At 40.9% G+C, this 72089-nt stretch overlaps 2 long non-coding RNA genes across 4 annotated transcripts; one reads left to right on the top strand and one right to left on the bottom strand.

Moving 5' to 3' along the window:
• The first annotated feature begins 14425 nt into the window (after positions 1-14425).
• LOC120408350 lies at positions 14426-35173 on the top strand. Of its 3 annotated transcripts, none has more exons than XR_005600633.1 (5): positions 14426-14572; positions 30779-30850; positions 33218-33276; positions 33892-34001; positions 34542-35173. It is a non-coding gene; the product is annotated as an uncharacterized LOC120408350 (long non-coding RNA). The 3 variants fall into 3 exon arrangements; XR_005600634.1 differs by having other exon boundaries at positions 14426-14604; XR_005600632.1 differs by having other exon boundaries at positions 14426-14955.
• Positions 35174-45282: 10109 nt separating this feature from the next.
• Positions 45283-52684, bottom strand: LOC120408761. The gene is made up of 3 exons (XR_005600952.1): positions 52583-52684; positions 50302-50388; positions 45283-45298 (listed from the first exon to the last, which is right to left on the bottom strand). It is a non-coding gene; the product is annotated as an uncharacterized LOC120408761 (long non-coding RNA).
• Between the last annotated feature and the right edge of the window lie 19405 nt (positions 52685-72089).

The raw sequence follows: 72089 nt of genomic DNA, 5'->3' as shown, positions 1-72089 counted from the left end.
CTCCTTGTGAAGCACATGGCCTTATTCTGTAAAATAACCCAGAGAACTATTAATCACTCCAATTAAGAGGTGTGAATATCATTTACATCTCTCTATTCCCTCCTAGTAAGAAAGAATAGAGACAGAAAAACATAGGCATAGAATCCTGCAGAGGACATTTCGGATGGAAAAGGTTGAATTTATTTGAATTGCATGGTTCTTCATTATGAAAAAATAAGATATGTAGAGTATTTCAGGGGACAAAAATAATACTTCTCTTGCTGTGTATTCTCACTTTGAAATAAATGGAAAAGAACAAGACAAAGACCAAATGAAGCTTCAGACTATTTATAATATTCTTTTTTAAAAAAAATGTAAATACAAACAATATGTGATTTAGAAGTGGAAGCCAAAAATATGCTTAAAATAGATCAGCAGATTTCTCACTGAATGATAGCAGACACTGGATAAAAAAATTAAAATCAGGAAATTGAGTCTTTAACTTTTCACCTGCAGATGAAAAGACATTATTTGAAACCATTATTTTACTTGATGTTTAGAGAGCAAATATGTTTGAAACGCTACTAGTCAAATAAAGTAGATTCTTTTAGGACGTGTGTTCAGTGCATATGTGTGAAAATGAGGCCAGATTAAGAATCCAGTTACCAGAAATGCAAGCCTGCTAACCTTAATAAACATTTTTTTCTCTATAGGTTGAATGAGTACACCATCCCCATAGAGTGAAATCAGTGCAAAAGACCACATGATACCACTGCCAGCCATGCTCACCAATAGCATCTCATTGTTTCCTTGTACTCCTCTGTTGGTCTATATCCATCTGTTGTATCTGGTCTTAAACTTAGATGTAAACTCTATAAGGCAGGGATTATCTTTTTGTTTGGTGTTTGCACAGCCCCTGGCACAGTGGGGTCCTGATTCATGACTAGGGCTCCCAGGATCTATGGTAATAATAATATTAATAATAAATAGTAGCTTCCTAATCAGCTTCATTTAGGAACTAAAGATGCACACTTCAGGCATCTGAGCGGAAACAGAGAGAAGGTGTTTTCAGAGATGGGTGTGTGGGAAGGAGTAGTAAGCAATAGAGACAAAATGTGTTCCTTCACCTTTACTTATGGATCACTCTACCCAGGATAGGCCACTCTACCCAGAATGTGTATTTGCCTAGCCATTTAGCAGACTACTGTACTGGCATTATGAGCTATTGAGTTTCTCTAAATGGTTGCGGTGGTGGTGTGTGAGCTGCTGATGAAAAGTCTTACCTCCCGAAACAAAGCTTCTGCTTAGACTCTTTGTGCCAAATGATCAGTTAATCATTTTCTGTGTTTGGGGCAGGAACAATAGTGGGTAATAGTATTAATTATTATTAATAATAATATTATTCTAATTTTACAAAAAAGGAAAACTGAGCCACCGATAGATTAAATAACTTGCCCAAGTACACAAGGCAAACAAGAGTATGTTTATTTTCTTTACAAAATGCTTATTATTTAGGGCTTGATTGTGCCATTTTGATACAGCCCTGCACTGGGGTTCTTCAGAGGGAGCCCTGCTTAGTATTCTAGCTCAAGGGTGTAGAATGCCATCAGTGCTCAGCAGGAGTATATATGCTGTCATACTCCTTTGTCGGGCCTGCATATTAGTTCCCTCTTCCCAGTGCAGATGTCCTGTGAGGCTGGCCAGTGTATGTGGAGGCAGAGTTATAGCTCCACCTACTCTCTACCCCTCCTCATACCTGTTGGGGTACTATACATCCCTTTAAAAAGAACAGGAGTACTTGTGGCACCTTAGAGACTAACAAATTTATTTCAGCATGAGCTTTCGTGAGCTGCAGCTCACTTCTTTGGATGCATAGAATGGAACACACAGACAGGAGATATTTATACATACAGAGAACATGAAAAGGTGGAAGTATGCATACCAACAGGAAGAGTCTAATCAATTGAGATGAGCTATCATCAGCAGGAGAAAAAAAAACTTTTGAAGTGATAAGTAAGATGACCCATAGAAGGTGTGAGGAGAACTTAACATAGGGAAATAGATTCAATTAGTGTAATGACCCAACCATTCCCAGTCTCTGTTTAGGCCTGAGTTAATTGTGTCTAATTTGCATATTAATTCAAGTTCAGCAGTCTCTCTTTGGAGTCTGTTTTTGAAGTTTTTTTGTTGCAAAATTGCCACCTTCAAGTTTGTCACTGAGTGGTTAGAGAGGTTGAAGTGTTCTCCCACTGGTTTTTGAATGTTATGATTCCTGATGTCAGATTTGTGTCCATTTATTCTTTTGCGTAGAGACTGTCCGGTGTGGCCAATGTACATGGCAGAGGGGCATTGCTGGCACATGATGGCATATATCACGTTGGTAGACGTGCAGGTGAACGAGCCCCTGATGGCGTGGCTGATGTGATTAGGTCCTATGATGGTGTCACTTGAATAGATATGTGGACGGAGCTGGCATCGGGCTTTGTTGCAAGGATAGATTCCTGGGTTAGTGTTTATGTTGTATGGTGTGCGATTGCTGGTGAGTATTTGCTTCAGGTTGGGAGGCTGTCTATAAGCGAGGATTGGCCTGTCTCCCAAGATCTGTGAGAGTGAGGGATCATCTTTAAGGATAGGTTGTAGATCTTTGATGATGCGCTGGAGAGGTTTTAGTTGGAGGCTGTAGGTGATGGCTAGTGGCGTTCTGTTATTTTCTTTGTTGGGCCTGTCCTGTAGTAGGTGGCTTCTGGGTACTCTTCTGGCTCTGTCAATCTGTTTTTTCACTTCAGCAGGTGGGTATTGTAGTTTTAAGAATGCTTGATAGAGATCTTGTAGGTGTTTATCTCTGTCTGAGAGATTGGAGCAAATATGGTTGTATCTTACATCCCTTTGGGAGTAGTGGGAAGCAGTGCCTGTGCTACTCTGCGCTTAAGGACTGCATGTCTGCCCAGACCGTACCCAAGTAAGGAGGCCCTTGATATTTTATACCACAATGTCACCTAGAGTTACCATCATCCTTATTGTGTCTCCATTGTGCTAGGTCCTTGTGATGGGTATACAAACCCCATACTGGAGAGCAAGGGGTTAAGGAATAGCTCTGGGTTGAGGCAACCCCGCCCAGCCACACCTGCAAAGCTGGCCCAAGCTGGAGGTAGGACTTTAGAAAGGGGAGCAGAGCAGCTCAGAGGAGGGCAGTGGAAGGGAGCAAACAGCTACTCTGAGCAGAAAGTACTGCCCAGGAACTCCTGGTTAACCAGATCTGTTAAAACCTACAAAGGAGAGTTAAGTGACTGAGTGTGCAGGTCTGACACTTGATTAAAGCTATTTACTCTGTGAAGCTAAAGGAGACTGGAGTAGGAAGTGGCCCCAGGGGTCAAGTGTAGCTGCCAAACGTTGAGCCCTGGGTTGAAACTTTGTGGAAAAGGTGGGCCTGAGCCCCCCCTACCCACTCCTAGAGATCATTACAACACCAGGAGCCTTCATGTAGGGTGAGCAGCCATGACTGTTCAAGGGCCCAAACCCCAAAACCCTTGTGCTGAAGAGGAGACCAGGAAACCCTTTGGGTGGGGGAACTGAGGGGCAAGCCCATGTTTTCAATAGGGAGGAGATCTGCCCAATCACCAGGCAGCCCTGTGGGCAGTTGTGTACCCTGTACAGTCCTGTATAAAGACAGAGGAAGACCATTAGCTGAAATGGTCACAGTATTAAAAACTGATATAGATGAATAATAAATGAAGTAACAGTTCTCTGTATTACACCTAATTTCTTTTAATATGTGTATCCTTGTTTTTTATAGCTATGCATTATGATAGGTTTCGAAATTTCAGCACTACTTAAGAAGACTATTTCTGATTTTCTTGTGTGGAAGACATATTTTGGTACGGCAGATAAAGTTACTGAGTGAAAAACAGTTTAGTTTTAGAATGGTGTCCATCAAAGGACAAAACCGCACAAAATAATAGTGTTTTAAAATGGAAAAATAAATAAAATGAAGATGATGCTCCCTTGAGTCTCAGTCAGACTGTGCTTTTCACTTAATAAAAAAAGGCTATAGCATGAATTTTCTAGTCTGAGCTGTTGGTGTTAAGGTGTTGATGGTCATTAGCAATATCTAGGTTCAGCCAATTACATTTATTTTTGCAGCAAATTAAGCTGGAAAATTTCAGGGTTTATGCTTTGCAGAAACTGCTTCTGATAGTGTTTTGGACAACCCTATTCCCTATCAAGTGTCAAGTCAAGAAGTGAAGTGCGGGGGGGGGGGGGCAAAGAGGGACATAGCTAGGCCTGTCTGAAAGACGATACGTTCTAATACCATGGAAATAGTTTGAAATGCCAAAGATGGCATAGCAGATGAGTGTGTGCTAGTGTATTGACCCTCTGGGGCTGATGAGGAGCGTGGTTATTAATGGGATTTGAATCATGAAATTGATATGAAGAGTTTCCACATCTGAGCCTTACCAAAAGGAGTGTTGTTTTTCTTTTCTGATAGAGAAAATCAGCTGCCTATGGTACCTGATCATAGTGTTTTGGGGCCTGTTAATCCTAGGTGAGAGCTGTGACTGAATAACAAGTGAATACCTGACATCAACTCCATGCTGCCTCATTAGGAACTTCAGCAGGACAGATAAGTCAAGGAAAAAAGAGAAAGCAGTTCTTAAATAGCCAGCAAAGGGGGAAATGCCGTATGTCTAGAGTATGTTTAGGGTATGTTCTACATCACTAATATCATTTAACATTATAATTAACCTCTGACCCCACTTTTCCAAAATAATCCATTACAATTCTCCTATATTTTTGTTAAATTGATTAGACTGCTCGTTCAATGTCTATTTCAATCTATATTTTTCTTATCAAGTACTGTTTTTTAAATTATTATTCCAGGTGTTTTACTGTATCATATTGGTTTGGGGACAGATTCTGGCTCAGACTGTGCACTTGCATGAAGGTAGGAGAAGGGAGTAAGAACTCAGTTTATACCCTTAGGTGAAGTAAATTACCAGTAAATCACCACCCCTGAGGAATCGAGGCAGCAGGGAAGGAACTGTGATTCAGAGGTGGCTCTCCGAGTCACAATGCCTCCTGTGGCTACTCCTGGGCTGATGAGTTTATGCCCCACCTTTTGCTCAGGGTTGTGCCTATAGTCACAGTTGCACTCTTAGGAGTGAATGCTGTTCTATCAAGTGCTGGCCCACAGGGATTAATTAATTAATTGGCACTAATGACTGGATGACCCATTAGAAATTGATGAAACATAAATTAAGTAAAGAAATGCAACAGAGACACAAGGATAAACCATCACAGAACACATTTTATTCACTTATCTGACCAGTGTAATTTAATTTTAGTCAACTAGGATAACCCCTTTTGAGAATAAACCACAACAATCTATATTACATCTTGCAATAGAACTAATGAAGAGTTTGGCGTGATTACTATGTAATTCTGTAGCAGTCTATTGATAAGGGAATACTCCATATTATACTAGTAAATGTTTTCTACTCAATTTTGTAAAGGAATTGAAGCTTTAATAATATTAAGCCTTGTGCTGTGTGAATGCTGTGTTATATGGTTAATCAATGTGATGTAGCTATTGTGTAAGCAGAGCCAAGATACCAGGGCAATGGTAAGTGCATGTTTTATTTCCTGTGATTGCAGCCTATTTATAATGGGTTATAGAAAGACCTAGTTGTCCAAGTTAGAGCTTTACTGCCCAAACCTTCAGCTATATGTAAGAGGATTATTCTGCCAGCACAAAATACCCAGCTATTTTAAACTATTCCAGGATTCTTTATTATGCCGCCCTTCAGGAATGTTGGAGAATGTCTCTCATGCTGCATATTCTCGTTAAGGACATTTCTGGAGGACATGCTAGATTAATCCAAGTTAAGAAGTGAGATATCCTTTGCAGTTTCAGTCTCTTCGTAGGGATCTGACATTCCTGGAGGTTCACCTGATCAATTATATCAGCATGACACTTGATCCAATGAAAGTCACCTTTGTACAAACAGTTAGTATATATGCATTCGCCTGTATAATCTCATTTTTGGGGTATCTTCCACTACATAGATTTCTTTTTGGAGCTCCAATTATGCAAAATGCCTGCATAGTTGTAGATTTTTGTATATTCAGATTTTGCTGGACTTCCCTTCCTTGAGAGGATTGGGAGAACAGGACATTGTAATTCACTGTGCCAAACTTTTCATTACTCTTAGCTTCAGTTTTTTCCCAGCAGCAGTAAAGGGGGACCGAGTTCATTTGCAAGAGAGGTGTGTGTTGTAAGTACTATGCTAAGCTGTGTAAGAGCTAAACATTTTTATTTGCAGACAAGAGTCTAGGGATTTCATCAGCAATTTTTCCACTGTTTTAACAGCATGTTCTACCATTACTTTAGTATGAACTATGGACTGATGTGTTAAAGGGGAATCTGTAGTTATCCGCAAATTTCTGCACTGGTATCCTGTAGTAAGGAAACTTGAATTTAAACTTCTTCATAACCACAGTAGACAGCCTTGCTACTAGTCAATCTCAGAGAAGGAGAGGTTTACTAGAAGATGGGATGCACATTCCATTTGGAAAAGATTTGTGCCAGCTTTCTACCATGATCTGTCTGGCAGACCTGGTGGAAGAAATAATTCTGGTGCAGTGGTTTTCATATGAACACAGCTATCACATTTCTCAGTTCACTAGTGTAATTATTTGCTGAATCCAGGTCACTAAACTCACTAATACTTCCTTTCTGCTATGTAATGCTTTGATGCTCCTTAAGCAGCTTGTCAAGGATCTCCTGGTCCATCCATTTTGGGATGACTTGTTTGTTCAAAATACATTGTTGAAGGGGACAGAGTGATGATACAGCACCTGAAATCATCCAATATATTTTCATTAAAGACTAAGACATTGCCTCTAATTTCTAGAGATCTTTGTAGTGAAGCAAGACATAACTCAGAAGGTATCATACTGTGGTCCTCAAAACAGCACTTTTCTGTAATCAGAAGAGTTTCAAGAGTGGTGCCTACACAACTTTATAGAGTCTGCTTTGAACTGGAGTTGCTGGAATTCCAGCTTGCTTGGGGTCTGGAATAGGAGCCTGCTTTGTGCGTTTACTCTAACCTAGCTTTTCCCAGGGATGTAAACAGAGAATTGAAACTAAATTGGTCTCATTTGTAATCCAGGTGATTGATCTATGTGTTTCCATTCTAAAAGAGTGAGCTATGTAATACTTGAGGCTCTTGAACTGTTTACACATGAAATTCATGCCAGATAGAAAGCCCGTATACTGGTTAGAGCATTTGTATGCCCATATACTGGTTAGAGTCTACTTTCAATTTGATAGCACTATTCTATACTAATGAGCATCACTAAGACAGGATGTCACTCTGTAATGTTTGAACTTCTAGTCCCTAAGAAGGCATATCAGCTGATACTCTGATTGTTTTATTTAGCCTAATCAGAACAAAAATCAGGCAGTACTACAATCTCTCTGCATGTCACTAAATGGGAATACTGATTGCTTAGGTAATCTTGAGGCTTTAACTTCCCTCCAGTGTGAGGTAGGACTTGCCCAGATGGTTCAGCATGTCTACAGTCAAACATATCTCACTGGTGTCTGTATGTCTGGTCATCTGGGTGATTTGCTTTTACTTATTTGGGTCTTCTCTGACTCTTGCCCTACCAATAATTTGGCCTGGAATCTTCATTCACACCTTTGAGAGCTCACACTTTCAGTAAGTATTAAACCTGCCTTCTCCAATCTATAGAACAGCAAAAATGCTTTCCTTGCTTTGTGGTGTTCCATACACCATAACCAGGATATTAGCCATTTGGCAGAGGACTTATCTAACCACTTCAGAGTTACGACCTCTGCAGGAAAGTTTTGGGATCTGAAGGGATGTGAGACAGAAACAAATTATTGCCAAAATATAGATAGGGGCTTCTAATTATCGGAATCTTTATATCTTCTAAAAAGTCTTAAGGTGTATGGAGATATATGCAGATATACTCATTAAGTTTGTCAAAGAATCCACACAGTTTCTGACCTTCCAGTCTGATTTTGGAACCACAAGTGTGCTTGGTAACCAGTGGTTTGGGATTTTGACTCAAGAAATGCTCCTTTCTCCATTTGGCTAATCTCATTTTTCACTCTGGAGTGTAATGAAGAAAATTCTTCTGTCCACTGACAATTCAATGATTTCACATTGGGTGTTAGCTTTCCATCAGACACTCCAGGGCTAGTTTCCTCTAGTTCTTGAAAGAATTTTGGGCTTTTCCTTTTAATCTCAGATTATAAATCTTTAGAGTTTAATCTAATAATTTAATCTCAGTTCAGGGACAGTGCTGTGAAGAGTTACCATTTCCTCAGACCATTGTTCCTTGACCTGTAGAACCCATATCCAATGATTTTGCAGTATAGGGTCTTCTATGGGATTGATGGAAGGAGAGCTCATGATACAGAGCTCTTTTCTGTGCTGCCCAGCAGGTATCCTTAGGTCCTGCCTCTCTTCCCTAGGAGAGGAGCATTGAACACATTATTATTAAAGAAGGTAGTTATCATTTTGATCATTTGCATTCTTTCGAAACTCATATTGTATTCATAACCCAGAAAGACATACTTACAGTACAGACTATGGTAGGGCTAGCCAACAGCCAGTATCAGCTAAGAAGACAAAAAATCATCCAATTTGTAGCTTGTTTTCATGCAGATAAGAAATGCTAAAGCAACAAGACCTAAAAGTACGTAGGTATTGTATTGAAATAGCATCACACTTAGGGTGCAATGAGGCATAAAGTGAATCTGAATGCATTCCACTCTCAAACATGACATTATTCCAGCATGACACATTATGGAGTATTGCAATAATAAAAGAGTCCTAAGTTAGATTTTTTGAAGGTAGCTTTTTTCATAATCTCCTGTAGCCCAATATTTCTCAAAGAGCAGTATTTTTTAAAATTATTTCAGTGCAATCATTTATTTTTCATTTTTGTGAACCAAGAGCAGCCTTGCTCTCCTCCTCCGCGCCCCCCCGCACATGCCATTGTCATCAGGTTAGTATGGTTTCAGTTTAAATAAACGAGAATGCTACTGCTGCCATTTACCTTGAAGTAATTAGAGGCTCATAGTGTTGATTTATTTTTATAAAGTAAGCCCAGTAGACAGATCACATTTGGTTTACGGTTGCAGCCGCAGTGTAGCAAACCATAGACAATGTTTCTTGTCCTTTCTTCTGTCAGCATTAGATCACATGGGTTTCCAGTTGCCCATTGGCTACTAATCCTGAATGTCATGAGCATACACCTGTATGTGAGAAGCCAGTCCTGTTTTTTGCTAAACCAGTTCTTTTACACATAGCAGAAATTAATGAATACATGTCGCCTCATACAGAGAAAACTCATGGTAATTATTTTACTGCCTCTGCAGAGAGCATGGCAGAAAGAGAACTGACTTGGGCACATACCCAAATGCAAGTCAGTTGTCCCTTGCGCAGCACTACACTTTCTTCACCTACTTCTTTCTACTTTTGAAGTTAATAAGTGTCGATAACGGAGGGACAAAGAAGAGAGGAAAACAAATGAAAGGAAAAAAGCAATATTCTCCATGTTGGAACATTTTAAAATGTCAGTGTATTTCTGGAGCACAAAATTTTAACAACAAAAAGTCAGTTGTGGTGCCAGATGCTAGTTGGAAAAGACATACAGAACTATTCTCTGAGGGACCTCTAATTTCAACAGGTGAAGTGTGAGCACTAGTTACATAACAAAATATTATAGTCGTGTGAGTAGGGAGCCTTGCACCTCCAGCTTTTTATTCACTTCAAATATTTCACCAACGAACACATTTTCCTTAAGACAAGCAAACAATTAAATCCCAGACTGGATTTCTTGTGCCCCTCCAAAATAGAAACTGGCAGCACTTTTAATAGGTATGAATGTCTCCATCATTGTACTGGCGTGTGCCCCATCTGATTCCTAAAAAGCCTGCTCTGTATATCTCAGAGTTAACATTCTCTCTAAGATTCTAGGAATTTTGTTGGGTGGACAGCCAATTTCTATATAATGTCAAAGTCAAGGAATTGGAGAATCTATTTCACTAATATCTGCCAGTCTCCAATGTTCCGCTCCAAAGCTCAGCATCCACAATCCACAGTTGGCTAACAAATTCTGCAGCTACATCTAAGCTAGAATTGTCAGCTCATTAGTTTTAAAATATTGGACAGCCTTTCAGCTGTAAAAGGAGGCCCTTGAGGAATATGGAAGAGGAGGTGGGACTTTCTGCATTGCTGTTGCCAAAGTACTATGCTCTTGTCCGCCCATCATAACAAAAGCCACAGCTGAAAGGTTGCTTGGGTGTTATGTACCAGCATCCCATATAGCAAACAGGATTCCTTATGTGAGAAAACTGTCAATTTCAAAGACTTTTGTAATATTAGTCCTGTTCTCTTCCAAATTTATATTCCTAAAAGACAGCTCTTTCTCTCAGGTGGGTACTCATTGTCAATGTTTCACTTTCTGCTTTGCCAGGTAGGCTTTCGGCTAACACATGACAGCTTATTGGTAATTAAGATCAGATATCTAAATTACCATATAAGCCAAGATGCAAAAAAAATGACTGATATAATGCTGGTGAATAGTGATTCCATTGGTAGATTTCACAGAAAAATTTACTACTTCAATTCATAAGGGAAGATGATCTCTGAAGTACACATGTATGTACTACTTATTTGGGAGCAACCTGTGTTGTCTTGATATTTTTATACTAACTGCAATAGGCCAGATCCTTAGCTGGCATAAATTGATGAACTCCCCTGAACTCCAAGTAACTCAGTGGAGCTACTTTGATTTACACTAGCTGAGGATTTAGCCCAGTATCACTAATGAATTCCCTATGCCTGAACTAAGCCAGGGAATTGTTGCAGGGTGTGACGCATAGCCAGAAAGGGTTAAACATCCTGCAGGATAAATTACTCAAATTCAATCCATAAAGACATGTGGGGAGATAATGTTTCTGTTTTTGTGTATTTACATATATATATGGGTAATAGTCAACAATGTAATCAACAGTCCCTGTCTATGCTGTATTCTGATCATTCAGAGATCGAAAAAAATCCTAGCATTTAGATGAATTGCAAACATGTGATATCGCTGTATTCATTTCTCTTTGAAATATATAACAAATCATCTGGGAATGGTGGAGGAACATGCAATTGTCTTATGTTAATTCGTATAGCTAAGTACCAGTGATGAACCTACTTCAAAGTCGCCCTATTACCTATTGTTCCCCAACTTGTCAAAGAAGGCTTGACATTGTGTATAAGATCCTTGGGTCCCAATCCTTTTTATCTTGATCTGCTTAAGCGTCATCGGGGAAGTTTAAGTTGCAAGACTGAGGGCCCAGTTCAGCTGGAAACACTCTGAATATGATATTGGACATTGGACTGTAACCTGTGGGCTAAATTCTAAACAAACTCTTTGCAACTACAAAGCTCACCACCTCTGCTACGCATCTGAACCTCAAGAATTGAACTCATGTCTGTTTGTATATTGATCTTTTAACCATACTCTCTCTCTTTTCTTTTTTTAATAAATGTTAGTTTAGTTAATAAGAATTGGCTGTATTTGGGTAAGTTCTGGAATATTCATTAACCTGGGAGGTAATGTGTCCGATCCTTTGGGATTGGTACAACCTTTTTGTTTTATATGGTGAATAAGATTTTCATTAATCTTCATCATATCTGACTTGGGTAACTAGGTGGAGGCCTGAAGCAGGGTTACTTTAAGGGAACTGTGTTTTGGACTTCTGAGTGACCAGTGAGATATAACAGAAGCTGTTTAGTGCTGGCTTGGTAAATCTAAGTATTAAAATTTCCACCAGCTTTGGGGTTGTCTGCCCCATTCTTTGCAGTTCACCCTAATTGAGTGACCTCGGCTGGCTCCCCTGGGCACCAGGTCACACAGGGACATTGATTACACATAATAGTTGCTTGCAGCACTCTCCTTTGCAATGGTTTAGTCCATCCACAGAGAAATGTGGGTTTGAACAGGAGGATGGGCCATCTCTAGCTTGATGGAATTGTTTTGGCGCATCCACATAGAATACTTTACCACCATTTTTGAATCAAAGCACTATAGAACTCTAGGAATATCTGTAGCGTTGTGCCTACCTATCCTCTATTGCTGGGAGCAGAGATCTTGTGTAAATATTAGAGTCTACATTGTAGGGTAGAATTACAGTCAAATGGCAGGCCTGATGCAGCTGCACTGTTTATGGCTTCTTGTCCATATTGACAAGAAACCATTGTAGATTGCATGGATTCATCTGGACTTGAGCTAAAGACCTGCTGATGTTTCAGTCACCATTACACTGTGTGAGAGCTCCTGAGTATGGATGCAAGGCATTATACAAATGTTACAAGCTACTTCAGAAGTCTATAAAAGCAGCGGTCTCTGGGAAAATTGGAAAGTTGCTGCCAAAAGTAAGCATACCAATCAGTGTAAATGCATAATGACCCCTCATTTTTTCCTGATTCTCTGCTCCCTTATACAGCCATTTACCTATGTGAAATGTACAAAAAGCAGATGGAAAATGTTACCACTCTGATTTAGTAGTGGTTTTCTTTACATCTACCTTGCATTCACTTTGCACAAGTGCAAATGACTGCTCAAGGCAGTGGAAAATCAGGGCCATGGAGTTTCCTTAATTTATAATGTTAAAAATTGTGTACATGTGTGTATGTGTACTCACTTTCTTGGTAATAGCAGCCTCTAATTATTAACTCACACTAAAGGTTGGGCCACCTCCTGTTTAATTATGTGATGAGTCATAGCAGCCTCCACTGGAACTGACTAAATCTGTAAAGATAGTAATATTATTAGGGAAGAAAATGGGAACATTCCTAATTACTTAGGTGAAAAATGAAATGGATATATCTACTAGCAGACCTTAGCAGTCAGAAGAGAGACATCATATTCAAAATTACTGTTATTATGAAAAGGATATGGAAAAATATTAATTAAACATAAGGAAGGTCAAATATTGGTGGAAAGAATATATTTATTATATCTATTGTATTTCAACACTTTCATTTGTGTAGGATGCTTGAGCAAGAACAATTTCAGGATAAAAGGGGTCGTGATGTGTTGGTGATGCAAATAGGATGACTTAGACTATTGTAAACTACCTAACTGCTACTTTTCAAGTTAGTAGATGTACCAAATTTGTGATTTGCTGCCACTGATGTGCTTTACATTTCCAACTGCCTTGCAAACAGTAGCAAAACCATTCACTTATTGTGATCCTTTCCATTCCCCTCATGAATAATTCTAAAAACAAGGGATCTGAGCAAAAAACAAGCAGATTAGCTTGAGAATGAAAGCAACAATTTTGTTTGGTATCATTAACTTTGATGCCTGGTTGCAATGATTCCCCGAGAGAGGTTGTGCCTTTGCTACATCATATTGTGTCATTACTGCATGCACATAGAATGAATCATCAACAATTCATTTTTAAAAATACTAGGTTTACTTACAGTTTGAGCCATTACTAGTCAACTCTGAGGTATGAGAATGGATTATATATAACTCCTACAAATGCATGAATAGCTTGATTTCCCCTGGTCCATATTATTTTGGGGGCAAATCAGAACAAACTACCCTGATTCTTTAAAGATTTTTATATTTCCAGGTTTTACAAAAAAGAGAAGAGTAATGGGGAAAAAGTAGATGGAAATTTCTCTAAACAAGCCAAATATAGTTTTACATCCCTGTCTGGACATCACTTAGAGGTATTTTGGAGTCCCCTATTGACAGAGATTGAGCTAATTTTTATTTTCTTAGGAGAAAGATAGATATACAAGTGCCAGCCATGGGGGAGATCACAGCTTTAGTCAGATCCTCAGCTTGTGTACATCAATTTAGCTTTATTGGCGCAATGTTGTCTTACACCTGTGGAAGAACTGGCCCACGGTCTCTGATAAAAGACTTGGATGTGCTCCACAAAGAGAGGCTAGTTTTACTCAGGCTGCATCTCTTGAGAGGGAGTGGTTTATAAAATACAGGACAGGAGAAATCTATTTGAAAATATATGGAAGACATTTATGGATCATATTGATGGATCAGGAATTAATGTATGAAAAAGTGATGGTATATTTGTTGGAAATATTGTTACATTGTAAAATTTTCATCTTTAAATTATGCATTCTACCTTCAAAGTTGGACATATTTAATTATTGCCTTTTGTTGTTGTCTTGTTTTTTCCTTTGGTTGGATTTAAGAGTAAAGGCCTGATTCTCTCCCCAAGGTCCTTGTAGCAAGGGGCCTTCCCCCTGGGGTGGGAGATGCTGAGACTAAAACAACCTAATTATAGAATGACCCCCACCTGGGGAGAATTAAGCAATTCTTCATAAAGACCAGAAGGTGGCTGTAATAAAGAGGGAGAGCCAGGCTTAAGTAATGATAAAGCCCAGAGGGAGAAAGAACTAGAGAAAGAGTGCCAGGTAGGAAACAGAGTCAGAAGGAAAGCTCTCCAGGCAGGGAGACCTGGGAGAGACGCTGACTAACCAGAGAAGAGATTGAGAGACCCACAGGGAAAGCAAGAAGCTTCAAGGTAGGAAGTTACCCAGGATAACTGCAGCACAGGTAAAGGAGCAGACCAAGCTATTCAGTACAGGGGTTTGGGCTGAAACCCCGAGTAGAGCGGAGGACTGGATTTCCTTTTTGGGCCCTAAGAAAGGGGCATACAAACCCACCCTAAGGCTTATTGACTCCAGCAAAGGGGCAGTAGGCTGAGCTGAAGCTAGACTGAGGAAGAGCCCCAGAGAGAGGAAAGGATTTTTGTTTGTTAGATTTTTAGGATATTCACAATTTCCAAATTGAGTCCCTGCAAGGGGCCCGGAGGACCAAGTCACGGAAGATGAACCACCTGAGTGACTGTTAGCACAGGGCCCTCATGCAGCTATACCATGCCTGACCGTGATGGAGCACCTAGTGGTGAGTGAACTCATTTACAGGCCTGAATGGAATGGGCCCTCTGTGCATGGATCTCACCCGACCTGGGGTATGTGTGGGGTGTGTCAGGTTTCTTTTTGGTGCAACTAACATAATACAACCAGCCTATTTCCTTAGAGAAGATCAACACTCTTTAAACCTCAAATGATACAAAGAGGACAGTTTTTATTTCTCCAACTCCCTGTCCTGGATTCTAATCAGCATATTCCCCCCCCTTTTTTTTTCATGAAAAAGTCCAGCTTTGTTTGATTACCCTAGGAACTTGGAATTTAATCCCCAAATCTGTATGACTCAGGAGGGCTCCCCCTAAGGATTATCACTGAGCAGAGAACATCATGGCTGAGGATAGTATTCTGAACTGGAATGATAAACTAAAAATTTTTGAATTTCCCCTGAAATGAAATTATTGGAAAATTTCATTTTGGAAATATCAAAATAACTAGTAAAAAGTTTCATTTCAATAAGGTCCAAGTGCTTCATGTTGATTTTATCATTTCAACTTCCCAATGTTTATATTCTAATATAAAAGATTTAGTGAAAACTAAGTGCTTCAATCTTATTGAAATGAAACATTTTGATCAGTTTTGGTTAAAAATTCATATGAAACTGATATGTTCCCATGAACCATTTTGATGTCCCTGAATCATCATTTTGCAACAGCAAAATGTACCATCAGAAATTTGACAATCAGCTCTACTGTTTAGCTTGTAAGATCTCACCAGATCACAGCCTACAATGACACATCTGCAGAATAGTTTATAGGATTATAGGAGCCCAAGTCTGAGTGCAGTGTTTTAAATATAGTTGTTGTAAAGGTGTCAATTCATTTGATTCCCATTTTTGTCTCAAGCGAACATGCTGAGCCTTTGGGAAAGTATGAGAGGTACTTAAGGTTGAAAATGAGAGCAGATGAACACCTTGTAAGTGTAATGGAAAAGAAAAGAGCTCTTGGAGCAATGTGTTGAAAGATACCACTCTAGTTTTTTTCAGAGCCATATATAATTCATAGCTATTAGATCAATGCACTATGTGGTAATAGTAAGGTACTACTGGACTAAATGAATTATTAGGTTGTCACTGATTTTTTTAAGGCCAGAAGAGACCACCTATATACCACAGAATCCCAGCACCCCCGCACTAAACCCAACTACTGAAATTAAACCAAAGTATTGCATCCCACAGGAGATTAAATTACTATGTGCCACAGGCCAGAGGATAGGAGGGATCAAGTAATGTTGGCAGCTGGTATCAAGAGGAGTGCCCCAGGGATCAGTCCTGAGGCTGGTTTTGTTCAACATCTTTATTAATGATCTGGATGATGGGATAGATTGCACCCTCAGCAAGTTCATGGATGACACTAAGATGGGGGGAGAGGTAGATAAACTGGAGGGTAGGGATAGGGTCCAGAGTGACCTAGACAAATTGGAGGATTGGGCCAAAAGAAATCTGATGAGGTTCAACAAGGACAAGTGCAGTTAGGACAGAAGAATCCCATGCAACGCTACAGGCTGGGGCCGACTGGCTAAGCAGCAGTTCTGCAGAAAAGGACCTGGGGATTACAGTGGATGAGAAGCTGGATATGAGTCAGCAGTGTGCCCTTGTTGCCAAGAAGGCTAATAGCATATTGGGCTGCATTAGTAGGAGCATTGCCAGCAGATCAAGGGAAGTGATCATTTCCCTCTATTCGGCACTGGTGAGGCCACATCTGGAGTATTGCATCGAGTTTTGGGCCCCCCACTTTAGAAGGGATGTGGACAAATTGGAGAGAGTCCAGTGGAGGGCAACAAAAACTATCAGGGAGCTGGGTCACATGACTTATGAGGAGAGGCTGAGGGAACTGGGCTTGTTTAGTCTGCAGAAGAGAAGAATGAGGGGGGATTTGATAGCAGCCTTCAGCTACCTGAGGGAGGGGGGGGGGTTCCAAAGAAGATGGAGCTCAGCTGTTCTCAGTGATGGCAGATGAGAGAACAAGGAGCAATGGTCTCAAGTTGCAGTGGGGAAGGTCTAGGTTGGATATTAGGGGATACTATTTCACTAGGAGGGTGATGAAGCACTGGAATGGGTTACACAGGGAAGTGGTGGAATCTCCATCCTTAGATGTTTTTAAGGCCTGGCTTGAGAAAGCCCCTGCTGGGATGATTTAGTTGGTGTTGGTCCCATTTTTAGCAGGGGGTTGGACTAGATGACCTCCTGAGGTCTCTTCCAACCCTAAACTTCTATGATTCTATGACTGCCAATGCTGAAGGCCCCTGCAAAGGCAGTGAATTCATTAAGTGAGATTGATTATCTGACAGGGAAAATTCCTTCCTGATCCCATTTATGGTGATCAGTTCGATTCTGAGCATGTGAGCAAGAACCACTAAGCATGTGAGAGATGGAATGTTTGATGCCATGTCAGATCACTGACCTACCCTGTCAAGTGTCTCATGGCCATCTCTGATGCTTCAGAGGAAGGAGCTTAAAAAACAACCCACATCAGAATACGTTGGTGGAGGTTGAATCCCTTACTGAGCCCTCCTGATGACAGACTGAAGCTCTGAAGCATGAACTTTTAGGAACAAAAGACCTAAACCCACACAGATATTAGGGTTACTGAACCCTACCCCCACCATCACAGACAACCTTGTCATACAATCCCACTCATGAATTTGTCCAGTTCTATCTTAAAACTAATTAAGTTTGTTTGCCCCCACAGCTCCTGTTGGGAGGTTGTTCCAGAACCACACCCCTCTGATGGTTAGAAACCTTCTTTTAATTTCCAGTCTGAATTTGTTCATGGCCAGTTTATATCTATTTGTTCTTGTGCCATCATTGTCTCTTAGCTTAAATACCTTGTCACCCACTCTGGTGTTACAGTCCTGATGTATTTATAGAGAGTAACCAGATTCCTTCTCAGCCTTCTTTTTGATAGGCTAAACTAGCCATGCTCTTCGCATATCATCTCATCTCATCAGATAGGCCCTCCATTTCCCTGTTCATCGTATTAGGTTTTCTTTGCACCTGTTCAAGTTTGAACTCATCTTTCTTGAACTTGGATCACTAGAATTGTGCACAGTATTCAAAATGAGGTCTTGTACAGTGGCATTAATACTTCTTAATCTCTGCTGCAAATGCCTTAATGAATACATCCTAGGGCCACATCTGCCTCTTTCACAGCCACATCATATTGGTGGTTTATTGTCATCTTGTGAACAATCCGCATACCCCAGTCTTTCTCCTCCCCTGTTGTGGGGACTTGTCTCACCCCAGTCAGGAAGGGGTTAATGAACTCCTCTGGGTACAATCAGCTCCCCTCCCCCCCCAGCACATCTATGAGGCCTGCTGCACCTGGAGAAGAGTGGCTCCTTTAAAAGTGAGGATACAAGCACAGTGAGAGGTAGGACATGGAAGCAAAGCCAAAGCTCCCTGAGCACACAAGGCAAGGATGGCTGGGTAGGAGAGTTACTGAAGATACACCACTATCTGAACCCTCTGGATGAGCTTCTTTACCTTTATTTAGCCCCTCAGATTACCAATGGGTTAGAAAGCCAGTCCTAGCTCAGATACTACTGACCTGGTTGCCTTACAAGGAGAGTGGGGTGAACCTGGACTGTTTGTGGGCTGTAGGACTGTTAAATGTTTCCCTTTTGGTTTGGACTACTGTTAATCCTCAGGGGGAGGAGAACTGCCTCCCTGATACTTGTAGCTGGAGAAACATAGCTTCTCTTCAGACCAACTCCAGAGCAAGCCTTGCTGTGAGGAAAAAGGTGTCAGGACAAAGGAAGCACTTTAGCTTGTAGCAGAAATTATTATTAGACCTTAAGTACATGTCCTTGAACTTTGTCCTACTCCATTTTGTCCCATTTCCATTGCTCCAATCTCCAAAGTTGCCCAGATCTTTCTGTATAATATTTTAATCCTCCTCTGTATTGATGATGCCTCCCAATATTGTATCATCAGCACACTTCATTATCATGAAAATAGTACAACTATCCACACAGTATCAGCAATAAATATCCTACATAATAATCAGTTCAGGACCCTACTGTGGGTTAAGAACTCACTGCAGTTCCTGAATCCCATTGCAGTTCAGGAACCTCATTCCTCATCTAGTTCCTCCCTCTTTGGCTGATCTGTCTTTCCTCTACTGGCCTCCGGGAGTCATTCTTTCTCCCAGGCTCTTTGTTGCTGTACCCAGGCTCCTTGTCCCAATCTCTTTGCCTAGTTATCACCCCACACGTCAGCTACTTGTCAGATCTGGCTCCCTTTCCCCTGCCCCATTGTTTCCTAGTCCCCCACCCCAACTCCTCATTCAATCTCAGTTTCCTCCTCCAGTGGCTCCCAATCCCCCTCATTCCCATTTCCCTCCCTGTCTCCCAGTCCCAGTCTCCTTGTCCAGTCAATCCTAGATTGTCCCCTCCACCAGCTCCTCATCCAGTATAACTGTCCCCACCCACCTACTGGCTTCCATTCCCAGTCTTCTCGCTGGCTCCCAGTCTTTGTCCAACCAATCCCAGTCTCTCTCCTTCCCTCCTTCTGCCCCTCTACTGCCAGCCATCACAATCCTCTGTTCTTTGCGCAGGCTACTCTCCCCACTCCAGTATAGATCTCCCCCCACCCACATCTGAATCAGGCAGCTTCCTGCTCCATGCTATCTGGGCCTTGGGGTGGAGGGGGTAGGCACTGATGGTATGTCTACACTGGAATAAAAGTCTCATGGCACAGATGCGGCTAGCCTGGGTCACCTGACTCATGGGGCTTGGGGCTGTGGGTCTAAAACCTGCTGTGTGGAAATTCAGCCTTGGGCTGGAGCCCGAGCTCTGGGACCCTCCCTCCTCATGGGGTTCCTGAGCTCAGACTCCAGCCTGAGCCCAAACATGTACACTGTAATTTTACAGCCCTGCAGCCCGAGTCTGGCAAGCCTGAGCCAGCTGACCCAGGCCAGATTGCTGTGTAGATCAGGGGTTCTCAAACTGGGGGTCGGGTTCCCTCAGGGGGTCGTGAGGTTATTACATGGGGGGGGGTGGGAGCTGTCAGCCTCCACTCCAAACTCTGCTTTGCCTCCAGCATTTATAATGGTATTAAATATATACAAACATATTTTTAATGTATAAGGAGGGGATCGCACTCAGAGGCTTGCTGTGTGAAAGGGGTCACCAGTTCAAAAGTCTGAGAACCCCTGGTGTAGGTTAACTCTGAGAATATAGAGAAGAGACAGGCTCCCTGCTCTCAGTTCCAATGCCCTGCTCTGCCTGGGTTGCAGCAACCTGGAGCACCAATTGCAGGGGAAGTCCTGCTGAGCCCTTCTCTGGAGCACGCTGACTAATGACAGAATCTGCTGAGAAGAGCTCTAGCAACTGAGCATGTGCAAACTGCAATTTTTCAAAGGCTTAAAACCTGGCCATATTTTGACAGATTTTTTTAGGGATGACAAAAGGCACATCATTTACACTCACACCACCCCTTCTGCCAAATTTCAAATCGCTTTCCAAAGCATCGGGGTCACCTACATTTTTTTAAGATGAACAAAAAGCATCTTCCCCTAACCTCATTCTCTGAAGCAGCTGAACTATTATGCCTGAATTTCCCCACTCCCGCCCCACCCAAAAAAAATTCAACCTAAAGTAGATGCTACCATGGAAAATTTCAGCTCAAATAGTTAAGGTTTGGAAAAGTTACAAGTAACTTAAAACAGGATCATAGAATCATAGAATCATAGAATATGAGGGTTGGAAGGGACCTCAGGAGGTCATCTAGTCCAACCCCCTGCTCAAAGCAGGACCAATTCCCAACTAAATCATCCCAACCAGGGCTTTGTCAAGCCTGACCTTAAAAACCTCTAAGGAAGGAGATTCCACCACCTCCCTAGGTAACCCATTCCACTGCTTCTCCACTATCCGAGTGAAAAAGTTTTTCCTAATATCCAACCTAAACTTCCCCCACTGCAACTTGAGACCATTACTCCTTGTTCTGTCATCAGATACCACTGAGAACAGTCTAGATCCATCCTCTTAAGGAACCCCCTTTCAGGTAGTTGAAAGCAGCTATCAAATCCCCCCTCATTCTTCTCTTCTGCAGACTAAACAATCCCAGTTCCCTCAGCCTCTCCTTATAAGTCATGTACTCCAGACCCCTAATCATTTTTGTTGCCCTCTGCTGGACTCTTTCTATTTTTTCCACATCCTTCTTGTAGTGTGGGGCCCCAAACTGGACACAGTACTCCAAATGAGGCCTCACCAATGTCGAATAGAGGGGAATGATCACGTCCCTCGATCTGCTGGCAATGCCCCTACTTATACAGCCCAAAATGCTATTAGCCTTCTCGGCAACAAGGGCACACCTTGGGGCACGCCACTTGAAACCAGCTGCCAACTAGACATGGAGCCGTTGATCACCACCCGTTGAGCCCGACGATCTAGCCAGCTTTCTATCCACCTTCTAGTCCATTCATCCAGCCCATACTTCTTTAACTTTCTGGCAAGAATACTGTGGGAGACTTTATCAAAAGCTTTGCTAAAGTCAAGGAATAACACATCCACTGCTTTCCTGTCATCCACAGACCCAGTTATCTCCTCATAGAAGGCAATTAGGTTAGTCAGACATGACTTGCCCTTGGTGAATACATGCTGACTGTTCCTGATCACTTTCCTCTCCTCTAAGTGCTTCAGAACTGATACCTTGAGGACCTGCTCCATGATTTTTCCAGGGACTGAGGTGAGGCTGACTGGCCTGTAGTTCCCCTTCTTCCCTTTTTTAAAGATGGGCACTACATTAGCCTTTTTCCAGTCATCCGGGACCTCCCCCATTCGCCATGAGGTTTCAAAGATAATGGCCAATGGCTCTGCAATCACATCCGCCAACTCCTTTAGCACCCTCGGACGCAGTGCATCTGGCCCCATGGACTTGTGCTTGTCCCGCTTTTCTAAATAGTCCTGAACCATTTATTTCTCCACAGAGCGCTGGTCACCTCCTCATGCTGTGCTGCCCAGTGCAGTAGTCTGGGAGCTGACCTTGTTTGTGAAGACAGAGGCAAAAAAATCATTGAGTACATTAGCTTTTTCCACATCCTCTGTCACTAGGTTGCCTCCCTCATTCAGTAAGGGGCCCACACTTTCCTTGACTTTCTTCTTGTTGCTAACATACCTGAAGCAACCCTTCTTGTTACTCTTAAAATCTCTTGGGAAGTGTCAAGCAACCTTCGTACTAGGCAGTGCTTCCAGCCTTGTCTATAACACACACATATCCAAATACAATATCTACAATTCAAGTCTTTATAGCGCCTTTTGAAAGTAGCAAATATTATACTGGTATGCAGTATAATAGACATGGGAAATATCAAGTATATTATCTACTTGTAAAGGAAAATTGTAACTATTGTAATGGGATCCACTGTATGTATAATAGATTTATAAAAACATACAAATCAGTGTGTACAGACATTACAATAAAATATGTTAGAATCAGAGTCCCATTGTGGCAGGCACTGTACAAACACAAATGAAGACACAGAAACTACCCATTGAAATCAGTGACTTTAATGGGAGCTTCAGCTTGCTTATTACTTCTGAAAATCAGGCTATTTACAGTACATGCCTTTAATTCTTTTAGGATCTAGTTGTATGTCTCAGAGTCTGAATGATTCCCATTTACTTCACTGGGTTTGGGATCCAGTCCTGAAGAGCATATCTATCAACACTCTCTCAGTTAAAAATCCCAAGAGATATAATAAACACAGAAAGCTTCTTCTCTTTTTAAAGATTCTACCAGCTTAAAAGAGATTGCATGTACTCAAAAATAAGGAACTTTTGAAACTGGAAATATTTCTGAAAAGAGCAGAAAATTTAAAGAGTGATCAAAGCTTTTTTGAGAAATATGTGTTGGTGTCGTAAAGATTTTTGCAGCATCGGTTTGGTTCAACCATATTACTCATAAGTGGGTTATGAAAGTCATCTCAAATTGATTCCATCTTTACACCATACTATATTGTCATGTATTGTAGTCATGCCTCATTAGAGAAAGTATTTTCTGAAATTGTGTATGATCGTATTTGCATAATACTGTATATAATATGCCTAAACATTGTCTTTTTTAAAGGCCAGTCACACGAAAAAAACCTCTGTCATCTGCAACAGTTAAATGTTACCTTTGATCAACCTTTCCTCATACATTGTCTTCATGGCACTAATGAATAATCCCAAAGCTGTTCCATCAGCAAGAGTTTATGGCTGCCTCGTTTGTTACCTTATGGTAAAGCTGAAGGCACTTCTTTCTTTAACAAATTAGACATTAATTAAGGTAAGCAGGGGACTGGAGCAGATAATTGCTGTTACAAAGTGTAGAGAATGTTACTGATAGCAGCAATAGTTTCCTTAAAGAAAAAAATGCTCTGCGGTTTTCCACAAGGCACCATGAAAGGGATGCTGCACTAGAAGAAACCCATTAGGATTGTAGCATTATTCTACTGTATAGCTACACTAGAGCACCAAGATTTTTGTGGTTCAATATTTTTCCTGAAATGTAAAATTTGGTTTCAATACATGTATCATGTCATTCTATATTCCAACAAAGGATCCTTGACCAAGGGGGAGTGTGGATTTATGTACATAATGGCCATTACCAAACAAGAGTTACACAGCAAATCCCAAAGCTTCAAGAAGAAAATATACTCCTAATTTAAATGGTGCCGGTATCCATATACTTTGACTATAACATGCAGTGATTTGTAAATAGAGATATTGCATTTAAGTTGTATGACATTTTTCCTAAACTGCCTTGACAGGATTTTTTACATGAAAGGCACATCACAGTTTGCCACTCTCTCATTCAGTGCTCATGAGCAACTGTTACCGTAGTAGTAGTAATTTCATGGCTGAGTCATGAGAGATCACCACCCAAAATCACAATGAATCATATTTTTATGATAACAAATCATGATTCACTGATGACTGATAACTTGATGGAGGACACTTTGCCTTTACTAGTTTGTGTCCTTCTTTTTACATAGCTCTGGAAGCTTTTACACAGTCATGTCTTTATGTCTATATCTCCTTTTCTTTTTGTTGTGTTATTGTCTTTTAGCAAACATACAATAGACATATGCATGAAAGCATACTGTATGTACACTACCTAATAGGTCCGGTTTAATAAATTCACTGCATTTGTTGGTATATGCACAAAATCAGATTAGAATGAGCTAATGGGCGTTTACATGTAAGTCAAGTAATTACAGAGTGGGTAGATATGTCTTACCAACCAATTTTTTCTTACAGATGCTAATTCACAAGCTCCAATGCAGGTTTATTCTGGATCAGATAGATGGGTGTGTCACCAAACTTTGTGGATGAAGGTCCTTTACTTCTTATATACATGGAACATACAGCAATACAATATAACAGATATAAACTTTATATTTCTCCCTTCTCCCTGCCTAGTTATAACCTATTCTGAACCTCTGGTGCCTATAGTTGATCCTAATATAACAGCAGTGGGATCCACCTTTCCTTAAAATTGTCGTAATATCTACTGGTTGAAAGAATAGTATCTTTTCTTATATTTTCTTTACTTATCCACAGGGGCGATTCCAGGTATTTTGCCACCCCAAGCCCGGCAGGCAGGCTGCCCTCAGTGGCTTGCCTGCGGGAGGTCCCCGGTCCTGCGGATTCGGCGGCACGCCTGCGGGAGGTTTGCCAAAGCCGCGGGACCAGCGGACCCTCTGCAGGCATGCCGCCGAAGGCAACCTGCCTGCCGCCCTCGCAGCGACCGGCAGAGCGCCCCCTGTGGCATTCTGCCTCAGGCACATGCTTGGCGTGCTGGTGCCTGGAGCCACCCCTGCTTATCCATAAGCAAACTGTTGTCCACACAATCCAGAGACAGAAATGAATTGGTGGAATATGTACAAGGCGCATCTCTGCATTGTTTGAAGAACAGTCGTCTTCTGATACCAATAAGAAAAAAAGTGTAGCAGAGACTGATTTATTTAACTTCCAGTTTAGCAGATACCATAAGCAATAAATCTGAGGCCTTCAAAGACTTCATGCTTGTTGCTATGTTACACACTTTGGTTAGGGGGATTGTCATGATGGCAGCTGGGAACCTATTCCAAAATTGCATGCCCACCCACAAAAGTTAGAGAATCACCATTAACTTGTGGGGCTTATGACACACAGTGCTAGTCATATCCCAGGAAACAAGCAAATAATTCTTATACCCAAACAGATTATAAGGTTACTAATTCTGAAAACTTAAAAAAATCCTGTACGCAATATGCAATATGATGCTGGCCTATTAAATTCAGGCTGGGAATGGAGTAAGATGTGAGTATGTAGTGGTAGTATGCCAGTAGTCACTGGAGACTAGGTAATGAAAAAAGACTTTATAATGCTGTCAATGCCCTGTAGAAATGAACTCTTACAGTTCATAACATGTCAGTCTCTTACAGTCTGATTACAAAGGTGCATGAGTCCTGAATCAAACTTGTATTCATGTTACCTTTTAAGTAATTTTACTTGACTTCTTGTTTTTTGTTATTAATGCAGTCATCCCTCCCTCATTTGGAACTGACTGCCTATCATTTTAATGTATCCAAATCCTTTACTCCAGTCAGAGCCCTCACACAGCATTACCTTTTTCTCCCGAGCTGCTTATCAGTAGCATCATCAAGAACTCTTCCCGACCATACCCCCCCTGTACCCTGCTGATAGGGGAAGAAACCCATTACACTATCCATGGTATTTCTGAGTTGTTTTCCTCATTTACTGAAAACCTATACATATTTCAGATTAACCTACAGAATGACTTGGCCAAGTAAGCATTTATAATCCAATTCCTTGACAATGCTTAGGCTGTCACATAAAGTGACCAGAATATTACACTCATTTCTGTGGATGGTAGAATCCTGGTTATCCAAATGAAATGGGGAGTGAGGACTTTGTATAGCCAAATGGGATTTCAGCTAGGAGGGAGAGTACTTATTAGTGATCACCAGGATAACCTAAATTCAGATAATGGGGGAGGAGGCTTTTTTAGTAGGAATGGTTTTTTGTTTTTTTTACTGTTGAACCTAAATGGAATGTTTTCATCACCATGTATCTCTCCAGCCCTGGCCGCCCCCCACAAACAAATTCTGAGCTATGGAAATCTCACCTCTAATGTGTGCTCAGTCTACAGGATGCCTGCTAATGGTTGTCTTCATTAATTTTGTCTCATCTGGTTCATTAACTTTATGTTGTGACTTCAAAAATGACACTATAGCAACTCCTGTGCTTCCAGCCAGTAGATTATGAGACACTCATTTACAGAGCTTTTCATTAACACAATGGACCAAAATCAGTGGACAGCTAACAAGTTGTGTAAACTGCATGTTAGTGAGGTCAGCTATAGCTTTAGCTTAGAAGCAGAAGGGGTTGTAGCAAGGAGAAGCAACTAAGAGGAAGGTGTAAGGACATATATGATAAAGCAGGCCCCTGCCCCCTTATTTTCCTGTTGGTTGATTTCCCTGCTATTACCTTGCCTTTCTGCCCTCTCAATGTTTAAATTACACCAGTTTATTCTTGCACATTGGAGTAAGGCAGTGTAACTTTCACCATTTATAGCACCCTTTTTTGGCTTAATGCATCCAAATTAGCTTAGATTAGAATTGTGTCTTCTAAGCAAAAACAAGACCAATGAATTCACTTGCAAATTTATTTTAACATTTTTAATGTAGTTATTGACAGACATGCAGCTGTACTATAAACTAATAACAATCCGAAAACAAAAACACACTAGAAAGACTTCTGTGAGGAAGGACTTTCTATCTTCCTAATGAAGCTGGGATTCCTGTGAGAAACTGTTCACTTTGACAACAATTGCATTACGATCAAAGGGGATATGAAAACCATGACAATATGACTGTATTTCATGCACCATGAGGCAGGGTTAGTGTGGATTAGACATATCATTAGTCAAGGGGATCTTTTTATACAGAGTGAGAACTCCTGGCTGCTCAATGTCTTTTCCTTCCCCATTTCTTTCCAAGCCTGTATCTGTCTAAGCAGAAAACAGATTCCTTCCCCGTAAGACTATGACAGAAATAGGCTATGGATCTGAGACTATGTCCCATCAGTGGCAATATGCATAGTAATATGTGGCACAGCTTGTGTAATGAAGTTCCCAGCATGCAGCCTGCAAAGGTATCCTCAAGTGTGCAGGGTGATTTATTTCCTCTGTCAAGAGGCAGGACAGCCAGGACTTGTCCTTCCCCACAGTACCTGCAAGAATACTCTGTCATCCTGGAAAGCTGTAATAGCTTCTGGAAACTCAGCCCTTCCTTATATTGTTTAGAACCCCTTAATTTAACAAGGTTACTTCCCAATTCCTTTTAATTCTTTGTACTTGTCTAAAAGAGTTGGATTGTAAGGAAGGCTACCAGCTTTTAACGTATAATGACACTTAACTTAGTAGTATGTCAAAATGACTAGTAAAAAAGGCTTACAGTATGGTTTACTTTAAAGTGAAGAACTGGGCCAGAAATTATTTAATTCCTTCTTTTCTAATGTAAATACAGTCCATGAATTAAAATCCTATAATGTTTGCATTTGGCAGTGTAATATTTTTCAGCCTAAGCAACATTCTCTAAGGGTTTTTGTGCTCAAAAGTGCTTTATTTGATGACAATGCCTTGTACTGATGGAATTATCTTCCTCATTTCTTATTTTTTTCTGAATCTCATGTTAATTTGCCCAATCCTGATATAAAATGTGGCTTGAAAGTTTAGTTACCTTTGTCAGAGATAGAGTGGTCCTCATCTGATTTGTAAAAGTTTGCATATATGCTGTGTAATGTAATAACACTGTTATCTAATATATTAGATATATATCTGTCAAATCACAAACCTTGTTCTATATCGGTGCCCAAGAAATTATGAAACATATAATACCATCATGTCAAATACAGCTCAGTTGCTAATGTTTTGATTGTGTATAGGTTTAATGCCTTTTGTGTGTTAATTAAATTGACATCCTGGAGGATTCATTGGGGTCTATACAGCGCATTACTTAAAATGCCAATTCAAAGAAGCCTTATCCCTCGACAATGATATGCAGAGATCCTTTTAAACAGATTCTGTCAGGAGATCTTATTTGTTGAAATCTCTGTATTTTAGAACTCTATCTTTGGACTCACTAATGTATAACTTACCTCTTACTTAAGGAATTTATAGGGTGCCTGTCACCTTAGTTTATAAGCATATAATACAACAAATGAGATTTGCACAGCATTATCCATTGTTGCTCTTATAGCTGATTCTTTACCTTTTTCAAGTTGTTGATGTCTTACCTACTATTTTTTTGTTTGTTGTCTCTGTGTGGCAGGGAAGACCTTAGGGAAAATGGTGCCCTGGGTGAACTTGTATTTTGAGACCCTTTCTTTGAGTCCGGATGCATGGGTCGACAGGGCAGAAGTTCCTTGTACAGTGACACATCCCCCCATGGCTGGGGAGCAATTGGGGCAAGATGGGAGGGGTCAGAGCTTTCTGCAGCCAGGGGTGGTTCCTGGAGGTGGGTCTGAATCGGCCCCAGTAGAAGCCTGTGCAGGGGAAGAGGAAGTCCTGTCCGGTCCTCATCCTGGCTGAGATTAGCAGCTGGAGCCCGGCACACTGTAGGAGCCCCAAGCTGGGGGACCACCAGCCCTGACCTTCCCCAACTCCGGGCCCAGCACTCAGGGCTAAAGGGGCATTGGGCTAGCTGTGTGTGTTGCGGGGGGGGGGGGGGGGTTGACCATGGCGCCCCGCCAACCATGGTGCCCTGGGTGGCTGGCCCTGTGTGTCTCTGTGCATTTTCTTATCATTGGTTATTGCAGGAAAGCTTTGGCAAACAGTGAAAATGATCAGACTTGGCTAAATGTGTTATTTCCTCCACTAAGTCATTCTGAAGTTGAGTCCACAAATTGAGGCTGTATTTGGATAAATATTTTAAATGGGGAAGTCATTCATATAGGTGTAAACTTCCACCCACAACATAAATTGAATGCACAAATATGAATACTTGCACCTCTAGGTACCTGACTTATGCCCAGTCTCACAAGCTTTATCCTGGCCACAGTATGTCTACACTGGAATAAAAGACCCACAGCATAGCCATGGCTGGCCCAAGTCAGCTGACTTGGCTTAGGGACTAAAAATTGCCGTGTAGACATTTGGGCTCAAGCTGGAGCCCAGGCTCTAGGACCTTTCCCCCTCATGAGGTCCCAGGCTCAAGCTCCAGCCTGAGCCCAAACATCTACACAGCAATTTTACAACCCCACAGCCCAAGCCCTGCAAGCTCAAGTCATAGAATCATCGAAGATTAGAGTTGGAAGAGACCTCAGGAGGTCATCTAGTTCAACCCCCTGCTCAAAGCAGGACCAACCCCAACTAAATGGAGCCAGAGGTGTTTAATTGCAGTGTAGATGAACTCTGTGAGAAGCATTGTCCCAGAGGCATACAGCTGTTTCAGTTAGTCATGGATGGAGAAGCAAACTCTGATGTAGCAGCACCTTAGCTCTTTGAGGACTATGATTATTTATTATTCTAACTATTACAGTAGTATTTCATTAGTAAAATGTGATGCAGCAAGCAGGATTGTAGGAAAGAAATCTTTACTAAATAAGCTGGCCCATGTACATGCTCATGCACAGTCTTAGCATAAATCTTGGGACATTTGGTCTTTTTCTTAAAGACCAGCTCCTGAACTTATTTTATTTCCTAAGAATATCAGCTTTCATTTATAAAAAAGCAAGTTTTGGCCCTCATTGAGCAGCAAAGCTGGAAAATGTGATACAAGTGCATCCTAAAGGCTCAAAAACCAGATGGCAAATAAAACAAATCCAATATTTATTATTTTTAAATTTTAAAAATCATGTTTTTTTTAAAGCCAATCATGACTTTTGGGGGACCTGACTTTTTGAATGCTTGTGGTTGGCAATATTGCAGGCTGATGCACCAGCATTTTTGTGCAAGCAGCCTCACCCTAGCTTGCATTCCTGAGCCTATGGTGCAGCACCAAACTGGGTCTCCCTAAAACCTGACTCTCTTTCTTCAGTTCTACTCAGTATACTCCAAGTAGCACCAAATTCTGCTAGGCACTGTACATGCGTGTAGGAAGAGACAGTTCCTGTCCCAAACTGTGTACAATGGAATGTTCAACAGCAGATACACGGGGAGTGTAATGATTCAGCATAATAAAAGTAGTCAGGGTGATGATTGGCATTTGCCTTGTTCCATGGTTGCTGTTGGGTGGTTGTTGAGGATTAGGGAGTGGGAGAGAGTTACTTAATCTGAACTGATCTAACCCTAAACAGGATTTCATTTGATTTCTGTTTTGAAATTCTTGCCTATTTTGACTTTTTTTTTAACAGGTTCACCCTTTTTTATTTTTTATTTTTTAAATATTTTTAAAGGTATTGTCATATACTGAAAAGACATTCACTGGAATATGAATTCTCAACTTCTTGACTTACAAACACGATACAGTATAATATAGCTTAAGTCAAACCCTCATCCTGCTAACTTCAATAGTTTTGCCTAGGTAACTAAAGAAGACTGCTGGATTTGACCCTTCTCTTCTAACCAGGGAAAAATTGTATATGGTTTTATTACATGTTATCTACCTTTCAAGAATATTTGCTATGATTTGGAGATTAATACTTGTGTGTGCATATGAGGGAAGTATAATGAATTGAGTGCAGTATAGTGAATAGAGTGGTTGTTTTTTTGACATTGACTTCAGGGCTAAGAACTAAGTGAGGCTTACTCTCAATATATTGACCTTTGATTTCTGGTTTTGTTTTTACTCTTTTGTTCACTCTCACAGAAGGGAGAAGCTGCAAGAAAAAGAATCTATGGAAAATAGAAACCTTTTGTCCACTAGGATTTAAGCACTCAGGTACTACTAATAGCATTTTGTGAGTTTGTAATAAAATCAGAAATTTCCCAGTGGGGGAGTAATGGAATGCTTTTAAAAAAGGTACTTTCAGTTAATGACTAAGGCATTTTTGCTAACAGCAGTTTGGTTACATATCCCAGGTAGAGGAAAAATACATGTTAAATAGTAGATTAAAATAGCTTTTCCTCTGCTTGGTAATGCCAGCTACTACAGGCTTGGGCATATGTGAAGTGGCATTTAGTTGATGGCCATGGATGTTTCAGGGATGATGGGAAGAGAAAAGTCCAGCTTGGAAGGGGTCCTTTAAACACACTGTATGTGCAGAAATAGAAAGTGCAGGAACCAGACTGGTGTGGTATATTATACAATCTGTTCATTGCATTTTGGTTGCTAATTAAGGAGCAATATAGACAGTGTTGTATGAATGCATGTAACCTGTTGAAATTCTGTCAGATTCTATCTTTGCTTTCACATGTTGCTTAAAAAGATGTCTTAATGGAAAGCAGAACAATATAAGAGGGGAGAACAGATATGTTAGATTACAATTCTTACATCACTCGACTGTGTGTGTGTATGTTTGTTCATGACTTCTAGCTCCCCTGAGCATTTCTAAGATGGCTACCCTAATTCATAAGCACAATATGTAAATTCCACAATTATTTTTTTCTTGCTGCAGGGGACTGGGCTGGACTACAAATTTGGAAACATAACACCTAAATATAAGTGTGAACCTAGCAATGATTAGCAAATATATAATGAAAAATTACCCCTTGTTTACCCCCAAAAATACCATTGTTATGAGGCATGTTTAAGGAAAAGTGTGTAGTTACTTTTAATAATGTACTTTGTGTGTGGGGGGGGAGGGTGTCTTTCTATAACATTACATTTGTCTCTTCATCTTTTCCTTGGTTTCATCTGGCAGCTCTTCTTTCAGTGTCCCAGAACGCCAACTTTCCCTGCTTTTTCCTGAATTGCACCCCCCACATGCACTGCACAGTGACAGGATTAATGGAACATTTCTTATATTAACTGGATTACATTACATTAGCTGACACTGTTAAATATTAACACAGAATGTATAATACTGGTGACTGGTGAACTTCTGAAAGTTTGGAGATTAATACTTGAGGCTTATCTGTATTTTCATATCCCAAGCCTGTAAAACTGTTTTTGGAAATATCATACGGATGGGAAAAGGAAGTATTCAGCAATGGTGATGCCTCAAATGATAGAATCTAAGCCCAGGAAACATGAAAGAAGCTGATCTCCTTTCTATTTGGTATAACTTTTCTGTTCACTGAAAATATCTTTTCCATGTTTTGGGGTATTGAGACAGTCCAGTTTATGGGTTCCCACTGCTCTCTGATGTTTCCTCATGGGCTCCAGTGCAGCAAAGTTCTTGACTTCAATGGCAATACTCACATGCTTAAGCACGTGCATAACTTCAAGTCCTTTGCCAGATGAAGGCCATACTCTAATATGGCATTGCAAAATATGACAATAGGAGTCTAAAGGCAGAGCTCACAGCTGTATTTTATCAGGGGCCCAACATTAGTACTGGAGAAAGGACTCCTTTTTCCAAAGATCCATTCCAGATACCCCTTAGACAGCTTGACATTGCTAGTTTTGGTGATGCAGGGTTCTATTGACGACTCTTCAGGGACAATAGCAGAGCGGTTGAATCCCTTCTAAAGTTATACAGTAGCTGTAGTTATAGGTGAAACTTCTTGAGTCATTGCCACTGGCGAGTCTACAAGATGATTCAAGATAGGAGGAAGTAGGTGATAGAGGATCCATGTGGGGGCAGACAACATGCCTTCATTCCATATCAGGAAATCTGTCCCGGAGAAGAGGAGGCATGTCAGGGTACCCTCAATGACTCAGTGTCCCCTGTGCCTGAAACAAGTATCTCCTGCTGTAGTCTTGTGACAATGCCCAGTGGCGTGGAAGATGTGTTGGGCAGATGACCAATGGAGTCTCAGTTACCAGGACTTCTGTGAGATCTTCCAGAATGGACCCACTGAGTGAGAAACAGGCATATGAAGAGTGTGGGTCAAAATGAAGCAGTCAGTGGGAGCGTTCATGGTGTAAGAGGAAGTTTGTGAGGTCAGTGGAGTTTTGAAAGATGCAGCATTTCAGACTACAGTGTGGATGCAGGACTCTTCCACATGGCCTGACAGATGGATGCGAAGTGAAAAAGTCACTGAGGAAGGTAAGTTATGTCGTATTTATAGGGGACTCTGATGACTTTAGTTTGGGTATGAAAAATAGCTCCTCCCACTCAGTATCATTTAAAAGGCAAAGTAGTTACTCATTTATGCAAAAATGTGGTTTTCCCTAATTCCCTGTTTTTTGTATTCTAAGCAGAACTGAATCTTTATATAATGTTTTCCGTGAGTCACCAGGAGCTCTCTGAGGATCTTTAGGTTAGTACTAAGAACTTAATTGATTTTGTTCTGATTTCACTCATCAACTGAAGGGAACACTTTAAAGATTTTCAGGAGTCCAGCTGCATGGTTAGCTGACTTTCAGGTGTTCTTTAACTCTATCAACTCCCTATCCTATTTGAAAACCTTGAGTATCACACATATTATAGTTTGTATATTCTGTCTACAGTGTGCTGCACAAATGTACAGGTAGTATAATAAAAAGACAAGATTACTGGTTTGAAGAATTCTTTTCTGCTGCTCTTCTTTTCTTTAAAAAGGAAGGATTTGGTATTAATTAATGCAGTTAATGCCATTCATCTTCTGTAGTCTCTAGAAGAGGCAGCATGGTATGAAGGAGTACAAGGCTAGGAATCACAATCCAGACTTTTAATCCTGGCTCTGCCACTGATTTTCTATGCAGCCTTACTATTTAATCTCTGTCCCAATTTCCCCAATTTTCAAATGAAGACGTTAATATTTCCCACCTATTGACCTCATAGGACTGTTGTGAGGATTCATTGGTCAATGAAAGGAAAGCATTTTGAAAGTGCTATATAAATATTAAGTTTTTTATCATTGTTCGCTGTGCTTTGACAAAACACTTCCCTTTAGCAGCTGACAAGGACACATTTTATGAAGGAAACAACATGGGACAGAGAGCAAAAGACAGACTAGTAACAATGTAAAGGCCTGCTGGAGATGAATTACCTATAAAAGTCAAGGTAAATTTTTTTACGGTTTATAAAATTGGACAATATATCTTTAAATGTTCTTCTCGAAGACTGAAGAGCTAACTAGCATTCTGCAGCATTTCCAATAGAGTATGCAGCAGCAAACATTTCCCACCCACACCTCTGTACAAGTATATAAACAACTTAGAGAGAGAGAAGCTAGGAGTATTTTAATAAGGCTAGTCTTTGACTGGATTTTGGTTGTATCTCAGAGCAAGAAGGCCAAAGTATGAATAATCATGCAACATTGAGATGTCTTAAACCAGAAGTTAACAAGGCAAATGAAAGGAATCACCCAGGGTGAAGTGAGTAAGAAGAGGAGAAAAGAAGACTGAAATGTTTGCAATGGCTACTGAAAGTTGTTGATATCCACTCAGAAACCAGTTCTATAAGAGAGGGGGGGAAAAACCTACATGAAGAGTTAAAGTGACCATGTAATAATTAGGGCTAACACAAACTATTTCCAGGAAACAATTCTATGCCTAAATGAGAAACCATCTGATCTTATTTATTTATCTGCCCATGTACCAGGAACTGAGAGAGACCGAGCCAAATGAGCAAGAAAGTCCTGGAACCAGGAGAAAAGAAAAGTCTATTACTCAGCCTGCACTATTATCTGGTAGTTTGTTTATGTGTTTATTTTATAACCACCATCTCAATTGGAACAAGTTGATCCTTTCATTTACAGTCTCAGGAAAGTGGCCAAAGTCTAAATGATCTTGGAGACTGAACTTCTCTTGCCTCCAGAGGCAGTCCCTAAAGAATAGACTTAAGGCACAGTACCAAGGGGGGCTGCACTCCTGTTATTTTGCCCAGATGTGTTCTGTGGCTAGAGGACATCCGTATCCAAAGCTATCAGCCTAGCACCTTCCACAAGTATTACATTTACTTACAGTTAAAATATTTTTTTTAAAATAGACTTTCTGATGTTCCATAAAATATGCCTCATCTGCTGTATGGTTTAGTCTTGTCAGAACTGAAATTAGGATAACTAAGAAATGCTCTTTCTACAGCATCTGGCAGCAATCAAAGGCTTATAATATTTAGACTGAAGAGAAATACAGTAGAATGTTCCCATTTGAGAATGAAAATGTAGATTATTACCACAACATGCTGCCATAATTATTACCACTGGCTGCAAAAACATGGTTTGTAGTTTTACAGTTGTAGAAGTTATCTGCAATAATAAATCTGCAAAGGAAAGAGCACAGCTTGAGTTTCTTTGCTTTCCCAAGACAGAATAGAGGTTGTTGTAATATTCCTGGTGCTGAACTCTAGTTCTCAGTTGTTACCAGCAGTTCATAACAAATATTATCCACAAAAGTAGAAACTATTGTATCAGACCTTTTCCACCTTCAGTCCAGAAGCTTTGTCTTCAAAACCTTCCACATCGAAAACCATTGGTCTGTTTGGTGGTGGCACAACCTGGCCCGTACACACAGTAACTGGCTTTTCTAGATCTGCTTCCAGTACTGAAGGAACTTGAACTGTTTCTGATTCCATGCATCTAAACTCAAATAGAAGAAAGCAAACAGCAGTGCTTTAAATTGCAAGGCACAAATATGCAGTTATTCCTTGCTTATATAGTAACCACTTAATTTTACTAACTAATACCAAGTCAACTACATAGTAATTACACATGCTTCCAGAACACTTAGTAATTACATTTAGTAGATCCAAAAGTTCATATAACCTGCAGTCTAGTTTCTAAAATAATCTGTTTACTCTGTAATTACTATGGAGGCAATACTACACTCTCTGTGCATTCATTAACCTGAAAAGCGGTATTTGCCCGTGCGAAGGGAGCTGAATTTGACTCTGTAAATTCACAGATTTTAAGGCCAGAAGGAACCATTATGATCATGTAGACTGCCTGCCCGTCTGCCTGCCAAACACTAGCTATAGAACCTCACCCAGTCATTCCTGCATCAAATCCATAAATACTCTACCACTACTTTGTGTGTGTGTATGTGTATGTGTGTGTGTATATACTAAGATTCTTCTACTGTGCCCACCGTATCACCATGTATCTGAGCATCTCGGGCTGGGAGGTAAAACTCTGCAGATAAACTTTTGAACTCTGGGCTGCACTGACCAGGGACAGAGACTTTTGGGTTGTTGGATTTTGGGGTGATTTTTGGGTTGCTGGACTTAAGACCCTGAGGGGAAAAGGATACTGCCAAACTTACTGGGGGCGGGGAGTCTTTTGCTCATGGTTTGTGTTATGAATCCTGTTTGTTATGTTTCCCCAACATAATGCCGCATTGTTTCCCTCCTTTATTAAAAGGATTTTGCTACACTCAGACTCTGTGCTTGCGAGAGGGTAAGTATTGCCTCCTAGAGGCGCCCATGGGGTGGTATGTAATTATCCCAGGTCACTGGGTGGGGGCTTGAGCCGGTTTTGCATTGTGTTATTGAAATGAAACCCCTAGATGCTGAACCTAGCCCTTGTTGCTGCCAACTCAGACGGGCAGAAGAGTTACATATAGTATTTAGTATTTCCTATTTAATTAAAAGAGCAACAGGTACCGTGAAAATCAGGAGTGTTTACTCCATATTCAGATTCTGATATCCTCTGTCAAAACTTAATTAAAATAACGTATAGAGAGGTTGCTAGTGCGTTATGTTGTAAGCTTAATACTGTAATCTAAATGTCAAACCCTAGCATAAGTCTTTTATATTCCTTTTGTGAAGTTGAAAAGGAAGAAAAACAAATTCAGTCAGTCTAAGGTGAGATATGGGACAAAGTGTTTTAGCCTTTGATCCCGGCAGCATAGGCTCAGGAATATGCCTGTTTTGACTACAGATAGAGAGTTATATTTTTTCATAGATACAAAATAGATTCCTGGATATTAAAGTCATATAGTCAGTGTAGGATTTTCCCCTCATTATATTTTCCAGTGGTAGATATGTGCCTAAAATAGGACTCATAAACATGTAAGACCAAGTCCCTAACCAGTACAGTGGGATTACATGTTGATGCCCAGAAAGACAGGGAATGCTAAATGGGTAACTTGACAGAAAGTATCCTTATGTGATTAACAGAGAAAATCCAGGCTCCTTTGGTGAGCTAGAATACTACCTTCCAACTGACATTTATCTCCAAGTAGTAATAACTTCTTGTGTAACTCCCCCAAATTAGTAAACATTTTCACACAATTCTAATAGTAAATATAAACTCATTAGGTATAGGCAGGATAGGAGGTACAATTAATTTAAAAAAAAAAACGTTTGTAGTCCACTAAATCTCTGAGATGCACAAATTCCCACCATAAAATTCTATTAAGTCTTTTTTGACTCATGTCTCATATGTGAAGACCTGTTAAAAGGATACATTATCTGTGCTCTGTTCTGTATCTTTCTTCATGACTTGTTTAGAAAGGTATTTTTTTAAACACACAGTTATTTAGCAAATCTAAGATACTGAAAGATGATAAGACAAATATATTCTAGTAGAATATAGTCAAAGCCAGTGGAGTTACAACAGGGATGAATTTGGCCTGAGATTTATAAGGGGTACATAAGGCTATCACTTGACTCATTTGTGTCAAGGGAAGTTTTACAGATTTAGAGTTTGTGACTTTCTGATGTGTGGGTGGGAAACACCTCAGAAGGTAGAAATTCACCTCCTGCAATAAGGAGTGTTAATATTGAAAGATCAGCAAATCAGGCTGTCATACTTTCATATACTCTCCCCAGGTATGTAGTCCCGGTCTGCAAACCTATTCACATGTGGCTCATTAAATTTACATTAAATAGTACCTTAGGCCTTGACCCAGGAGAGCACTTAAACACTTGCTGTTTATTACTGTTGACATTTATTTTATTGAGACATTAATATTAATGTTGCAGTAGCACGTAAAGGCCAACCAGGTTGGGGCCCCATTATATTAAGCATTTTACAAACATATAGAAAATGACAGTCCCTGCCCTAATGTGCTTACAAAAGATAAGACTAATAGTTGTACTTCATAGCTGTCTAACTCAAAAATCACCAAACTGAACTTTATGAAAATATTCCCTTTTGGACTGAGATCTGGCATGAGAAAAATGAGCCCCCAAAGTGATTGTTTTAGGGAGATGTAATCATCCTAAAATGAGGGTCTATGACTGAAAATGCCTCATGAACCACAGTCCTAAGCATTGCTACTGAGGCATTGGACAGACAATTCACGCAATGTAACTTTTGTCTTCCTTGTTTTTGTCACATACTTTTTCTCTTCCTTCCTTCCTTCCCTTCACTCCAATTCTTCTTTCCCTCCTCATCTTTCTGTCTTTCCTTCATTCTTTTTCAGCAGCTGGTTGCCTTTACTAATTTTTCTATAACGTTCAGCGCTGTACTTTTAAAACGTGTTTTTTGCTTTGATACCATCCTTATTCCATCTCTTCAAGACATTTTTGTTTAATGTTTATACTCTGTAAATATATTTTTTCAAACTGAGACAGACCTTGAAACATAATGTGTCTTTTTATAGTATGACCCATCCACTCAGAAGAAAACAATTCACGAACATAGAGTTTAAAATACATCACAAAATTCACGCTTCATGCTGTACCAATTTAACTCAAATACACCACATCCCTTGCATTAATAACTGTAGCACATGTAATTAGATATTAAAGAGTTCATAAGATTACACAGCCTAAAAATGTATGGACTTAACCCTGAGAGATCCAGAATTAAATAAAAACTATACTAGGTTTAAGTATTAAATTAATCAATGAATGAAAAGAAGACATTGGTTTATGTTTACTAAGTGCAGGGAGGTGATAATTACACATCCTCATACTAGCTAAGACCCCATTGATGCAAGGGGTATTCACCCTGAAAAAAGAAAGGTAGCAGTGCTGGTTTTCTGACCAGGGAATATATAGGAACTCCACAAGTGGAAATCGGTACAAAGATGTTCTGAATGAGCATATTCTCTGTTCTTTCTGGCCATGACCATTTAGTTCTGCCCTGTGTGGGAATGATGCTGGCTATTTTACATGGCACTTCCTCTGGCAAAGGAGAGTGTGGGGTCATTTCCCCTAATTCAGCTTCCTCCACTCAGAGGCCTTCCACTTTGGGAACTAGGGCAAGGTTGCTTACTTCTTGCTGTCAGGATGCAATTATCCCTAAGTTTCCTCACTGGAAGGTAGTGTCCATCTCACCGGGAGCTGGGTAGTTTAGCCCTCCATCCAAACAAAAAGTACACTGTTTCTAACATAACGTAAGTCCAATTAAAAAATCCACTCTAAGGCCACATTTTCCCCAGTCCTTACCTAGATTTCAGGCTTCTCCATAGAGGTTTGCTTTCAGTTCCCACCTGGGTAAGAACAATACTTGGAAACTACTACTACCAAAATTCCCAGAGATAGTGACAGCATGCCAGATAGTAGCAAGCACACCTTGCTACAGATACTCTGTAACTGGCTTTATTTCGTAGCCCTTGTGAACCTGGGCTGAAGTTAGCTTGTACTCTGAAATCTCTGATGGAATATTTCAAAATTTGCACCACATTTAAAATGCCCAAATAAATTTGTTAGTCTCTAAGATGCCACAAGGACTCCTTGCTGTTTTTATTTAAAATGTAGAGAGCAAAATTCCTTGCTTACGTAGCACAGCAAATGATTTCCATTCAGGGAGTAAATAATTCATGATCCTTGTAGAGATGATGGATTCTCTGTAATTTAAAGTCTTTAAATCAAAATTTGAAGACTTCAGTGACTCAGCCTATTCCAGAGTGGGTGGGTGAGATTCTGTGGCCTGCAGTGTGTAGAAGGACTAGATGATCATGATGATTCCTTTTGGCCTTGAAGTCCATGAGTCTAAGATACATCTATACAATATATAAATATACGGGGCCAAATTCTGCAAAGCCTTGCTCCTGTGAATAGTCCTTACTCACATTAGTAGCCTTGTTCTCCTCAGAGGGACTGATAACATGAACAAGAATTCCTTAAAGATCAGTGTACCGTACACACAGAATAGTACACAGATAGCTAAGAGGTACACTATAGCACTATACACACATACTGAGTTTTGTATTAGAGTGCAGCACATGAACCTTCATCCATTTTTAGAAACCAGCTGGAACTGAACCTTATGAATGGTTTGAGTAACTTGCTTTCTTCCTTTTTTTCTGATCCACTCAATTTCAGTGCTCTGTCCAGGGCTGAAAGCAGAAGGGCTGAACTTCAATGTCATGAGAAATGCTGTCCTTGCAGTGTTCCTGGCTTTCTTGCTGATAATGGAAACACAAACAGCTGGCACTAGCCCTCTCTTCTATGGTTAAACATGACTCGCCACAAACATTTTTTTATTCCTTGTTTGTTCTACACTTACAGTGGTACTCAGATCCTCGAACACCTTTCCTAGGTTGTTCATTGTGTGCAGCTGCTTTATCAAATTTATTTTATGGTTATGTTAGGTTTGCAGGCATTTTGGTGGCATCATGTGCTTGATTAAGAAAATGTAGTTTAAGCAAGAGCCTGAAATAAATGTAAACTGTAGTTACAAAGTGAAATGCAGGTCAGATTCTACCCTCAGTTAAATCTGGGCCTCAGTGTGATTTGTAAATGTTATATACAAACAAACTCAAATGTCTCAAGAATTATGCTGCAAACTCAAATGTCTCAAGAATTATGGGTTGTTTTATAGTGTACTAATAGTTTGCAAAAGCAGCTTTCTCTCAGCTATATTTTGGGGATTGCCCTCTTGGATCCATGGATGGAGAGTATTTTTGGCATATGTAACTCTCTTGCCCCAGGTTGAACGAAGGATCAGTTGTTTGGGGACACACTGAACATGTACAGTGCCTCCTCAGTTTCCCAAAAAGATGGAGAGAAGGTACCCCAAGTTGAGTGACATGCAGCTGGAGACAAAACAGGAAACTAAACAGAAGTGCATGACTCAAGGCCTGTGCTTCCAGCTAGTAACTCTGAAATGGAGCTGTTAACCATTGAGCCTGTGGAGGCAAATGAAACCTCTACCCTCCTACTACAGTCAGGAGGTATGATTTAGGACACAGTCCCCTTCAGCAACCACTAATGATTCACTGCCCAAGGTACTATAACAGAACTTGGTCAGGAACCCATCCTTGCTCCTCTCCCCACTCACTTCCCTAAGAGTTTGCCAGGTTCCCTTTCCTCCTGTTTAATAGGGAACCTCCTTCAAGCATCCATCTAACTGTCTCCAACACTCCACATACACCAGATCTGGACACATTCCTTATTATTTCCCCATCCTCTCACATGGGGGACTGACCCCCATCTCTCCTGCTAGCATGGGAGAGCAGTGTGGGGCAAGCGGGGATGGTGCGGGAATTGTACTAGAGGGCCCAAGCAAACAGTTTTGCAGAAGGGTCCAGCTTTGCATGAACTGGCCCAGGCTCAGATAACTGAGACTAACCCTGCATCTAATAGGGTGATAAAAGTAGCAGTAGGCAGAGATGACAGGGCTGAATCAGACAAAAAGACACATTCACCAGTTGCCAGAAGAAAGGCTTTGTTTTGTTTTAAAAATAATTGTGATACTCTCCTTTCAGTATATGTCACAACCTATGACTTTGCTGCTCTTCTTCTAGGAAAATTAAAGAAATCACTATTATTCCCAATATCACTTAGACAGAGTTACTCTTCAATTCCCAGAAAATTAAAGGAATTGCTTAATGTATTTGGAGCTAATTTTGTTAACTATCTCATCTCTAACAAATATTTTAGCATGAGTACTTGTTTGTTAGTCTTTAAGGTACCACAAGTACTCCTGTTCTTTTTGCAGATACAGACTAACACGGCTGCTACTCTGAAACCTATCTCATCTCTGCAATATAGCCCAGTTAAAGTGCTACGTTAATTTCACATACTTGTTTTTCTCATTGTTCCATTTTTGCCACCCAAATGATGGTCGCTGTGCAGGTCATTAAGGTCAGAGCTCTTGAAAACCATTCCATAAAATCCAGGTTGGGGTTATTTCTAAAACACCAGCCATTCTGCACAATGGGAATCCTGCAAATGTCTAGGATGATGTGCTGAACTAGAATACCTGTTTTTTATGAGATCCATCTGGTCCTCCCATTTTTAACAAGATATCTATTTTATTTTATCAACTGCATCTCTCCACTCCACTTGTGCAAACCTTTGAAGTTCAAAGTCTGTCACATTCCCTGTGTCAGATGTATGATAGGTGGAGAGGTGGGCCATTTAACTTCAAAGATCAGTCCACGGGAAGGGTGGTTGGAGCAGTACAACAGAAACCCAAAAGGAAACAGATCTTTCTCCCTGAAGGAAGCAGAAAACTATTCCAAGTGAGTTTTCCTCTTTCAGCTCTTTTTAATCTTTGGTCAGAAAACGATAGCCATAGAAATAGCAATAAAAACTAGGGTGTAGCCTATGAATCATAGTAAGTAATAATGTTTCAACTATAATTTTAGATGCATTTATCCAAGCTCACCAAATGTTTCAAATCTACTGCTCCTAAAATTCGGGGCCTAGTACTGTATCTGATGCATCTCCCACATTAAAATAAAGGAAATATTGTGTGCACAAGTGCAAGCCTGGCTCCTGTTAATTGAGAAATAAGTCTTTACATTTTTCTTGAAAAATCATCCACCCCATGAATTAATTTTTAAGGAGATGAATTTTAAAATCTTATATGAAATTTGGTGCACATGTGTCACCGTGCCTCAGTGGGTCACAGGTAAGAATACCAGATTCAGGACAAACTGCTGAGAAACAGGACAGACTCACCCCAAACTGGTGGTTATTGTGTCATTAGATTATTCCAAGCCAGTAACAAAAGTAAACTTCTGTCTCACCACACTGGTTAACAAGGAGTAAAAAATGCAGTCTCCTTAGGCATTCCAGCCCTTATTTCCAGACACCAGATGATGAGTGGTTATTGAAAACTAATTTAATCAAACAAAAGGTTCTTCTGATCTCAAGAGATCAGCCACATAGACAGGTCTATATAACATAGATCTTACCCAATAATCATGCTGCTGCCAGTCCTTTAGTAACTAAAATCTAAAGGTTTGTTAGTAAAAAAAAGAAGAGTTAAAATGGTTAATAGATTACATACATACAATAATGGCAATGTTATAGAGACTGCTGGCTTGTAAAGTCTCTGGTAACTTCCAACAGATTGGAAGTTCCTCAGACCATAGTCCATATGCATCTTTTAGTTGAAAATCCACAGTCCAGAGACTCTGAGCAGGAAAAAGGCAAAATAGTGTCATCAAGGGGTCTTTTATACCCTTTGCCATGTGCCCAGATTTTGTGGGTGGAAAGTTACTGCAAGCTACACCATATAACCCCGCCATTGCATTTTAATCCTGAACTACAATCTTCATGCCTCTTATGAGAAGAGAATATGAACTATAACTAATTATAGCAGATTGTAAACTGGATTGACATTACTTCACATGTAACATGTGTCTAAATGTGAGAGGCTAGTGTGTTTGCTCTGTCCCCCATATCTCTTATTTATGGATTCTCAAAAATTAATAAGAAAATGAGTATAGAACTCATAGGACCTGCATAATGTTAATGCGCATATCCCTGGTTTTATAACAACATAGATGAGCTTGAAACTGCCCTTGGTGGTAAGAACTCAACAAAATACTGAACTAGGTCGTCTTGAATAGTCCTCCAAACCTCATTCAAACCATTCTTTATAGATTCACATAATGGGCTTGATACTTCATTAAAGCGAATGTCTGTGTGCAGCCACCAAATACTCTCACCCGGTAATGTTGACTCTATGTACTGACGATCACATGTAAGCACATTCTGGACTAGCTTCTCAGCAGGTATAAATTAACATAGTTCCACTATATTCATTGATGTTATGCCAATTTGCACTAGCTGAGAATCTGGTCCTCTTTATATATGATGAATCATGCCAAGGATTGTATTTAAATGCAGATTCTCTCACACATCCAGTCTCCACCCACATTCTGCCCCTTTATACCCTCCTGTCTTGTGACTAAGAGAGCAAATAAACAAGGGGTTTCAGACTTGTTATTGCTTAGTGTGCACAGAGGCCACACATAGCTGTGGCTAGTGACGTGCACAAATGAAAGGTTCTGGAGTGTCACCCCCCCCCCCCGATTTATCAGGACACCTCTGGCATGGATGCCCAGCAGCAAGGAGGCAGCATTCCCCCTGGCAGCAGCACTCTTAGTGAAGGGAGGAAGCAGCAGGGCAGGTGACTGTATTATCATAGCACCTGGGAGCCTCAGTCATGGACCAGGACCCCATTGTGCTAGGCTGGAGTCCCATGTGTTGTCTCTGCTTCCTCCCACCCCCAGCTCACCTCAGCGGATGGTCTGTAAAGCAGACCAGCATTGGGGCTCCAGCAGCAGAGAAGGGAAGCAGCCCCATGTGGTGGGGGAGGAGCTCAGCCAGCAGCCAAGCACCCTGCTGCTTCCTCCCTCCCCTAGGCTTCAGGGACATAGGGAAAGTGCCACTTCTAAGGGGAGCACTGTCTCCTCGCTGTTGGGCATCCCTGCCAGAGGCATCCTGAGAAATCGGGGAGAGGGTCACAGGACCCCAGATGCCGCCCCCCAAATACCACATGTGCAGCCCAGTGCCTAGTGTGTAAACTTGCCTGTGCCCACATGTAGTCTCCACTTGCACTTGTGAGGCAGAGTTTCAGTTTTGCACTCACGGCTGGTCAGCTCACAAGGACTTACAAGCTCAAAGCTCTAGTGCTTAACCCTAATTGGCCCTAAACATAGCCTCTGACACAACCATGTCATATGTAGTATACTGGCTTAGTCTATGCATTTCCCTTCAGTGATGGCCTCATCAACTATGACAGTCTAATACTTACAGCTCAAGGAGCTCTCCTTTAGTTCAAGTGGTAGAAGCCTGCACATTTTGTGCTGAAAATCCTGGGATCTATTGTGATGTTTATATGTGTGTGGCAGCAGTTTCTTATATACAGTAGCCAAGTCATTGAGATGGCTTTGCTTTTCATAAGACAGGATTTTCTGCCCAGCTTCTACCTGCATGTTTTCAGCTTTAAGTGTGCACACAATATTTTTCAACCGTGTCACCTGCAAGTGCAGTTGGTATATTTTAATACCTGCATGCAGAGGGGGTAGTGCTCAAATGTGCACATACAAATGCGTGTTTTCAAATTGCAAGAGTGCAAGCGGAAGCAAGTGTCTGAAAATCAGGCCCTCAATCTTTACATTCCATTAGTAAGGAAGGCTTTATTTCTTGATTTACAGAAGCATTTAGTGAGCCAGCTTTGTTGTAGAGTCATTTATTTCTGCAACAATTCCTCGGCTTTGATTTTCCTGCAAATAAAAGAAACTTTCTAAATATAACACCACAACAAATATTTTTGTCTCAGAGCACTTATCATAGCTGCAGTCTGACTGTTGCTACCAGTTAATGTCTCATTTCTTTTGTCAATCAAAAATAATGGAAATACAGGCATACAATTAAGTTAGGACTTTGAATGAAGGGGTTATGTCTATTTCTTGTCTTCTTTGGCTTGAGGCCATTTTGAGTAACCAGCTATGGGTCTTTTAAATAGTTATTATTAGGCAATTGTGAGCTTATGTTTTGTGTGTGAAATCCTCACCTGCCCTTGATCCCATCCAGCAGGGAAGCTATTTGAAAATGTATTGGTGCCTTGGTTTTGAACATACTACTTGTAACTGCAACAGCCCCAAATAATCATTTCCAATGTATTAGAAGGAGTAATGGTGGCAAAGAAAACAGAACTGCAAGTGGAGGTGAGTCCTGCTCTAAACATATTTGGGCTTGGCATGCCTCAATAGGAAGCATAGTACCTTTTTTTTCTGTTAGACTGTTCTGAGGCAGCTAAAAAACTATACATGCTAGATATTATGTATTTTATCATATTTCAGTTCAGTAGAGTCTAAAACAAGAATACAGTAGCTCTGGATGACAGACAGAATAACAGTGCAATGCAGTTGTTTGAAATTAGGAGATGGGTGTTTATTGAAACAGCTGGCAAATCAGCAGGAAAATGCTGATTTTGAAAAACTATTATTCTTCTGGAGAATCAGCCCTATTTAGCAACACTGTTACAGCTGAAGACAAAATCTGCACTCAAATATCAGTAAGAGTGAAACAGAAATTGAGGGAATAAAAAATTCAAACTTAATGCCTGCTATAGCCAGAGGTGTGCCTTGTGCTAATGAATCATGCATGGTCCTTTATCACAGGGCACCACAACACTGAAAGGACAATGTCCTGATGATCCTTTGCAAATAGATTATAATATTGTATTCATTTGAATGTATCTTATTTTTATATAGTTCATTCAGAGAAAAAAATCTCAAAACACTGCAGGGCAAGTGGTTCACAAAATATTTATGTTTGTCTGATGTATTTAGCTGAGAATAAAAAAATATTTTAATTCTTTGTCATAGCTCCAATTTCTACATATCGACAAATCATAATGCAGGGCAGATGAAGGCTTAGTCAAAGGTGCTTGGATAAATTTAATTCAAAAGTATATTGCTGAATTTTTGTGGGAAGTTTTATTTTCATTTTGTGCTCTAATTGGCTCCATTCTAATATTTTAACATCAGATATAATCAGTAAGATGACAGAAGAGTCATTCAGAAATATTAAAGAGTGGCCTTTTCTACTTCTGTTCCAAATGTAATGGAAAACTCAAAGTCCCACAAATCACATCGCGAGAATCAAATGCTTTGTAACTGGCCATACTATTCAAACCACTTTTGAAGGACTATAGCATGCCTCTTGAACATCTGAGTAATCAACAAAATAGGTAATGGCAGGCCAATAGCTCTCCTTTATATATCTCCATAATACTTTAATTGTCTTACTATAGATTTTCAGTTTAATTTCCCTATTAGTGGCTTAATGGTAATATGTGGAGGGTGATATTGTAACACAGTTACCATAAATGTATTCATCATGAAAATACCACACTACAGTTTGTTTTGGGTAGAGCGACTTTCATTCTTAGTGTGGCACAAATAGCCTTACATAGCAATGAGAAAGATACCAATTATATGGTGATTGTGAAAGGTAAACACTGAATAGTACATTCTGGATAGATGAACTTGTAATAAGAAAGAAGGTGTTGACTATGACATTAGGATTTCTCCTTAATCTTTTCAGGACTTTAACTTTCTCCATGACAACCAGAGAGATGAGAGTTTAATTTCTCATCAGGACACTAAAGGGCATCTAACAAGATACAGTAGAATCTCAGAGTTACAAACACCTAGGGAATGTAGGTTGTTTTTAACTCTCAAATGTTTGTATCTCAACAAAATGTCATGGCTGTTTTGTCAAAAGTTTATAAATGAACATTGACTTAATACAGCTTTGAAACTATACTATGCAGAAGAAAAATGCTGCTTTCCCTTTATTTTTTTTAGCAGTTTACTTTTAAAAGAGTACTGTATTTGTTATTTTTCCCCCATCTGCTTCCTTTTTGCATGCTTCCAGTTCCAAATGAGGTGTGTGGTTGACTGGTCAATTTGTAACTCTGGTGTTTGTAACTTTAAGGTTCTACTGTAACACTCATCTAGTACAGCACTGTAGTCTCATGACTTTTTGTGGTACCTGAACTCTTGGTCTTCTGTCCCAGAGGTAAGAGTGTTATGACTACCATGTCATATGGCAATGGGGTTTCCAAAGATCGGTACTGAAATTAATTTCCAATTGTAATCTGATTTTGAAATCCATAGTTTACTGAGACCAAATATGTGAAGGGCTGAGAAGTCTACAAGAGTTGAGAGAGGGCTATTTTTTCTCAGGATAGAATTGCATTGATATATTATTAAGTATGGCATAAATCCTAGTCCCTGTGCACAGCCCAAATATACTCACTGCACAGTGGGACTATCTATGGGGATCTAAGATGGAGCTTCCCTCCCAGGTCATGGAGAAACAGTAGAGCTGCTTGGACATCATTAGTATTGTGTCTAATCTCCCTCTGTTGATATGCACTTCCTGGAGCTGTGCAGGTGCATATATAGAAATCACCACTACTCCCACCATATCCCCCAGATCACATATGGCACAATGGATCTGCATTTCATTGTGTGCAGGAGGTGTGGGCTTGATGCTCAGACTCCTTGCATACTGTTCCCTCCCACTCAGGCCCGCTGACAGCAATTCCGGGCCCCAAGGCCGTCCCTAGGAGGGTGCAGGGCCTGGGGCAGAAGTGACGAATTTGTCACTTCCAGGAACAACCTGTCACTTCTGGGACCAACTGCACTGGCCAATCGTACCGGCCCGTGGAGCCCCCCAAAGCGCGAGGCCCAGAGTGGTCACCACCCTGTGTGCACCTAGGAGCCCTGCGGCCCACCCGGGCAATTTAAAAGGGCCCAGGGCTCTATTTTGCTGCCACCGCGGGCCCCTGGGCCCTTTTAAATCACCCAGGCTCCTGGCAATTGCCCCCATTTCCTTCCCTCCCCCCCATCAGCAGGCCTGCTCCCACTTGCAGAGAGGAACAACAATTAGTTCCGCTGCCATTAGGAAGCAGAGTCAGGATGTAATAGTGCCACAGATATGCATAACACTTTACAGACATAGAAGCAAGACAAGTTCATGCCCCAGAGACTTGTGGTCAAACTTTTACAGATAACACAACCACCACAACGAGTAAACACATCAAACCATACACAGTAGAGGGGGGAATAGGGAGGCAATATGGAGACAGGTACAAGCTTTTCCTGGGGGAGTTTTTGATTTTGTGGTCTGTGTTCCCACATGTGTATACACTTAGGACTGGATTGTGCCATATCAATACAAATCTGAGTAAGACACAATCACATCCCAAGATTCCGAATTGCGAAGGGGGACTAAGCAGGCTCCACTGTCCTGGTGCATGGTGTAGGCTGCTCCATGCTCCCTCTAAGGTTATGTCTGCCCAGGCACTCCATGGAGAGAGAAGCTGCATGCTCCCTTGAGTGAGCACATGGACTACAGTTGTGTTGTCCCTTGCAAATGATATGTAAGGAAGAGGAGGTGGAGGCAAACATAAGTGCCAGTCACAGTCTACTGTGTTACGGGCATCGGAGTTATATTATATTGATTCTTGGAGTCCTTTAAAATTGATTTGGCATGTTTAGCTTTCTAATACTCTCATGTCAGGCATCGGCATGGCAATGGTGAGAGCAAGAGAGGTGCTCAATAGCAGATTATTAGCCAAATAACTAGATTTTGAGGAGGGACTATTACCATTATTATAGTAACATATCAGAGGGGTAGCCGTGTTAGTCTGGATCTGTAAAAGCAGCAAAGAATTCTGTGGCACCTTATAGACTAACAGACGTTTTGCAGCATGAGCTTTCGTGGGTGAATACCCACTTCATCGGATGCAAGTGGTGGAAATTTCCAGGGGCAGGGGCAGGTATATATATGCAAGCAAGAAGCAAGCTAGAGATAAAGAGGTTAGTTCAATCAGGGAGGATGAGGCCCTGTTCTAGCAGTAGAGGTGTGAAAACCAAGGGAGGAGAAACTGGAACCACCCATGTAGCAGGGTCCCCGTGGATATTCCATATAACTGTTCTGCCCTCAAGATGGCAACATAAGGAGCTCTGATGTAAAGGCTTCACAAGATGCTGGTGGTGGCAACGCTGCTACTGCTGCTAAATCAGCTGTGTATGGAATCAGGATTCTGTATGTAGACAATGCCCATTTTCTAGGGTCAGCTATGTTTTCCCAAACTGCTCTGGCACTAATGCCAGCTTTCAGGTTTGACACAGCCAGAACCCCCACCCCAAAAAACCTGGCCTCAGGAACCCCTGTTTCAATACTTCGGTATATATTTGTACTAATTCTGGGTCCTGAATCTCAAGAAGGGGCTGCAAGAGAGCCATATGCAGCTAATTTGGAACTGGGGATGATTTTAAGGCCAACTCTTTGTCAGTTCCAATGTAGTTAAGAGCAGCCTATGGGGTGCTCCAAACCACATCAGCCAGTAAATGTCCCAAGGGATCATCTGATAGCAGAGAGTAGCTGGAATACTTTAACTGTACTTCCTCCTTCCCTCGATTCAGCTGTACATTATGGCCTAAAAGAGGGGAATAGGAGTGGGCTATGCCAGTTTTATGTCTTCCCAACATCCCCCTGCTATCATAGGGAAATTCTCGCTGGGAAAAAAACGACAAATTTTCAGTCACTTTGCCCCTGTAGAATGACTGAAATGAGTGGAGTGTATTGGAGAACCTGAGTGTTTATTTTACCCTTCTTTTATTCTCAGATATCTTTTAGCATATATACATCAAATAGCATTTCTAATAAATTTTAACAGTTTTATCTCGAGGGTCCATTTCCTCACCTGATGCTGTGGACATGACTAATTTTGATATAGGTAAAGTGAAGTGGCTGTTGGCAGTGTCAGTAAGTGATCATAACACTGGTCCACCTGTTTTGTGGATAAGAGAGTTTCAGACCTGACAATCTGGCACATGAATAGCAAATTCAAACATTTTTTAAAAAGCAGTGCCTCATTTCAGAGAGAGCCACATTTTTTAGAAGAAGTTCAGCCCATCTCTACTTTAATTTAAAGATGGGTCCAAAAACATACCCCTACCCCTTGAACTGAACTGCACAAATATTCGGAAAGTTTGGCTCCATTTCTGAACATCATGGTTTTTATCCTTTCTCTGTATTGGACCTGAAACTGAACCTATGGTGTGAATGCACCAGACTTGGATCAGGAACCAAATCACAAGCTTTTAAATGGTAGCTAACTCTTCCTGTCAGTCCTGAAAACAGTATTACACATTGTATAGTTATAGGAGAAAAGTCATGCATTTTAGGGTGAGGGTAAAGGGACTGGAAATAAAACAGGGCTGTGGGCAAAGGTCTTCCACTGTACAGTACTTCTGATACAAACTTGGACCAAATAATCATCATGTTCTTGTGTAACTAGAAAAAGCTGATTCATTTGTTTCTTTTTATATGTATAAATCCTATACTGACAAAAAAAGAGGAAAAGGCTGAGTTTGGAAGCTGATGGTCTCAGGAAGGAAATCTTCTTTGCAGTTAAGAAGATTTCTGTAAATCTCCATAAGCAAAAAAAAAAAAAAAAAAAAGATGGTCTAAATATCTGAACTAGTGATGAAATTTTCTGATTGTAATGTAAATGATACTGTGCTTGTTTTCTGTTTCAGCTGCAGTGTTTCCTTGTTGGCGGACAGACGAAAAGGAGTAGGCTGTGTCCTCTTGGAATCAAGCGCAAAGCACACCACTTCGGATGACTGCAAAGCTTAACCCAGTCTATGGTATACTAATGGGGGGGTTTATTGATGAATTAATCATGTAGTGGCACCCGTTAGAGCACAACTTGGCTAGCCAGGTGAAAACTTTATTTTCTGCTCCTTTATATTATAAGACAAGAACACAGATTTTTCAAAACTATTGTATATGGGTGGTGAACTTGCTTAACCAGCATTTTAAAAAATCCATTATTATACACAAAGCAAGTGGGAGGAGACTCCTGATGTAGGTGGATGATTTGTATTGCTAACTATGCTACCGGAGCCACCTTCATGTCTTTGATAAATCAGAATAGCCCTGCTTGCTGAGGAAGTATAAGGGCAAAGCACAGCAAGCTTGATGGAGTACTGAGGATAACTAAGGGCAGAGAGCTTAAATGGGAAGCATGATTGTACAGGTTTTAAGGGCAGATTACATGAAGTGAGTTAACGTGGCTATCTAAGGACACAGAGCATGCCCAGTATGTGGCTGTGGCTTTTTAAATACTCAAAGCATGCTTTTGTACACAGCTCCTTATGCCACATAATCCCTAAAGATGCCATTTTATGCCATCTGGCTTTTGTTATTCCCAGTCAGCATTTCTAGATTTTTTTTTCCAGTGTGAAACATGTTTCTCTTTCATTTTGGAGTTATTTTTTATTTTGCTCAAAGCTTATACTGCATACCAATAAATCAAATCATTTTCAATGGTTTAAGGCATCTTCTGTCTTATTTTAGATTTGTCCATGAATCCATCTTTCCTATAATTACTAGCCACCTTCTAGCTTTGTCCTTTTTCTTTCTCACAATCATATGGGGCCAAATTATTTTATAAGTTGTGTGACATGCACAACCCCCTCTGCCATCAGTAGGAGCTGCTCAGGCATGGACTTGTCAGGATAATCAGGCCCATGATATTATCCTTGCCACATCTTTTTAATATTCTCATTCTTACACTGTTGTTTGCACATCAAGTCATACTCTCTAACAATGATTGAGCCATGTCATATTTTGGGCTGAGTTGGACACCTTTCCATTGGCCCTGGTTTCTGGAACCCAGATACTGAGAAGACACATTATGTCATCCCCCTCTCAGCCAGATGTGCCTGCATATTGCTTGCTTTGTATGTGCATTCAGGGAGAGACGGTATGCCAGTGGACAAGACCTTAAGCACCAGATTTTCAAAAGTGCCCAGTGCTATGTTCACAGCATACACAGAGAGAAATTAGATAAAACATCAGTAGTCTTGCAATGTCATACTACATTATTTTTTAGAATTCAGAACAATGACACATAAGAAGCCAAAAACAGAAAAGAGAAAACAGGCTGCTCCCTAAGGCAGCAAGCCGCAACTCACCCCCTACCCATTGCTTTAAAAAGGTTCTTTCCAGACTGGCTTTCTCTGCTGACTGACTCAGATGACCCAGATCACATGACTTCCCTCAGCGCCTCTTACCCTGCAAGCAAGACCAGAAACTCTCTTACCCTTAAAGCGATAGCTTGTTATTTTTAGCCAATTTCCAATACACAACACTCAGTGTTAAGCTCCCAGTTAGGCATCTGAATGCAGTGGCCTGATTTTCAAAAGAGATCAGCACATTAGAGATGAATCTCTTTGGAAAATTGGTGCATAGATGTCACAATGGGAGCTGCTGGGTGCTGAGCACTTCTGAAAATCTGACCTTATTTGGTGCCAAAATGTGATATGAGAATCTGGTGCCAGTTGTGGGTGTTGGATACTTGAAAATCTGGTGCTGTATACTGAACCTAAGAGGTATTTATCTATTAACTAGATATTCAAAGATGAGTACATTTGGAGCAACTCCCAGCAAACAAAAGAAAGAGATGATATGCAGATAATTTTTCATGAAAATAGTTACAATTTCAATTGACTTTGTGAGAAGATTTTGTTTCCAGTGGGTAGGAGCACGGCTGAAGTACCTGGAGAGATGGATAGCATGCAGGGCACACCATGGGGCAACATATGTAATCTCTGACATTTCTGCTTTTATATGTTCTTTTTCTATTTCTGTTTTCCTCGTCTTTTAGATTGTAAGCTGTCTGGGGCAGAAACACAATAATAATCATGAGAAAATTGAAAACATTGTTAAATGTTATTAATTCACCTAATTTGTATGCTCAGTAGCTCGTCTCAAAAAAACCCTAAACCAAACAAATGTGAGAACACAGACTGATGTTCTGAACTATCTACAATGGGGTTTGGTGGCAGGGAAAGAGGTGATTTTACCCTCTCCACTGCCTATCAAAGCGTGGCTAGATGCGTTAGTGTGTATGTGATGAACTCTCTGAACTGGATTTCATTTGACTGGAATCTGCTAACTGAAGCAAGGAATGCAGTTTCTGGGTAAACCCAGAAAAGGTATTTTATTTAAGCATAGACATGTCAAAATGGAGGGAACCTCATTCATGCTTTCTCACCCTCTACTCTAGTTCTTTAGTGACAAGTGAGGTTTTTTACCCACAAAAGCTTATGCCCAAGTAAATCTGTTAGGTACACACTAGACTCTGAATGGGAATGAAGAAATTCGCAGGCACGTGAAAATTCAAAGAATAGCATAGAATTGAAACTACTAACTGTTCAAACACTACGCGCGGCCGAGACGCCGCGAAACTCGCTCTCCAAGGTCGGTACTCTGCTAAACCAGCTGCCCGGTGGAGTACGGGAGCGGACTTCGCTTCTGAACTATCAACTCGCTAGATAGATCACAGCGATAGTTCGAACTCCGGAAAGTCGAACTCACCGCGTCGACCCGCGCGGTAAGTGTAGACTAGCCCTTAGTCTTTAAGGTGCCACCGGACTCCTTGTTGTTTTTGTACCCACTTGTTCCCAGACAAGACCAGAGTAGCATCTGAGGCTGGATTGAAGGAAGCAAGCTACCCCCGGCCATTCTCTAAAGAGCACCAGAGACTACAAGGCCTCTAAAGGTCCATGCCTGGCCAGGAGGAGAGTGGGCTGTACTGCTGTAGAAGGCATTTGGTATTTGGTGGTTGGTTATTTGAAGGGTGCTTAATGATTTTAGTTCAAGTTTGCACTGGGGAATAGTTGAAGGCTGTTATAATTAACCACTATTAATAATAAAACTAATATTTTTGTTTTATTTCTGCATGTTTATATTGTGTAAAGTTCTACATAGCTTTATAGAAATTGCAGCAGGCAACAAACTCAAAAAGATTTCCCACAAACAGTCACTTGTTTAAAAACTGAATTTGCTTTGGCTGTGTTTGCCCTTTTTGTGTTTGCTTTTCACTAATGTGTTAGGCTGGGATTGTCAACTCCTGTCACATTACTTCCATCCCCAAAATGTTCAAAAATTCTGAGTCTGCCTCCTCCCACCCCCAAATCATGAGACTGGCCTAAAATCTTGAAAATTTGAGTTATTTTTGTTTGCCTTCTGGTGTCTGAACCTTTAGGCTACACTCAGGCCATATTTCAAGCTTTTCTGCACAACCATGAGGGCTAGAAATATACTTCTTTAAAAAATAAATAAAGTTGAGGCTTTCATGCAAACACTTGTCTCCAGGAGCCACGGGGATTAAGTAAAACATAAAATATTAAACTTATGATAAAATCATGAAAATTGGTAACCTGTTATTGACTTTCAAAAATCCCAGCTTTATTGACTAAGTTTACTGACAGAAATGGCCATAGAAATGGTAAATTTTAAATGAATGTGAGTAAAAGTAAATGTTGATCTCATAAAAGTAAGTATTCACCTCAGAAAGCTGGTTCTAACAGTCATCCAATCAGGGAACAGAACCACAGCACGTGTCTTATGTGTCCAGTCAAAATCAACCAACACAGTTCTTATATATTGAATACTCACAACAAACTGCTAATGGATGATCTCCAGACCAAGAATTATTCACAGAGACCAGCCCACAAGTAATGCTGATTAGGAAATAAACAATAGAATATCTCAAGCTGCTCATGGACAATTTGCAAACAGAACCAGAAGATAAATGTATCTGATAAATTAGGCCAAAATTTTCAAAATTCTCAAAGTTAGTCTCTCTAACCCATGTTTAGGCATCTAAGGCCTGGTCTACACTGAGGGGGGGGGGTCGAACTAAGGTACGCAACTTCAGCTATGCGAATAGCGTAGCTGAAGTCGAACTACCTTAGTTCGAGTTACTTACCCGTCCTCACGGCGTGGGATCGAAGTCCGCGGCTCCCCCGTCGACTCCGCCACCACCGTTCGCGGTGGTGGAGTTCCGGAGTCGACGGGAGCGCGTTCAGAGTTCGATATATCGCGTCTAGATGAGACACGATATATCGAACTCCGAGAATTCGATTGCTACCCGCCGATCCGGCGGGTAGTGAAGACGTACCCTTAATAAATGGCTTAGCTTTAAAAGGTACTGAGCATCAAGGAGCCTCTATTGAATTGCATCCAACAAAAGCAAGGAAACTCAAAGGCAGGGCTAAATTTCTTTCACCTACCATGCAGTATCTACTGCACAAATACTGCATGGGCCCATTGTGATATTAATCACCATATTTCATGGAGTTCCCAGAAATTTACATATTGAGAAAGCTAATTTTTTAAAAACCTGTGGTATTTATATCAATATTATTATCTAACAGGTATAATTTGCTCTTTAGGTTTATTAGATTAGTTGGGATCAACAGGACTAAGAATTAAGCCATTAAGTGATTTTTAGCAGGGTTGCAGTGAGATCTGTATATATCAATTTAGATTTCTAAATGTCGTTAACCTCTGGAGTAGAGGTCAAAACCTAGTTACGCTTGTTCTATTTGCTCCAGCCAGGTTGCCTGTTCTGTATATATTCCAGAGACAGAGATTCACCTGTATCCTTGTTGTTTGCACCGCCAAAAAAAAAAAATTGAATGTAATGCAGTGAGACTTAAGTTAATGTAAAATAAATCAAAGCCTAGATGATGTTTGAAAAGAGAAATTTGGCAGTTGCAGAGACGAGAAGGTGGTGGGCCTGGAAACATATTTTTCTTTTTAAAATGCTCACTTTTAAGTATGTCTGGTTTCTAGCCCAGTTTGTATCAGAAGGGATCATTTTTTCCCCCTTTCCCTGTTCTACTTTTGTGCTGGTATTGTCTGAATCCCAGAGTGAACAGCAATACATCATCCCGTTTCAACATCTGCTAGAGCCCCCTCTCCTCCTAATCTGCCCAGATCCCCAAAGCCTTTCCCACCTGCTATAGCACCAAATGCTCATTATAGCACACAGCTACGCCCTTCACTGTCCTTTCTCCCAGACTCTCAAGGTTAACATGGAACAATGACTATTATTAAACAGGGGCTTTAAGAATAGGAAGGCAGCCTAGGGCGAGGAAGAGGGGGAGGGGAGCACGGAGGAATTGGGTAGCATGCCAGCAGAGCTGGCAGCAAAGATCTGCTAGAAAGCTGTGGCCAATTTTCCAGTTGAAACATGACTCACTTAACAGAGATGCGCCCGAAATAAATAGCTTCCCTGTTCTATGCCCAGCAGAAGTAGGAACCACACCCTCCTGTGGTTTTGTGTCAGGGTACTGTGTGTACTACTTTGAGCTGCATGGTGGAGCCAAGTGGATAAAAATGGCAATTTGAAAGGAGCTGGCGGCTCTGGGGGCTTTGTTTATTACTTGGCAAACTGCAAATTGTAAGCAATTGGAAGCCCTTTCTTTTTCCTTTCTTTTCCTGTTTTTTTTTTACTTCAAACTACCAACCTGCTCCTTCTGCTTACATCATCAAATCCATTGCCAATGGAAACCTTATGCAGAAGAGAAGAGAGAGTGCGAGCGAGAGAGGCAGGCAGACTTGTGCACTGTTCTGAAATCCATATGATTACTGAACACAGAGGGACTACTGTGGTGAAGAATGAAGAATCAGCCTGAACACTGAATAAGCTTCCTTTGGCCATTCTGTGTCACAGTCTACAGATGACTTAAATGAACTTTTTTCTGACCTGTGTTGCTGGTGGTTTTCAATGGCTGTTCTTTATTTTTGAAGACATATTGGAGAGTTGTGGTGATACGCTGTGGTGATGCTTTTTGACCCATTAAAATCCGATGTGTAACAGAAAGACTTAAAATACAGAATATAATGTCTGGCTAGATCATAAAGTTTTAAGGCCCTGGTAATGCCTTTCCCTTCATGCATTGAGCTTAAAAGGCCATGAAACCAGTGTAATACCCACTGTGAATGACAGGTGTGATGGACAGGCTATGCACCGATCATACAGGCATGGATTTTGAAACCTTTGTCCAATGCCCTGCAGAGCTGAGCTCTGTAATAAGAACAACCATACTAGGTCAGACTATTGGTCCATCCAGACAGTTTTTGTCTCCAACATTATCCAGTACCACAGTTTCAAGGGGAGCGTACAGGGTAGTTGGAGTGATCCACCCCTGTCTTCCCTTCCCAGCTTCTGGCAGTCAGAGATTTAGGGTTGCCCTGAACATGAAATTGCATCCCTGACCATCTTGGCTAATACCTATTGATGGGACTGTCCCCATGAACTTATCTAGTTCTTTTTTGAATGCAGTTATATTTTTGACCATCACAACATCCCATGGCAATGAGTTCCACAGGTTAATTGTACGTTGTATAAAAAAGTACTTCCTCTTGTTTGTATTTAAACCTGCTGCCTAATAATTTCATTGGGTGATCCCTGGTTTTGTACTGTGGGAAACAGTATATAACACTTATCTATTCACTTTTTCCACACCATTCATGAATTTATAGACCTCAATCATATCCTCCATTAGTTGTCTCTTTTCTAAGCCCTAATCTTTTTGGTCTCTCCTCGCATGGAAGCTGTTCCATACCTTTGATCATCTTTGTTGTCCTGCTCTGAAACTTTTCCAGTTCCACTATAACTTTTGTGAGATGAGGGTGCCAAGAACTGGATGCAATATTCAAGCTGTGGGCCTACCATGGATTTATATAGTGGTGTTATGATATTTACTGCATTATTTTCTATTCCTTTCCTAATAGATTCTAACATTCTGTTAGCTTTTTTTTACCATTGCTGTACATTGAGCTAACGTTTTCAGAGAGCTATCCAGGGTGACTCCAAGATCTCTTTATTGAGTGGTAACAGCTAATTTAGAACACTTCATTTATATATATGTAGGTGGGATTATTTTTCCCAGTTTGCATTACTTTGCAATTATCAATGTGGAATTTCATCTACCATTTCTGTCAGGGCCCTAGCTGCAGTAGCACAAGGGAGGATTTTGAGAGTATAACAGAGACAGGCTGTCGCGTGATAGATCTCCTTAGTCACATGGTATTGTTTCTAAACTATTATTGGGTGCGTGGAAAGATGGGGAAAGTCATAGTTAAGGCCTGGTCTATGCTGGGGGGTGGTCGATGTAAGATACGCAACTTCAGCTACAGGAATAGTGTATCTGAAGTCGACGTATCTTATTTTGACTTATCTCCCATCCTCATGGCGCGGGATCAACGGCCACAGCTCCCCCGTCGACTCTGCTATCGCCGCTCGCCCTGGTGGAGTTCCGGAATCAACGGGAGCACGTTCGGGGATCGATATATCGCGTCTAGACGAGACGCGATATATCGATCCCTGATAGATCGATCGCTACCTGCCAATCCAGCGGGTAGTCTGGACATACCCTAAGTCACTGCACCTTTCATTTCATAAAGACAGATGGAGGGAGCAGCTTGTGGCATTAGAATGAGTTGGCCAAGCAGATTAGGCAATTTTTAGGTTATTTAACACATTTATTTCCATTTGTTTGGCCTATTGGAGTCAGAACTTGCCTGAGACACCACTGCTAGAAAAGTTAGTGTTGTAATATTATAGGCCAGAGTAAAATTTAAAAGCAGCATTTTATTACTTAATTTGTCCTGACCACAACAGACCAGATCCTCAAGCCCTTTTAAGTCTTTTAAAAGAGGAGGAGGGGGGAACAAAAGGGATTTAATGATGCCTTAATACAGCAGCTGAGGATTATACTAGGTTTGGAAGTCCTGCGATGGCATAGAGTTGTCCAGCCCTGAACCAGCTGCTCCTGGTTCCCCCGGCATAAGGCAGTTCCAATATGGGCTGGGTCAGGGTGGGAGAAAGTGGGGCCAAAGCATAATGTGCTGATCTGGTGCCCTTGGGATTCTGTCCCAAAGCAAGTCTTTGTCAGGCTTACTACACAAGGGGTGGGGCTGGATTCCTGTAACTGCCTCCACATCAAAGCTCTGCAATGGGTCAGTTAAGTATTGTTCCGCTTGTGACTGCCTCAGTGGGTTTTCAGCATACACAACAAACAGGTGAGGCAGCAGGAGCGGGGGGGAAGGGGTCTGCTAAAAAGATGTTTAAGCCCAGCATTGTTACTGCTATCAAAGGAGAACCCCTAGGCTAGCGATGTTGTCACAATCTGGTGCTTTGGCTGTGGCTGGCCCTGGCTGCCTGCTGCAAGGAAACAGCTGTCTTTTTTGGACAAATTGAATGTGATTATTGCAGGAAGTTTACTCATTCCACTTAGTGCCAAATAAATTGTGTTTCTTCATTATGACCCTGATGCGACACTCTATGTTTATTCAGAGAAGCACCTAAGCACATGCCCTTGAGATTTAAGCACATGCGTAAATGCTTTCAGAACAGGAATGGATTTAAGCATATGCTTAAATGTTTTGCTGAATTGGGGCCTGAATGACTTAAGTCAGCTATGGACTTAACATGTGTCTATGACGTTTTATATGAAAAAACTGCACTCACACAAATGCTGATGAAAAGGTAACACAGAAAGGATTTAAATGCAATGACTCAAAATTCGGTTTCCAGTTCAATGAAAAGTTCACAAATTATTTTTGCCGCTCTGGTTGCTCAACATTGGACTCAAATTTGTTTGAAGGATTTAAACATGGGCTGTATTTTGGACTTGAAATGAAAGTTAAAATCAGGCTAGTTTCAGTTTTTGCTGCAAACATTTTGCACAGCTGTAGCAATTAATTCCCTGCCCTCCAAATTCCCCCAAAAATCAATGGCCAAATTCTAGGTAAAAACTGAATAAGAACTACAAGATTTGGCCCTGGACTGTAAATAGCCAAATGACATTTGGGGCTGATCTTGTCCCTTTTGAAATCAGTGTGGGTTGGCCATCAGTTTCAGTTGGAGCAGGAATGTGTCCTCTATATGGACCAAGTCCTGATTGATGCTCAGCACTGGCAGCTCCCACTCATTATAATAAGAGCACTGGAGGTTGAGTACCTTTCAGTATTTGGTCCTTTTGTCTTTGGGATTAATAAAATGATCTGGTAAAGTAGATCCTGCCTGACCTCACTGTAGAACAAGGACAGAGGGAAGAGGCAAAGCCAGATAATGCTATTAGGTTACAGCCTTGGACTGTAGATTTAAAAGAGGAGGAACACTCCCCCCACACACAAAGATCTGCTATTAAAAAACAACACTGGTCTAATGACAGCTGTGGGTGGCTATGCTTCAAAGATCACATAAACCTCTCTCAGCTGCATAAGCTTCTGAGACAGTTTCAATATGGGTGATAGGATATTTCCATATGCCCTTCCTTTCAGTTAGTCTTCTAATGAAACTTCCTGCCTGCTACTGAAGAGAACACCACCTCTACCCACAGCACTGTTTCCTGGCCTGAAATAGGCTAATGGAATGTGATCTACAAGATGTTTTTTTTATCTGACAGAGACAGGACCACTGTGATGGGCTTGATTGCACTATTAAAAGTTTCTAAGCATTGGTCAGGAATCTCAGTCCACTGGAAGGAGAGCTACTACTAACTAATAATTGGAAGGTATAAACGCTTTTTTCAATAAGTTTGGTGGGTGACTCAAACTATATGTGTACATATTTACATTAGACATCAAGGATTGACTTAATTACTGTATACTTTATAAGGCAAACGTTTTGGCCCGAGGGCCACATCAGGGAATAGAAATTGTATAGCAGGCCATGAATGGTCACAAAATTGGGGCTGGAGTGCGGGCTCTGGGGTGGAGCTGAGGAATTTGGGGTGTAAGAGGATGCTCTGGGCTGGGACTGAGGATTCAGAGGGCAGGAGGGGGATCAGGGCTAATTTAGCTACAACAAGTCAGGAAAAAGATCTTGGAGTCATCGTGCATAGTTCTCTGAAGATGTCCACGCAGTGTGCAGAGGCAGTCAAAAAAGCAAATAGGGTGTTAGGAATAATTAAAAAGGGGATAGAGAAAAAGACTGAGAGTATAGTATTGCCCTTATATAAATCCATGGTACTCCCACATCTCGAATACTGTGTACAGATGTGGTCTCCTCACCTCAAAAAAGATATACTGGCATTAGAAAAGGTTCAGAAAAGGGCAACTAAAATGATTAAAGGTTTGGAGAGGGTCCCATATGAGGAAAGAGTAAAGAGGCTAGGACTCTTCAGCTTGGAAAAGGGGAGACTAAGGGGGGATATGATAGAGATATATAAAATCATGAGTGATGTGGAGAAAGTGGATAAGGAAAAGTTATTTACTTATTCCCATAATACAAGAACAAGGGGTCACCAAATGAAATTAATAGGCAGCAGATTTAAAACAAATAAAAGGAAGTTCTTCTTCACACAGCGCACAGTCAACTTGTGGAACTCCTTACCTGAGGAGGTTGTGAAGGCTAGGAACTATAACAGCGTTTAAAAGAGAACTGGATAAATTCATGGTGGTTAAGTCCATAAATGGCTATTAGCCAGGATGGGTAAGGAATGGTGTCCCTAGCCTCTGTTTGTCAGAGGATGGAGATGGATGGCAGGAGAGAGATCACTTGATCATTGCCTGTTAGGTTCACTCCCTCTGGGGCACCTGGCATTGGTCATTGGATACTGGTAGACAGGATACTGGGCTGGATGGACCTTTGGTTTGACCCAGTACGACCGTTCTTGTGTTCTTATATTCTTAGGGCTGGGGCAGAGGTCAGGAAGGGGTGCGGGTTCCCACTAGGGGTGCAGGCTTTGGGGTGGGGCTGAGAGATTTAGGGTGCAGGAGGATGCTCCGGGCTGGGATCAAGGGGTTTGGAGAGTAGGAGGGAGATCAGGGCTGGGCAGGGGATTGGGGCATGGGGAGGAGCTCAGGGGTGCAGGAGCTGAGCAGTAGTTACCTCAAACGGCTCCCAGAAGCTGTGACATGTCCCTTCTCTGGCTCCTACACGGAGGCACATCCAGGCGGCTCTGCACACTGCCCTGTCTGCAGGCACCGCCCCTGCAGCTCCCAGTGGAGCACTGGAGGGGGCCATTGGAGTGCATAGGAGCCAGATTGGGGCCATGTCGTGGCTTTTGGGAGCCGCGTGGTGCGGCCCCAACCCTGCACCCTGGCCAGAGCACCAGAGCGAAGCCGAGCAGCATGGTGCGGCCCCTGATCCAGTGCCCCGGCTGGAGTGGGGCCAAGCCTGCTCCCCGGTGGGAGCTCACTGGCCCGCTTAAAACAGCTCGTGGGCTGGATGCAGCCCGCGGGCCATAGTTTGCCCACCCCTGCTATAAGGCATTAAGAGTGAAAGTGCAAGTGTGTGTAAAGAGCAAGTCCAAGAATATAACTGTCATTTAAATGTTTGTATTATTTCATTAGACAACTGATTTAAATAATTAACACAAAGAGGGGGAGAGAGTACAAAAGAAGTAGAGATAAACCTGAATCAAAACCTTGGTCAAACACATCTCCAAATTTTGAGCCCTTTTTCTACAGTGAGATAAATAAAAGCACTAGGTATGAATGTCCCCTGAACACTGGGGAAATTTGGATCCATATCTGAACTTTGCAGCTCAAGCTCATCTTTGAAACAAACTTTAAATAACATTAAGATTGTGACACAAACCAAAATAAGCCAAGAAATTCAAAATTATGATAATTATGGATGAACTTGACACTCTTTCCTTTAGTCACACCTCTGGGTCCTCCTCCCTTGACCAAAAGAATTTTGAAAGTCTTGGATATTAACTGTACTTCAGTTTGCCTTGTGCTTTCATGACATTTAAACAGTGAAAACCAAATGGTCAAATGTCCACATCCAAGATGTATCCATAAAGATAGGCACACATGCACAACTAGTTATTTTGGTATGCAAAACCCACACTTGTATACTCCTATAATGAGCTACTTCAATGTACAAATACATGATTATGTGTGTTCACGGGTGCATTTTTGTGGGGGCAGCATTTGCACAGAGGTTTGAAAATGTAACTCTTAATGGTCTGATCAAATGGACCATTAAACCAGATACCCAGGGATTCCCGTATCTATCTGGAGAGCTTGTATCTAAATTACACACAACCCCCCCCTACAAATTAAACAATGAGGCTAAAACAAATATTGAATAGCTACTCATTAAGCGAGCATTGTTCATCCTCTATACTGAATGAGGCAGGAGTCGTGTGAGAAAAAAATAGTATGTGATCATGTAATTAAAGACTTTACCATAATGCAGTGGTTCCCAAACTTGTTCCGCCGCTTGAGCAGGGAAAGGCCCTGGCGGGCCGGGCCGGTTTGTTTACCTGCCGTGTCCACAGGTTCAGCTGATCACAATTCCCAGTGGCCGCAGTTCACTGCTCCGGGCTAATGGGAGCTGCTAGAAGCGGCAGCCAGCACATCCCTCAGCCCGCACCACTTCCATATATATAAAAGTTAAAAGACCATTAGGGTTTCAAAATCAAACAAGGAGATGTTAGCAAAATGCCAAATTTAATGCTGCCACTGCAACCTTAATTTGTCCCCCTTGTGCATATATATTGTGATAGTCTTTAATTTCATGATCACATAAATCCCCCCTGCCCCTCATGTTATCTCGGAGCCTGAGCTCCAGCCTGTGCCTGAACAGCTACATAGCAATTTTATAGCCCCACAGCCTAAGCCCCGGGAGCCAGAGTCAGTTGTTCCATGGGTCTTTCATCACAGAGTAGATGTACTCATAAATAGCTAGATAGAATAGAAAGGGAATGAATTAAAGTTGCACAGGCCACCTTAATTTTGGCATTTCCTACATTCTGAATGCTTGACTTGGCACCTTAATGTTCTTTTACGGCACTTGTGTGTATGTAATATTTATTTAACAATTCTCAAATCATTTTCTGATACATACAAATGTGGCTAGATGGCTGAAAATATTGCATGCTGTTGTCCAGCCCTTGATGCAGTGACACAGTGCTCCACGTGCAGATGTGCTTCTTGTGCTTCTTTGCCATACTAGCAGCCCTGACAGTGCTCCCCTTCCCATCTCAGCAAATGTCCAAGACTTGGGTATTATTGTGCAATCTCCATTATTAGAAACACTGGGTGACAGTTCATTGCTACTGTCCCCAGCCCAATCAATGGACCACATTCTGCACCCTTACTGAGACTGAGTAACGCTTACTCATATTGACATCCATAGTGCTACTCAGTCTGAGTTTAGAGCTGCACAGTCTGGTCCCAAGTTTGTGCCACATAATACAATTTGTATTTGCAAATAATCATGCAATATTCATCTTGTTTAGGCCTTTTATTTGTCAGACTCACAAAAGGAAGGACTTTTGGCACTTGTGTATTATTGGAAATTCCCCAACCACATGCAATAAAAGCTCAGTCAGTCTAATGAAATTATCAGCTTTTACTCAGTCTGTGTTTAGTCTGTGTTTGTCTAATGTCCGGGTGGATATTTTCTATTTATTAAAATCAATAAATCTGCTACTTTGAAGATAAAGGCATATTTTAAGTAACGTGTACTAAATATTGCTCTCTGATGCTGCAGTGTATCTGCTCTGTCCCACAACAGAGAAGAAAATGAAATTGATATGCAGCATGTCCTCTTCAAAACAATTTCCAAAGTTGTGTTCTAGAGAAATGAGCAGTGAAGAACTCTGGCAGTCTCTTCTCATGCAAGCATGTGACATTTCTTTACTGGTATAAAAACGTGTATCTGTAAACTTTATTATACTCTCTTGTGAGGTATAAATAGATTCCTCATAAGTAGCATTTTCAGTGCTAGCATAATCCTGGCTTTGCAGCAGATGAATTTAGACTTCTTAGGTAAAATGTTTACTCTGGTAATTTTATGTTAGTCACTTACAATTGTTAGTTTTCTGTTTATCTTGGGACCTGACAACATCTCCGCCTTTATTACGTGTTCTCACCCTGTAAATATTTAAGTTGTCTTTTTCTTGTATAATATTTTATTTTTCCTACTGTGACAAATTGTTGTTTTACTCTAAGCGCATGTCCAGTTGGATCTAAGATTCTATGTAATTAATGTATCACATTATCATATGTGATATAACCCGACTTGGTTTTCTTACTGTTGTGCTGCAATGCAAGCAAGAGTCAACAGCACTGCCAGTCACGTAGATACAAGAGACACAAATGCTTTATAATTGTGGAATAATGTGGAAGTAACACAGTCAGCCCTACTTCTGTATGTATGAAAGCCAACAGAATTAGCACTTTACGTGCTTTCCAGAACATCTCCCCTCTTTTAGCTTCAGGAACACTTTTGAACATTGAAACACCAAAGTAACCAAACTCTTAACTTTAGAGAGAATTAGACTGCCTAATATTCAGTAGGTTTTCTGTTAACATACTGTACCTCTCTCCTCTCCTTGACTTTAGTTTTGTCCTTTTTCTCCCTCTGACTTTCAGCTTGTCCTTTGCCATCCCTTTGACTTCATGCTCAATATATCTTTCTTTTTCTTCTCTCTGAATTTAGACCTGGCTTTTTCCCCTTCTTAGCTTTAGGCTTAGTCATTTTCTTCCCTTTGGCTCTAGACATAACCTTTTCCTTTGCTTTTTCTTTATATTGTTTGACTTTCTTTCCCTGACTTCTCACATTCTCCAGTTCAGAGTTTTCCTGAGGGCTGGATCAAACATCCGTGCTTCTTGATCAGATAGGCCATCATCTTCTGCATCATCAAGTCCAGCATAACATTTCTGAATGGCAGCTCTCAAGCTCTCATTACAGACTTTGCAGGCCTTGCTTTCTCATTGAACCACAGTAGGATGAAATTTCCCTTTCTTATTCTGTGTGAGGTTGGTCAATGAAACATACATTAGTTTCCTCACTGTTTCATACACTCTTTTGATCTGGAGTTGGGCCTCAAATCATCAGCCTGATCATCATGCCATCTGCCTGATCTCCCATAGCATATCTGAGGAAATTTACTTGTTGGGCCTAGCTAGAGATTGAACCAGGTGGTGCTCAATCTGCAAGGAGGCTAAATCCTCTTGATGATGATGATGATGATGAAGATGACTCTCGTTAACAAATACTAACGCAACACAAAATTGATTAGACTGGCTTATTTATTTTGGCCCAGCTGATTTATCAGCAAACCTAAAGCCTGTTGGAGGGATCCTGGAAAATATTAACCCCATTGCCCTTGAAAAATAACATGTGTTCCTTTACAGGTCCTGTTTTTCAAGGATTCCCGCCCCCACCCTTCCTCCCTGCCGGTGCTTCTGCGCCTTTAAAACAGTTTTTTTGCTCTGTCACTGCTTCTATGGAAATGGTTGCCTCCCTTGCTGTTGTGATGGGATCTGGGCCTCCTTGCTGCAGCTGTTGGGTTTTTAGCCTGCAGACTAGTTTCTCTGCTGAGCCTCCTTCAAATGGAGTATATTTTTCTGTCCCCTGACTCTTCATCACTTTGTTCCTCCTTTAAAATGGGATTTCCCCTGCCCTCACAGCCCTTCTCAGAGCCTTACATAGTGGCTCTTTTCTTTCTCCTTCAGTTTTAACCTTGCAGCATAGTCTATTATGGTGGTCTGCTCCTGTGTTTGGTGCTGAGGAAACCCAACCCATTGTTTATCCTTTAGAGAGTTTCACTCTTCAGAGAGTTTCACTCTCTCTTCTTTTATTCTTTTCTTTTTGCTTTTGTTCCTCTCTAGAAGTGGATCCAGCCAATTCTGACATGGGTTCCTGGCTGCACAACACGACAAAGAGGCATTTACTAAGGGCCCTACGACTGCCTGTGATGCCTCATATATAATGATTGGAACAAAAGTTACTGAACTCTAAAAGTGCTGGACACTCAAGCAAAATCTGGATTAGGGACTGTATGGCATCTAATTGGACTGTAACCCATTGAATAGATATGGTAAGAAAATGTGCAATGGTAAGTGACGATCCAGAAATGGAGGTGTGGCCATGTTAAAGTGGGAGGAACAGCTAATAAAGTGTCTGAGTTGGAATCACCAGGTACGAAAGCACATACTAGTCCGTAAGAATTAATGCTGTTCAAATTAATTCAAGTCAGCATTAATTTAGTGAGGATCCATCTGCATAGCATGCTGTAGGCTGTCATCAGCTGCTCTGGTGGATTCAGATTGCGGAAGGAAATGCTACAGCTTCATTCATGTTGACTGAAGGTCTGGGATAACAAGGAGCTACAGGGTACTGGCAATATATTAGTACCCTGGTGCCACCTCTCCCACTCCAGCTGTGGATCCATGGGACTGCATATAGGTCTGCAGATCCCATGGCCCCACTCAACAATTTTTGTGTTTCTTATTCAATTCCACCTCCTGCTTTCCATGTGCCTACAAAATCTCCCTGTAGAGTCACTACTTACATTCACGACTACTTTCTCTCGTTCCATGCTATTTTGCATGAGAAGGGGGTTAGGACCCAAGTTCATTTCAGAACAGATTGTGAAAGGAGACTTTAACTCAATTGTAATTTTGTGTTTACAAATTTGCCCTTGAAAATTCCTGCATACACACGTCTTTCTAGAAATATATTTCTTGCATTTATTTTTAACAGAAAACCACAAGAACAAAGAGAAAAATGCAGTGAGCAAGATATTTAAATTAAGGTAACATTAATTGTTACCAACATCACACCAAAGTCTGCACACATACTTTTAAGAACTAGCACCTGCCTTCACAATGGTTAGAATCTTCAGTCACTTGTGCATGTGGATGTTAGAGTGTGAGAAGGACCAGTTCAGTGCAATGGACAATAGCCAGGGACCTAAGAGTGACCAGCAACCAGTAGCCATTACAATAGAAAAATCAGTGGCAAGGAGGCAACCCATATGAAAAATAATTTCTACTTGCAATAATCCCTAGTTTTTATGTAGTGCTTTAAATCAATAGATTTCAAAGGGAGTCAGTATCCTTATCCCCATTTTACAGACGGGGAAGCTGAAACACAAAGAGGAGAAGTGAGTTGCCCAAGATCACTCAGCAGGCCAGTGGCAGAGCTGGGACTAGACCCCACCGGGCTCCTTAGTCTCAGTCCAATGCTCTATCCAATAGGTGACACTACCTGCCACCAATTTCATAAAATATTTTCATGCCATATAGTAAAACCTATATTTGTATATATATAGGCCTACTAGGAAAATGGTAAAAGAGCAGCCTCGGTTTTGAATGTTGTAGGAGCATTGGCAGTTGTCTAGAGTTCAGAGTGAAACATTGTGCCAAGTCACCATTTCCAGGACAAATTGGGTGGAATCACACCCAGTCCCCACCCAGCAAGACTCCCTGCAAAGCTACACTTTGCAATACCCCATCAAAGGACTCTAAATAACTCAGAAAATGACTCTTAAGAAAACTTTATACCTGCATTTGAAGTATTCTATCAGAACTAGATAAAATTATTATGTAAAATATACTGTGCAGGCAGTTTGGTAAAGATTCTAACTTTTTTTTAAAAAAAAACTGATGACAAATAGCTGCTGCTCTAGCAGGATTACGCTAACAGCTGCTCTAGCTAATATTACCAGAATGCAAGGTGCTTTTAAGAACCTCGTCTTGTGAATTATGGCTCTTTTACAGTCATGTGGCTGAGGGAAAGAAAAAAAATCTACAAGAAGTACTTTGAAAATTGGGTTCAAAGCTTGCTCCTGTTAGATGCACGTAAAACATGGCAGAACAGCTGCAGCAATCTACCTGAATTTTATCTCGGTTGGCTTGAATATCATTGCTGGGTTTTATGTGTTGTTTTTGTGGCTTTTGAAAAAAAAATCATTGCATATCATATCAGGATCTGATATTGTGGCTTGTCTTACTTGATAACATAAAAGCGAGAGAAAAAAAGAGTCCTGCTGAGCTTGAATGAAGCTTGTGTTTTTTGAGCCTTTGTGAAATGAAAAGACATCCTTAATTTACATTTGCGGGGGGAAGTCTACAAAGCTCACATAGGTTTATTTATGAGTTCTCGTCAAGACTGACAATGCAGGTTAGTCTCTACCTAATATAATGTAACTCATTCCTGGATGGATTTAGGTTGAGTTTCCAGGTGAGAGACAGGGATGGGTGTGCAGGAGAATAGAAGTATCTCTCCTTACCCTAAAAGAAGTGTTCTTCCATAAACTTCTGCCTCTAGGTTCCTCAGCAGTTCTAGCCCACTGTATTTCAGGTAGCTCATTTTGTAACTAGTGGCAATCCAAGGAAGCTTACAACTTAAAGCCATTTGGGGAATGGAATGAAAGTGAAATAATTCATACTCCATGTACCATAAAATTTAACAGAGAGAGAGAAAGAGACAGAAAGTGCTTCATTCATTACAGCTGGCATCTTTTTTATCAGGTATACTATATAAGCAAATATGGTGTTGAGCTGTTGAGTCTGAGGTCATGGCTGCTCCAGAATCGGAGCGGTTTAGTATATTTTAGTATGCATTCATTACAAGGTACAGTGTACAGTTAAGAAACACACTTGTGGCGCCAGCATGTGATTATGGCAAGACAGGCTGACCACTGGGAAATTGCTGAGCTAACAGGGAGAGGAGTCGGGCTGACCTGTGTTGGAGCCAAGTTTTATAGACAGTCACCACACCAACACACCTTCTAATGACATATCTGAAGCGCTCTGTACTCAGGATGCTCGTCTGAGCGACAGAATGTTTTTGTAAGCAAAGGTAGCATGCATTTTCAAGGAACTGTTTATGAATCCTCCTGCTATTCTATTTTTGAAATCTCCTGTGTGTGTGCATGTGTGTGTTTGTGTTTAAATTGTCCCTCTAGCTTACTTCCTATCTCTCCAGATTCTTTCCTATTTTTTTTCTTCAAAGGGAGGGGAAAAATTGAAAGACTAACCACAATGAAAAAAATCCAGCTTCATACTTAGTGGTCAACTGGCTGCCAAAATCCTTTTCAGAGTGACCATTATATGAGGCAGGTATAGGTCAGACACCTTAAATATAGTGACATTCTGGTCACCATACACAGTCTATTAGTCTGTGTTATTTTGTTGGTCAAAAATGTCTTTCTCCCCCTGTCTTTCTCTTTGCTCACAAACTTTTCCATTTTTTTTCTCTGAGTTTCAAACAGCCTGTTTATGCAGGGTAGAAAAAGAGAGTTGTTAAATAAAAAGAGAATTTAGAAAGGGTGTCAAATGATAACCGTGACAACTTAGAAAGCAATACAAAACAAAACAAAGCACACACACCTAGGAATCTAATGCTTGTCTCATGAGCACAGAAAACTGGCATTTGAAACCAACCATGCTCTGATGCATGTACCTGGGCTTAGTCAGTGAAGATATGAGACATCTAATATGAATGAATGAAGCATAGGGGCTCACACTTAAAACTGTATTTTGGAGTGGAGGCAAATGCTACAAATTCACTATTATAAGCTTTAGTAATGATAGGGCACTGTGATTCACCCTACGAATAGACATAAAACTGACAGTGAAACATTAAGGAAAATTCTCCACCCCGAGGTGCTGGTAATTTCATACATCAAGGGAACAAATTCACCACACAGAAGTGCAAACAATTTCTATTAATATTTGGAAACATCATTTTGCTTTGTTTCTTGGAGTGATAAGATGCTTCAATTTTTCTGAATCTCTCAAGAGACTTGCATTCCTTCTCCCCAGGCACTCCCCAAATTCTTCAATCTAATATGTCTACCTCTCTTTTATTCTCCTTTTGGCTTTTTTTCTTTTCTCTTGTCTTGTCATCCATTATGCTTTTTTTCTCTTACCTCCATTCTCTTATCCTTTTATCACACATTTGTAAGGTTTTTTACAGTAACGATGTGTGCAGGCCATTCTCTCCTTGCCATGCTAAATTGGCACTTTATGGCCTGTCACCACCTCAGTCAGGTTGGCATGCATGTATTTTGCATGGCTAAAAGAGGGGATTTGGCAGCAGTGGAAAGAAAGAAAGAAAGAAAGAAAGAAAGAAAGAAAGAAAGAAAGAAAGAAAGAAAGAAACCTACTGCAAGTGAAGCCTTTTTGACCCTTAATCCTCCATGTCCATTGGTAGTATGGTCTGTTGGACTGAGCCTGGGATGGTAAATCAGCAGCACCTGAGCTCTAATTTTGCCTGTCACTGACTTGCTCTTTGGTCTTGGACAAGTCTCGTAACTTCTCTTTGACTTTTTCTCCATATGTAAATGAGAGTAATATAATCTCCTTTAGTGCACAAATTTCTTAGTAGGATGAACTAGGTAAAGTCTGGCAGTTGCTTTTGCTTCACAGATGTAAGCCAGTCTGGTGAATAGAGCACTAGATGGGGTGCAGGAGACCTGTGCTCTTGGCTTGCTGGATGACCTTGGGCAAGTCATGTCACTGCTCTGTTCCTCAGTTTTCCCATTTGTAAAATGGGGATAATTGTACAGACCTCATTTGTAATGTGCTCTGAGACCTACTAATGAAAAGCATGCTACAAGAGCTAGTAATTAATGAGCGAGACCTTTGACAACCAAAGAGGTTTATCTCAGGGTGTTGAAAGTAGTGCTGTGTGACATTTATGCTGGTTTCAGATCATACAAACCTTTTCTTCATTTTCTGCCTATGGGAGTCTGAATAAACTCCAGACTCAACTGAACATGCAAATTTTATCAGGTCTTACCCTCCTCACCAAGCACAAACTCTTTGATCTTGCCTTCAATTTCAGGGCTCTCCATAAATCCCCTCCTGCCAATAACTGCCCTCAGTTGGCCAATGAATTTCACCTCTTTGCTTTCTTTG

The sequence above is a fragment of the Mauremys reevesii genome, linkage group 6 (genome assembly GCF_016161935.1).
Source record: "Mauremys reevesii isolate NIE-2019 linkage group 6, ASM1616193v1, whole genome shotgun sequence".
Classification (NCBI taxonomy): Eukaryota; Metazoa; Chordata; order Testudines; family Geoemydidae; genus Mauremys; species Mauremys reevesii.
The sequence above is the reverse complement of the archived record's forward strand: the minus strand, read 5'-3'. Positions and strand labels throughout refer to the sequence as shown.